The sequence below is a fragment of the Manihot esculenta genome, chromosome 12 (genome assembly GCF_001659605.2).
Source record: "Manihot esculenta cultivar AM560-2 chromosome 12, M.esculenta_v8, whole genome shotgun sequence".
Taxonomy (NCBI): domain Eukaryota; kingdom Viridiplantae; phylum Streptophyta; class Magnoliopsida; order Malpighiales; family Euphorbiaceae; genus Manihot; species Manihot esculenta.
In genome coordinates this window covers 7304084-7376172 of record NC_035172.2, presented here as the reverse complement: position 1 = coordinate 7376172, position 72089 = coordinate 7304084, and the positions used below count along the sequence as shown (strand labels likewise).

The 72089-nt window shown below is 33.8% G+C and overlaps 3 protein-coding genes across 3 annotated transcripts; 2 read left to right on the top strand and 1 right to left on the bottom strand.

The window, feature by feature from the left end:
- Window positions 1-9362: 9362 nt before the first annotated feature.
- LOC110628774 (probable E3 ubiquitin-protein ligase LUL4) lies at window positions 9363-10678 on the top strand. The gene is made up of 2 exons (XM_021775575.2): window positions 9363-9769; window positions 9862-10678. Exon 2 carries the CDS (start codon window positions 9891-9893, stop codon window positions 10488-10490), a length of 600 nt encoding a protein of 199 aa, XP_021631267.1. The 5' UTR covers window positions 9363-9769; window positions 9862-9890; the 3' UTR covers window positions 10491-10678.
- Window positions 10679-32994: 22316 nt separating this feature from the next.
- Window positions 32995-34595, top strand: LOC110627264 (1-aminocyclopropane-1-carboxylate oxidase). Its single transcript, XM_021773512.2, has 4 exons — window positions 32995-33216; window positions 33316-33542; window positions 33659-33992; window positions 34073-34595. Exons 1-4 carry the CDS (start codon window positions 33115-33117, stop codon window positions 34364-34366), a joined length of 957 nt encoding a protein of 318 aa, XP_021629204.1. The 5' UTR covers window positions 32995-33114; the 3' UTR covers window positions 34367-34595.
- Window positions 34596-40578: 5983 nt separating this feature from the next.
- Window positions 40579-46187, bottom strand: LOC110627274 (tyrosine-protein phosphatase DSP1). The gene is made up of 5 exons (XM_021773524.2): window positions 45759-46187; window positions 45545-45638; window positions 41410-41467; window positions 41289-41332; window positions 40579-41187 (listed from the first exon to the last, which is right to left on the bottom strand). Exons 1-5 carry the CDS (start codon window positions 46007-46009, stop codon window positions 41002-41004), a joined length of 633 nt encoding a protein of 210 aa, XP_021629216.1. The 5' UTR covers window positions 46010-46187; the 3' UTR covers window positions 40579-41001.
- Window positions 46188-72089: the final 25902 nt, after the last annotated feature.

Genomic DNA, 72089 nt, shown 5'->3' with positions numbered 1-72089 from the left:
TGTCCCTGCAGTCCAAGGTAGCACCATGGGTAGATAGCCAATCCATCCCTAGAATGACGTCAAAGTCTGTCAAATCTAGAACCACAAGGTCGGCGGAGAGGCATCTTCCCTCAACAAAAACTGGACTGTACTGGCAGACTGACACTGCCACTGACGGGTCACACTTGGGTCCACTGACCCATAGGGGACACTCTAATCCAGAGACTCTCAGACCCAACCTCTCGACGGCTCTCGGAGCAATAAATGAATGAGATGCACCCGGGTCCATTAATGCATACACATCAGAACACCCAATGACGAGATTACCTGACACCACGGTGTTGGATGTGTTAGCCTCCTGCTGTGTCATGGTGAAGATCCTGGCTGGAGCTGATGGACCTTCACCTCGGGAACTAGAAGAAGAGGCTGCCCCTCTCCCTCTACCTCTGCCACTACCCTGAGTTGTGGCTGGAGCTGCTGGCTGTGCCACACTACCAGAAGCTGTCTGCTGGGGCTGGCCCATAAAAGGCGCTCTAGGACACTCCCGAGCTATGTGTCCCTCCTGTCCACATCTGAAACATGTGTTAGTCCCAGCTCGACACACTCCCCTGTGCGGTCTTCCACATCTCTGGCATTCTGTACCATCTGAGCCTGAGCTCGAGCCACCGCCAAATACCAGACCGGATTTCAACTTGTTCCAAAACTTATTCTTCTTCGGCTTCCTGGTGGTGTTATCCCACCTCTTCTTACCTGAGCTCTGAGAAGAGAAACCTGGTCCTCCTCTGATTGGGGTCTTAACCCCTGAAGACTGGGTCACTGACTGCTTCACTGACCCCTCAACTATAGCACTTGCTTCCATTCTTCGAGCCATATCCACCACAGTGTGGAAACTTTCTCTCTCAGCTGACTGAATCAACGAGGAGTACCTGGAATGCAGCTTCATAACATACCTCTTGGCTTTCTTCGTATCTGTATCTAGAGCTTGCCCTGAAAAAGGCAATAGCTCCAAGAATTTATCTGTGAACTCCTCTACACCCATGTGCTCTGACTGCCTCAGTTGCTCAAACTCAATCATCTTCAGTTCTCTGGAACTGTCTGGAAAAGCCCATCCAGCGAACTCATTCGCAAATTCCTCCCATGTCATACCTTCTAGTCTTGGGTCCACATAACACTTGAACCATTCCCGTGCCTTTTTGCACTTTAAAGTGAACCCTGCCATCTGAATGGCCCTGCTGTCACTCGCCCCTAGCTCATCAGTTATTGTCTTCACTACTCTCAGATACTCAAAGGGGTCATCCCCTGACTTGTATTTGGGAGCATCCAGCTTGAGGTAATCTGTCATCTTTACCTTGCTCCCATCTGCTGAGCTAGGTCTAGGAGGTTGAGTAACTGGGGCTGTTGGTTCTGTAGGTGGTGGAGGTGGAGGTGCAGCATTCCCCGAGGTGGGGTTTGCCGGGTTTGGATAGAAGGGTGAGGGTGGATAAGCTGGGTACTGTGTGTAAGGTGGATAGAAAGGTGGATAAGGCATGTAGGTAGGGTAGGGGTTAAAACTGGAATAATCCGATGTACCTCCCATCGGATACCCTGAACCCTGTGGGAAGGGTGGATAATGGGGTAGAAAACCATATCCCGAGGCCTGAACGCCTCCCTGAGACTCCCCTGTCCCCTCTTCCTCCATGCTCACATCCAGGTTCCCATCCCTCCTCTGCTCCTCTTCCATAACCTCCCTCACATCTGAAGAACTTCCTCCTCTATCTGTCCCCCTTCTACTAGCATCAAAAGACCTTCTAGGGTCCCTTGACACTCTCTCTCTGTTGGCTCTACAAGACATTGCCCTAGGCAATGTAGGAGGACGGGTGCTCGTGCCCTCATCCTCAGGTGGCACTCCAGTCAATCGTGCAGATCGACGAGTTCCTCTCATCCTGTTTTTCTGAAAAACAGTACACATCATACAAACATTAGCATCACATGGTTCATGTGGGCACACATGAACCCTCATCACATATACATCATTCATATCATAGCATCAATGCACATGTATATAATCATGGCATTTCACATCATCAAACAAGACAGGACTCCACATCCTATCCTAGTGGACATGACCTTCCTATTGTGCTTGACCTTCTAGAACATCTATGAGCCCGACACTCTAGGTCCGATCCTATGAACCTAGGGCTCTGATACCATTCTGTAACGACCCGAAAATCGGACCGCTACCGGCACTAGGATCCAGATCGGCTTAAGGCCGCCGGGACCCGTAGCAAGCCTGACATAAACCTGTAAACCTGTATAATCCCATACATGATCAACAACATGCATAAAAATTTAAACTTTTCTTACATACATCCAACTCAACCTGAACATACATTACATAACCATAATCATGACCCCTCTGTGGAATCTCATCAATGCCCCAATGAGCACTATAACATAAGATGAGTTGGCTTACATCTGTATCATCAAATATCTAAGATCATGCATCAACAAGGGATTACAATACTCATAGGGTCAAGCACATCTATAACCTCAATATACCTCATTACATAACATACTGTAATTTCTTACATTACATCATAGTACAATTGTCATGTCCACAATCTAACTATTACATAGACATACTTCAAAACTCTGGCTAACCTCCTGGTCTACCCTGTACCTGCACAGCTGGGGTTAGGGGAGAGGGGTGAGCTACAAAGCCCAGTGAGCAGAATAGTGAAATCATATAATAAAATTTCATGCTTTCATGAAATGCAACATATCACAATCAAATCACATCTCGGATGGTATTGTCACCTATAGTCCTCTACATAGTCCAACTGTGCCGGGACGTAGAATGGGTACAACCGGTCTTTCTCTTAACATAACATATCATACAGTCCAACTGTGCCAGGGACGTAGAATGGGTACAACCTGGACTTCCTCTTACATCGTGCCAGGGACGTAGAATGGGTACAACCTGGACTTCCATACCATATCATGCCATAACATCATCATATCATATGAGGACTAAAGGATCATCCAATGACCAATCCACATCAACATCATAAATGCAATGCAACATATTCGTGAATACTAATGCAAACAACCTACTATATCTCATGGCATTCATGATGCATGGATCATGCTCAAAATTCATACTTCATTTATTTTAAAACTTTAAGGTTTATTCCACTCACCTCTGGCTAGCTCTGACAAACTCTGTAGCAGCTGGCTCACTGCTGGGGTCCTCGGTTCCTCGGGTCCGAACCTACACAAGTGGACTCCAATGAGGGACCAAACATACATAAACATAACTCTAATATACTCCCCAAAAACCCCCTAAAACATCATAAAACAACTACATAAAAACATGCAAGAAATGGCTGGACAGGGCACTTTCGGCGGCAGGTTCGGCGGCCGAAAGTCCCTCTAGAGCCGAAAGTCAGGCAGGTTCGGCGGCACCTTCGGCGGCCGAAACTCCCAGACAGAGGCGAAACTCATGCATGTTCGGCGGCCGAAAGTCCCAGACAGAGACGAAAGTCTCTTTTCGGGGGCAACTTCGGCAGCTGAAAGGCCTGCCTCCCCAGCCATGTTCGGCGGCCGAAAGCTCCTTCGGCTGCCGAACCTGGTTTCTGCCAAAGGGCAGAAACTTGGCTCCCTTGTGCATTTTTGCCTCCAAAATTAACCAATCAAGCATAAACTTATTCTACAACATTCCCAAACATTCACAAGCAAACATACAAGCTCCTAGGGGCATCAAACCAACAAAAACCCCAACTACAACACACAAGCAACTCACATTGTTCAAAAACATAACATTTGCTTAAAAACTCATACAACCCTATACATGCCATTCTACCCCATAAAATCACTTAAAACTTACTTAAAACATACATTGAGCTTAAGATCGGCTCTTACCTCTTAAAGATCGAGAGAGAGGCGACCTAAACTCGGAGATCCAAGCAAAAGAGCTCATGAGTTCCCAAAGTTCCAAAACTTGTCTTAAATGCTCAAAACTTGCAATGAGAGGTGAAAACTCAACAAAAATGGAGGAGATTTGAAGAAAGAACACAAGATCTGGGGAGAGGGAGGTCGGAAGCTAGCTATGGCCGAAAATGGGAGAAAGCTAGCCCATTTCGGCTAAGCGACCCTTTTATAGGTGGCTGGCCAGGCCACGTTCAGGGGCCGAAAGTGCTTCCGCATGCATGCCATGTTCGGCGGCCGAACTTGACTTTCGGCGGCCGAACCTGAATTTCCCTCACTCATGCTTTCGGGGGCCTAACGTGCCTCCAAAACGCATGCATGTTCGGCGGCCGAACTTGACTTTCGGCGGCCGAACTTGGGTTTTCCTCCAAAAACTTTTCATGCAAAAACTCATTAAATTTCCATACTTAAAACCATGAAATACCTTAAAACATTTTACGAAAACATGATTCTACCCTACTAGAGGCTTCCGACATCCGAGATTTCACCGGACGGTAGGAATTCCGATACCGGAGTCTAGCCGGGTATTACATTAAGTCTACATGTATTTTCATATACGGATTGGGCTGGTGACTGAGATGTTCGAACATCAACAGGAGCTCACATCATTTTTCTGGGGAGAAATCCCATCGCTTGGTCGTCGAAAAAACAGAAATCCGTTGCTAGATCTTCAACGGAAGCTGAATACAGGTCAATGGCTACAACTACAGCTAACTTGATTTGGATACAAAATCTGCTTCTTGAATTGAAAGTTTGAATTTCGGATAAACCAGTGATCTACTGTGATAATCTGGGGGTGACATATGTGGCTGCCAATCCAGTTTTCCACTCCAAAATGAAACACATAGCACTAGATTATCACTTTGTCAGACAGAAGGTTCAAGCTGGCCATCTATGAGTTACCCATGTTTCTACTAAAGAACAAATTGTTGATTTATTAACCAAGTCATTGCCAATTATAGAGTTTACAAAGTTCAAGAATAAGATTGGTGTCGGAGCTCGACCACCATCTTGCGGGGGCATAATAGATAAGGATGATACTAAACCTTTTTCGAGTGTTTTGAAATAGTTTTCTATTATATTTAGATGTGTATAACTCCCTTATTTGTAGGATGTAAACAGGCTGTATGTATGTATTTAAACTCATTTGTTATTCATAATAATACACACTTTTCCTATTCTCTTACTCTTAACCAATACAAATTATTAAAAAAATAATTTATATACTTTTTAAATTAAATAATAAATAATTTATTAATTAACAATCATAGTGTAAATAGAAATCTAATCATATTAATCTCCAAAAGTTCATGATCACCTATCATGCAATTAAAATAAACATTCAATAATTTAATTTAAAATATAATGCATACATGCTTATTCATAAATTTTATTCGCATTAAAATTTTATTTCAACTTAAATAATATTGAAAAAAATAATTAAACACTTTAAATATGAAATTAATTATAAAATTTGGAGAATTTTAGAGTAAGTGCAACTTTTGCACCTTAAAAACAATCAACAACATGGGTCTGTACCCGTGTTTCAGCCCACAACAGGGATCCAACCTGTGTTCGGGCGTTGACTGCGCTGCCCACTAACACGGTTAGGCTGCACCTGTGCTCCAGCGGATAAGTCAAGCCATGCTTGGCCTGACAGCGCGCTGTACAACTCGCACAGCGCTATCCTCGTGACCATTCCGCTTCAGGCCAAAGCATGGCCTGACGCGGGATGCTTCACGCAAATAGCCTCACACTTTAAAATTATTACAATAAAACTAATTTTAGTTAAAAATTAATATTAAAAATTTAACTATTTAAATTCATAAAAAATTTAAATCTATTAGCTCAATTTACTTAAATTATAATTCTATATGAAAAAAAATTATATAGTAACTAAAATTATATCATATAAAATGAATCACAAATATTAGTTGAATAAAATTAGTTATTATAAAATATTCTTGTTGAAACTAAAAGCTTTGGTTATTGAAATTATTTTTTCTTTAAAATTATTTTTTAGATTTTTGAAGGTTATAACAAGGACAAATATTGTTCTTGTGAATGAATTGTTTTTTTTTTTTTAAATTTGAATATTATAATATAAAACAAGTTAAAAGAAATTATAAAAAATAATATGTATTGAAGATGTTTTAACGAATAAAAAATAACTTTATTAATTTTTTTTATCAAAATGAATCCATGAAGAAAGAAAAAAATTATTTAAAGATATTAATAACATTGACTCGAAAAGAAAATTAAAACTGAGAAATGCTTTAGATTGCGCCGCACCCCTCTTTCAGAACAATCGCCATCTAACGTAGTCGAGGATCATAGAAAAAGAAAACTCTTTCAACAATCAGCCAAAAACGACCACAGCAAATATACTGAGAAAAAAAAAAAGGAAAATAGACTTTAGTTGTTTTGAGGAAGGCGATCATTATGATTGCTAAAAACCATGCAAATCTAGATTTCATTGAGACTTGAAGAACCAAGCTAAAGGGTGCACTATCAACGAAAGAAAACTTGGCAAAGCTTTGGCTTTCACAACAGTCTAAGAGGACTATGGGGAACCTTGAAAATAGTCGTCATTAATGTCTTTGAGATAAACCAAAAATTTCTGCCAATTTAACCAAAGGAATCAAAGAGGCAAAACACGAAAAATCATCCCAGTAAAGCAAGGCTAGCTCTGATGACTTCTATATAAAATGCTTCCCTGTCTGCAACACAAAGTACCACAAACAACCAAACAGATCTATGAAAAGCAAACCTTTTCTACCAATAAAAATTCAGATTTGGTGGTAGGAAGCAAAAGGAAAGTATTTACAACCCACCCGACTTTATACAGAATTCATTTGAATAGGATTGGTGGGTTTTCGACGTCATTGGCCAATTCAAGTACTTTTGGCCCAAGGAGGTGATTAAAGTGCAGGGACTGTAGAGAGCTAATGCTATTACTCATTTGAATTGGACTGGTGGGGTTTTCTAGGTCGGCTCTCATACATGCTGCTACTACGGTAGCGGCAGAAATTTTTCTGGTAGCTCGCCTTTTTCATATACTGATTAGCCTTGTTAGTTGCTAGAGTTAATGTCACAAGCTGCTGAGATCGATTATTTTCAGGTAAATTAAGAACAAAATGTGTATTGCATTTACTCTAGGCGACGTGTTTAGCTGGTGCAATTTGGTTTAACCAGTGTTTTGGCTACGGAGTCCTGAATCTTTTGATAAAAGTTTAAAAACTAAATAACTTATTCATATTTCTACATGAAATATATATGATATTATAATCCTCAAGGTCATCTGGAACCACTTTAAGGCCACCATCCGAGAAGCAAAAGATTCGAGAGTCCCAAGCCTCCTCCACTGATGGTAGAGGAAGCATTGAAATTACATGCTCCTTCTTCATGTCTAAATATGATACGTTTACTAACCTGCTGTTGTTTGGGAGAAAGGAGAAACTGAGGAGAATATGAAGGAAATGGATCAGACCAAAATTATCACACAAATTGAGTGAAAAAATAGGGAATCAGGTCACCTTTTAACTTATGTACATGTACATTATGTTTTAACTTATGATCGTTTGTTTAAATATGGAAGTTTAGGAATGAAATGCCTCTATAGACAAGAAATTAGGAAATAAAATAGGCTGAATTTCATCATGTTTGAAATTCCATCTCAATAATTTTGGCTGAATCCCTTTATTGAGTCTTTGTTCTGAGAGCTAGTCCTTTCTTCTGCTGCTAAAGTCGGTTTCCCCCTGCCCCCTCCCTCCATACGAAGGAAGACCTTCGGTCGATCTCTGCCCGAGGATGTGGGTTTTCCCTCCTCCACCTCCAGATCTACTAAAAGAACAAATATAGACACTCCACCTCGGGTGGAGTGTCTATATTTGTTCTATTAGTAGATCTGGTGGTTATATTGATGGGTCCTTTTAGATATGCTTTTTCTTAGCTCTTTTTCTTTATTTTTGTTGGCAGATTTAAGGTTTACGGAAGTGTTGTTGTTTAATTCGTCATTTGTGTTGCTTTTCTCTTGATTGTTGCTTTGTTGTTATTGCATGCAGGTGGAGGTGAAGGGTCGTCTTTGCTTCTGGTCCAGCCGACAGTTGGTCCAAGCTGACGGTTGGTGCAGGACGATAGCTCGCGGAGCTTTGACTCGTAAAGGCACGATTGGGACGTCGAAGAGTGTGCCCTTCTCACCATCGTTAATGCCTCTTCTCAATCTATAAGCCTTCCTTCTCTGGTTTGACGTTGTACTTCCTTTGGATATTGGATATGGATGGTTGGGATCTCTTTGGCCCTCTCTATACACTCTCAGATTTCCTTCTATTTGTTGGCTGCTGGCGCTTCAGTTTACTTTCCTTGCCTTTTTTGCTTCAGTAGAAGGAGCTTGTCTCGCCATTGAGAGTGGCTGAAAGGTGGTCGGCGTGACCTGAGTTGGAGAGAATTTTATAAAAAGTGCACATGAAAGTGGCATGTACTCGTACAAGCTGATTGGTGTTGGCTTACAGGCTTGTTCAAGCGCAGATGTACTTGTTAAGGCCATATTAATTATTTTATCAGTTATTAACTATTTTAATAATTGATAATTGTTTTAGTAATGGTAGTTAAAAATTTGAGGGAATAACCTTTTATAATACCTTAGGAATCGTTTGCTGATCTAAGATAAATTCCGATTACTGCATGCTAAATTGTACACTAATTGGACAAGTTAGCAAGTTCTCCATTTTTGAGTTCCACTAATAGTATGCTCATAAATACTCGTAGAATTTTTGTATTGTGGCTGCAGAAATTTCAAGGGTTGGCCTCTCAAGTCTTAAACAAGGAGGAACTTCGGATTTGACATTTGACATTTGAGGTGAGTTAACGTAATTGACGCAGAAATACCTAACAAAAATTGAGAGGCTGAACCTTAAAATTGGCGGATGTCATGGCTTTTTTGTTTTTTGACTTGCCAACAGCAACCCTATCATTTGCTTGTGCGCCTCTTTCTTTCTTTACATGCGCAGCATAGGCATAAAATCTTAGCACAGATTTCAATTGAATTAATCTATTCTTTATTTTTTGTAATTATGGAAGTGGAAGTTTTGTAAAGAGAAAGAGGCCGTCTTCCCATCTTCAAAATTCAAAAGAAAATAAATAAAATTACCTCTCAATATTTACTCCTTGAAATTTTAAACTGTAAAATAACTTTGTTCAACTCTTCCATTAGAGTTTTTACATTATCAACTAATCTACCAAAATATGAAGGGTCTATCCATCAGAGATTCACGGATAGAGACCACGTGTGTTGAACTTAATTAGGTTTGGCTCCACTAAAATGATTTCAGCTATTTTGACTTCAGTGTTGAGCATATTAAATATAAATCAATGAACTTTTTTAGAAGAAAAAATTACTTTGTTGATCTCCCAATCTCACCCCAAAAGGAGGTGTTGATTGTTTAAAAACACACAAGCTGCCTTTATCTCTATGGAAGGCCGGCTCAATGGGAAAGATCCCAACAGAACAACATCTCCTTGGCCTTAAATCATTAAGCCTTTATATGCAACCGGCCTAAAATTTTTATTTATTTATATGCAAGCATATAAAGCTGGTTCGAGGCTGCAAGTCTTCATTTATATCTTAAAACTGCATCACCACAAAGAGTGAGGTTGGGAGTAGAGAGTAGAGAAGCAGCCTGGTTTTAGGGTTCAGTTGGCTGCCATTGCCAATCTATTGTTGCTCTTCTTTTAGCAACCATCACCGCGGCTACCAATCAGTTGAATTTGTTGGTTCTCTTCTGTTTTATTTGCTCTAATTCAATCTTCCTAGTTCAACACTCAAGTAAGTGAATCTCTATAAACCTTCAAATTTTAATTTGTTTTTTTCTCCTTTCGTTCATTGATCACCGACTGAGAGGAGTTTGTTACTTACAGATGCTGAGATTCGCTAGCTGAGAGGGAAAATGAACGGCGCAGATTCAAGCACTCGATGGAGGAATCTGAAGCGACACCTCTCGTTCAAGGGTCTAGGTTGCTGTGGGGCCACTTGGACTCACGGAGCCACAGTCACGGAGGAGGAAGAACCCATCGCCGTACAAGAGGAAGTGAGCGATCGACCTTTGGCCACTATCATCGCCAATGGACGTGAAATTCCGGTGGAGAACAGTAACAGCGTAGCGCTGGCGCCTTCAGGGATGAATCTCCGGACAGCATTAGCTGTTGAGCGCAATTTGCAGAGAGAAAATGTAGGTCCATTGAAAAGTGCTGCTGGGCCAGTGAAGACCCTGATGAGATTGATTGAAGAAACAGAAGGCGTAGATTTGAGGAAGAAGAAGACGAGGGAAAATGAGTTGAATGCCTATGGAGAAGGAGGAGGGAATGAGAATGAGAATGAGAATGGGAATGATTTGGTGTGTTGCGTGTGCATGGAAAGAAATAAAGGAGCAGCTTTCATTCCATGTGGACACACCTTTTGCAGGGCTTGTTCAAGGGAAATGTGGGCCAAACGAGGGTCTTGTCCTATTTGCAACCGTTGGATTCTCGAAATCCTTGATATTTTTTGAGTTCGTATCAAAGGCCCATGATTTTTGGTTTATTTTTCTTATTCGATCAAGACTTTTCTCTTATTGGGCTAATGGCTTTTAATCTAATAATGTATAAACAGAGACGGATCCAATACATAACAAAGGCCTTGGCCCACCAAAGTAAGTCATTATATAATTAATTTTACTACTTATCCTCCTTTCTTTTTTCATATTCTTTATATTTGAAGCATACTCAAAAAAATTGATTTATTAAAAAAATATTTTTTTAATTAAAAGAAAGTTTAATCTATTCTTTTAAAACAATGGTTCTCTTTTTTAAAAAGAAATGCATTTTATTTATTTTAAAAAAAATTATTAATATCATTGAATATTAACCCTCCATTTCAAATAAAAAATTTTATAAAAATTTAATTTAATTAATTTTTTATTTAAGATAAAATAATTTAAAATTTTTTAATTTAAAATTTTTTTATTATAAACATAAAATCATAAATGATTTTATAATAATTCATTTAAAATTTTTTTATTCATTTAATTTGATACTCTAAAATATTAACGTTAGATTTGTTTCTGCGTATAAAATCAGGTGTTTTAATTTGAAATCAGTTGAGATCCTCGTTCAATTCTAATTTACATGATTTTTCACATAAAAAATAACAATTATTAGAAAATACAAGAAATTAAAAAAAAATCCTAATTTAATATATAAATCCTAAATCTAAGCAAATTGGGTTGGGCATATGAGTGCACATGGATGGTTGGACAGTGCATGCATGGGTGCTGCTTTTTAATTTATCCTAAATATTATTTTATTTATTTAAGGTTGTCTTGTACTATAAATCTTTTTTTTAAAAAAAAAAAAAACATTATGATTGTAATTTAGAAATTAGAAAACTGCTACTTCTGATTTCCAATTTTCAAGACTAATAATCGGCAAACTTTGACATGATATGAATTACAAAAATAATTTCATCCCATACATACATTGTATGATCTCAATTATTCTATTTTAAATATTTGATCTCAATCTCTTTGAACCCTAAAATTGTCAGCTACATATATTTTTAATGGGGAGATTACGGGATTGAAAAATATTAAATTGAATTTTATTTAATTTTCAAACAATAATTATAATAAAACAGCTCGGGCTACACTTGCTAAATAATTTTTATATCTATTTTTCACTTAATTCAAAATAATTAATTTAAATTATTTAATAACTTCATATTAATTATTATATACAATTCGAAATTACCATAATTAATCTGCCTAAAGCAAGCAGATAAAATATTTTTTTATGCTAAATTTGTAACATTCTCGTTGCAACTGAATCCAATATAATTAATAATTAGAATCAGACTTTTAAGTATTATATTTTGCTAGTATTTTAAGCGGTTTCACCTCATCTCACACGGATAGCCTTTTCTTTACAGACCCACTAGCTCCACACAATACATAATTTATCTGATTTATAGCGACTCTAATACCAATTGAAATAGTTCAATCCAAACTAACTCAAATAATTTTTAAATTTACTTTCTATTTACATTAAAATAATTAATTTAAATTATTTAATAATTTTATATTAAATATTATATACAATTCAAAATTATTATAATTTTTCAAAATTGTGATGGAAATCAAGCAGATAGGTTAACGTTACATATAATCAAATTTTTTATTATTATGATTTAGTTATTGAAGAGGGCGGTGCGGCAAGTGCTCCATTTCCCGTGCTAAATTCTCCCTTTATCAAGGCAAAATCTGAAGTTCACGGAGTGCTTCCTTGCTTCTGCCAGGACACAAATTGATCTTATTAGCATGAAATTCTGAAAATAACACGTGTATTGCAAGTGAATTATATAAAGGGATTTACTACGTTGTAAAGCAGGCTCATGGTAAGTATAATAATATTTCAAATTTTAAATGAAGAAAATAGATTTTAAACTTAAAATTTTATAATAATATTCTTTTAAAAAATTAATTATTAGTGAAACGCTACTGGATAATATAGTGAAACGCTCTTAATAACCGCTGGATTTTTTCACCTCAGTCTAAAATCCTCCAGTCTAAGGTCAGACCCATTAGGACAACCCATAATCTGAAGGCTACTAAGTCTCCTCTAAGAGTCAGGTTCAGTTCGCTCAGCTTAAAGACCGGACTCCAGTCAAATTCTTTAATCAGGCCGGTCCAGCTCTTTCGGCTCAATGAACAGATCCTCTCTGAACCTAGTCTTAACCTTATCTTCCGGTCCAGCTCGGAACTAGGAAGGAGTTCAGCCCATTCGTCTTTTGGGACCATCCGCATGCGTGCCCAGGGAGAATCAGGGGCCGTTACGCATGGGGCAGAAATCTGATTTCCTCGTACGTCCGTATCAACGTGGCAGGGACAGGTGGCCCAGTGATAACCAGTCTGTTATACGTCATAAGCCGACGGAGGAAACAGATAAAAAGGGGGAGATACTCCCCTCTAGGGCTAAGCTTTTTCTAAGTTCACAAAACCCCTGTAAAACCCTATTCTCTGGATATCAGATCATCAATTGGCGCCGTCTATGGGAACGTAGGAGATCTTTTCATCACCGGAGTTCCATTCTCACAATACCCACTGAGATCCACAATGGCTAACCACAACGAAAACAATGTCACTCCAAATGACCTGAGCTCTACTCAAGAGGGCCATCAGCTCTCTTTCTCCAGCCCTACAACCCCAAACAACCAACCACCAATTCCCTTCAACCCCTTACAGAGCTCGGCAGGGAATGTTCCTCGAATAATCTTGTCCAACCAGAACCTCCAAACCATGGCCCCACAACTACAAAACCCTGCCCATTGACTGGGGTAGAGGATGCAACAGAGAGGCCTTAGCACCCATGTAAATATGTTGCCGGGGGTAGAAGAACCCCGAACCAACGAACCCCAGACTACTTTCAACCATCCCCAGACAAACAGTCGAGAAACCGGAGAAAGGGGTAGGAGGACTGGTGGAGAAGAAGAGCCAGAGGCCAGGGCTCATGGAAAGAGGGTAAGGGAGTTGATAGAAAATGACGAAACTGACAGTTATTCAGACTTGGTTGTAGAGCAGTGCCCCTCAAGTACCGGGGCAACATGGAGACAATAAGAAATGATCAAATGTCCAGGCTGATCGAGGTGGATTAACTCGGACTTTGTATGTCGCCCAACTTGAAGACGAGGTGAGCTGAAATGCCCGGGTCGGTATGGTCGGCATTAGTCCATCTGACCGTCGAGAGGACGAACGATCAAGCACCACTAGCAGGACCACCAATGGCTTTGCTGGACAAAGCATTGAAAGGACGCTTGATCGAGGCATCGAGGAATCTGCATAGGCAAGCCCGCAGGTCGGACACTCAAGAGCTGGACAGATCAGTCGGGTTACGAGGTTGGCAATCCTTCAACCTCCGATTAAACAGGCCTGCTTTAACACCAGGACGCTTGATCAAGGCAACGAGGAACCTGCACCATGTGAGTGGATTAGCGTGAACCGCACTTATCATTATGAACCTGCACTCACTCTATCCTCGAGAACCTGCACTCATCTGAAGTGCTGCTCGCCACATTTTGGATAATCATGCCAATTGAAATAAGGTACACATAACTTGCCACGAGTCATTAGCATAATTATTGTTGGAGAAATTTACACATGCAAAATATTGTTTATTGCATCTCTAAATTGCGTGAGTTAATGTTGTTAGAGCTAATACTTGCATTCATCTGAAAAATATGAAACTAAATGACATGTGCGACGTATTATTGATTGATGAATATTATTGTATTAACAATGAGCCTTCTCGTTATATACGCTATGTGCAAGCTCTTATTTTGCAGAAAAATTCAGAAAAAAAAGAGTAAGGCCAAAGAGCCTGAATCTTGCGCAAGATCTCAGTGAGGTAGGTGGCCGAGCTCCCAAAAGGCCCTCGGCACAACAAAACCAGCTGAGATGACGAAGCGACAGTAAGGCCAAAAAGCCTGAATCTTGCGCAAGACCTCAGTGAGATAGGTGGTCGGGCTCCCAAAAGGCCCCCGACACCACAAAACAGGCTGAGATGACGAAGCAACAGTAAGGCCAATGAGCCTGAATCTTGCGCAAAATCTCAAGGAGGTACAAGACCGGGATCCCTAAGATCTCCTGGAGCAAAAATGGCCAGGATCCCGTAAGATCTCTTGGAGCAAAAACGGCCGGCGGGATCCCCAAGATCTCCCCGGAGCAAAAACGGCCAGGATCCCGTAAGATCTCCTGGAGCAAAAACGACCGGCGGGATCTCCAAGATCTCCCCGGAGCAAAAACGGCCAGGATCCCGTAAGATCTCCTGGAGCAAAAACGGCCGGCAGGATCTCCAAGATCTCCCCGGAGCAAAAACGGCTAGGATCCCGTAAGATCTCCTGGAGCAAAAACGGCCGGCGAGATCCCCAAGGTCTCCCGGAGCAACAAAGACCGGGATCCCCAAAGATCTTCCGGTGTCACATGCTCACAGCAAACAAAGGTATACAATGACAACACGCAAAAACAACTCATAAGAACATAGTTCTGACTTCACATAAAAGATTGGGGCACGAAACCATAAATGAAAAGCTAAACTCCGACCTCCCAAAGGAGCTCGAGTCATAAGGTAAAGAGACTTTGATCTCACACAACAGCCAAAAGCGCCAAAGTATCATGCTAACCTCAAGAGGGTGCTGGAATAGAAATAAAAGAATTCAAATCCGACCTCTCGAAAGAGCTCGAATTACAGGCTAATAAGACCTCGATCTCGCAAAATTGCCAGCATATAACGAAATTAAAGGTGCCCCAACACCTATAGCAATGCGACCTACTAACGGCCAATGCAAGGCTCGCGGCGCCAAAGCGCCAAAGTACCATGCCGATCTCAAGAAAATGAGTTCGGTACTGGTAAGTCCAATAGGGAGGCCGAATTAAGGCAAGGCTAATCCTAAGCAAAATGCATACCAAAATGCAGAACCAAACAAAGAATCAGGGGCAATCATAAGAGACATTAACCTCGAGAATTAGCTGTTGGTACTAAACTAGCTCGGCTAGCCTAGAAAGAGGTCGAAACAGCAAAGAGCCCGAAAAACGCTAGGGGGCTAAAAACCCAACTAATCGATACATACACGAGAGCAAAATGCTCAGATACAGAATCAAGGGAGCAACGTAAAAAGCCAAATAAACCGTTCTGAACGACCGAATGGGGTAGTAGAAAGCCCTGACTCATTAGGATACAAAAGAATCGAACCAAAGTATGGTCAAAGTCCCAAAACAGATAACCCGACCTCTTCAGTCCAGGGTCGATCTCTCCAGAAGCCTGGAGGGGCTCTATGTCCGCACCAACAAGACTACAAGCCTATAAAAGAAAAAGTTAAAGCGGAACAAACAAGCAGTCAGACTGAAACACAACCCATATAAGGCTCGACAAGAAAGCAAGATATTAAGTTTGACTTCACAAAAGAGCTCGGGGCACCAAAGTGAGGAAGGCAAAATCCCGAGCTCCTGAGCCCGTAGCACAGGCAGCATCACAAGTTATAGGCGTAAAAGCCTAAATAAAGAACAAAAATCCGAGCTCATTAACCCGCCGTATGGACGGACTCACGACAAGTAAACAGCCAAGCTGAATAAAGCTGAGTATATCAGACAGGCCAGAGAGCCGAGTTCCCTACATGCAAAGGCCTGCAAATGCAGAAAAGAACAAAAGGATAAACGAAAGAGAGAGACCCTGCTCGCAGCTCAGATTAACTCAAAATAAACAAACGCTTAAGCAAAGATGACCCGCAGAGAGGAAAACAACAAAAGGTCGAGCTCCCTATCCCAGTGGAGCACACAGCTCAAACCGCACTGATTACCAGAAGATTATCTCATGAGGGACAAGGTGTTCGAGCTCGTAACAAAAATAAGATTTAAAATCTTCCAGAGTGGGGCACTCATACAAATAAGTTTTTCCCTAGGTGATATGTATCCGAGCTCGCAACACTGACGAGATCGTGAGTCAAAAACAGAAATGCCCTCAAGGGAATAAGAAAAACTCGTAAGTTAGAAGCTTGACCAGACTCCGAGCTCTTAGCCCGGGTTAATTCGATTAGCAAAGTCCTAGTAGAGCCAGCCTGGTCCATCAAGTAAGTAAAATTGACAAAACCATAAGACAGTCTTAGTAGAAAATAATGACAAGGCACAGGCCGAGATGAAATATCATTCATCATCAAATACACATCTCCAGGTCATCATACATTCAAACATCAAAATAGAAAGACAAAGAAATAAAAAAGCAAGGAAAAAACGCTTTTAGCAGAAATAGCCTTCGGGCCAGGCGGTTATATATAGGGTTTAAGGATTTACCCCCTCGCCACTCATGAAATAATTGCCGAGGAGGTAAAGGGGCAATTGACGACCGTCAGGTTTCCTTTGCCCTGAGCGAGGCCGGGCCCAAGAGAATAACAATAGCCTAAAGCCCATCAAGTCCTCCTTAAGCAAGATCGACCCAGCGTTTCAAGTCTCGACCTGGACACGCAGGGTAGGCTAAGTCCACCATGAACCCGGGTCCAATGATCAGATGGAGAATCAAGGGGACAGGAGCAACGTAAAACCCAAAGTGCCGACCTGAGACACGTATATATGAGCTCGGAAAACTAAACAAAATGAGAACCGAGCTTGAAAAGCTTAAAGGCAGACTGAAGACAACAGACCCCCTATGAGTCGAGAGGAAATCCAAGGGCATGAGCAGATAAAGCCCCGGCCTCGATTCCTATTCAAACAGAACTTAAGACAAAAGGTCAGCCATGCTCCTTACTTTAAAAGGTACATGATCTTCTCTACTTCGGTTATACGAAGAGTATACACCCAAGCTCATATTAATGGAGTAATGAAAGAAAGGTGAGGATATCCTCGTGAGAATCATTAAAACTCATAAGTTGAAAGCTCGATTAACTATTAAAAACCGAGCTCAGAATGAAGGCCTGACATGATTAAAGGACCAAGCTCAGAATGAAGGCCTAACATGATTAAAAGGGTCCTCATCCTTAAGATAAATCCAGCTCGGGAAAGCTCACAGATAGGAATACCTTGGCAAGATTAAAGCTCAGAATGAAGGCCTGACATGATTAAAAGGGTCCTCATCCTTAAGATAAACCCAGCTCGGGAAAGCTCACAGATAGGAATACATTGGCAAGATTAAAGAAATTCATAAGTCAGAGGGCAAGTCTCTTGTTAGATTGCTAGCCCTGATTAGCTTAAGGGCCTTAGAAATATCACTAGGCGTAAAGCTTAAGTGTTTATTCTTAATACATCGGCATAATAGATTTTTGACAAATTAAGTGATCTGGTGAGGTCAGAAGAAGTAAATAACAAATAAAATAACTCAAAGTACAAACACAGTCGGAAGAATAAATTTCATTAAAAGAGAAATGAAAGTTACAACCTATTACAAGTACCTATTCTGCTAAAGGAAAAACTATCCTTAAAGGACTTACATGCCTAGGTGCATTATCATCTACATTTACATCACTATCACCTACACTATTATCTTAGTTTTCAATTTAGGAGAATCCTTATAGTTCGAAAGATGAGCTTCACGAGCCGGCCGGATTCCCCCTTTTAGCTCGGTGGGCTTCTTATGCTCCATCAGACGCTTCTCACACTCCAGCTGAACTCTGTCTCGTCATTATAGGAGAACTGAACAAGTTGATTCCCATAAGCATTTCTCACCGTTCCATCATATGTTGCGTGCATATCACGCATGAAAAACATAAGTCTTCGAGTTAAAGTCCCAGGAAGATCAACATTGTCACGGAAAGAGCTATCTTGACTGGTTATTGAATGAACAAAACATCCCACAGGATTCAAGCTGGTTAAAAAAGAACCTTCGATGAACAGCAGATGGGATATAACACTTGGCAAATTCAGTAACAGTGTCATCCTTTTGCTCATTCAAAGCAGCACAAGAAAGTCGGTAAGGCATTCCGAGGGGCAATGGAACAAGTGAATGTTGCAAACCTACACACATACCATGTTGGACTAATTTTAGCAGATTACCCTTCCTCCCTGATTTAAACATAGTTATCGATGCACTCTCCTTACTTACATATTTGTAAGCGAAACTTGGAATATCACGGAACACATGTTTGAAAGCGTCGGCAGAAGCCTGACTGAGCGCAGTAAGTTTCTGTTCCTCATAGCACAAGCGCTCTATATCAAAATCGACGGCAAGTTGGTCATCTTCACCATTTCCAGCAAAGAAATCCTGACATGAACCCACCATGAACTGCCTTATGTTATATGTGTGAACTGCATCTTGTATCCCATAATAAACTTCAGAAATCATGTTGTTCCATGAGTTTGAGTCAGGAGCAGACATCAGGGACACCACGGGAGCCTTCTCCTTCTTCCCGAGAGGAAGAAAGGCAGGAGCCGGTCTTCTAGAAGCCCAAGACTTCTTTGGAATGCGAACCAGGACAGGCACTTCGGTGGGGATAGGACGCTTGTCCCCGACCTTCTCCGCTACACCCTCATCATCTACAAAACTGAGCTCCCTCTCCTCGGTAGCTGGGCTGACCTTGGAAAGGGCCCCATGAACATTCCCCACAGAGGCGATCTCAGTCCTGCTTACAAGGACCCCCATCTCAGCTATGGAGGCCTCAAGCCTCTCTCCAGAAGCATCGCCAGAAGGTGGGGCAGGCTTTGCCCCCGTCAACCCGGAGTCCTCGCTCGGCCTTGAAGTATGAGGGGACCTGAGAGCTTGAACAGCTAGAGCGGCTGAGACCGACCTGCCGCTACTTGGCGGCCTCGAAGATTCGGCACCTCGAGAGCTCAGCTTCGGAGCTCGGGCAGGAGCAGGGGGAGGAGGCCGGCCGGACGACCTGGACGATATGACTTCGGCCACTTGTTGGGTAACCACCCCCCCCCCCCGATCGCCCTACTAGGAAGGCGTCCGAGGCAACGTTCAGGCTCCCCCTGGGTAGCGTAAGAATCTTAGGGGGCTTAATCTGATCCATCTTCATCTCAGAAGCTGCAAAAAATCCAAAATCGGGGCAAGTCAGAATGATTCTCAGTACGAATCACAAAAGCAAGATTAAAACAGACCTCCATGAGAGACAAAGTAATAAAATTTTTGGCTCGCCTTGACCAGCCCGAAGAAGGTATCGAACAGACGCCCTGTGGATGTAAAACCCCTGCTCAGACAGACTGATTCGAAAGAAGATATGAAGAGAATGAAATTAGGGGTTAGCATTTGAGAAGCAATCTCGAAATATTAAAAAACCCCGTGGAAGAAAGGAGATAAGGGAAAGGATAAACCATACTCTTTCTGTTTAACAGAGAAAACTAAGCTCACGTCTTTCTGAGGATCGATTATACCAGAGGTATGTGGATCGGGAAGAAAGATCCTCTCATTTCGGTGAGGGTCCCGAAGGTGAAAAGGGGGGTGATATCAAGGTATACCCTGAGAATGAGGTTTTTATGCTGGACGGGGTGATGCTAGACTCTAGGCTAGCGGTACCAGGATCCTTAAAAGCTATTCATGGGAAAGGAAAAAAAAGCGTACCTTGAAGATAAAAGCAGGGAAGTGAAGATGGCAGTGTGCACGAAGAACAGAGGAAAGCCAGAAGTGGAAAAAGACAGAGAGGATTCGAAAATCAAAATGATAATGTGAAAGGGTGTTATGAGGCAAGCTGTACATAAACAGACGCGATCATAATGATTCTTGGTATTTACCCCCTCATCAGTTGGGCAATAACTGACGAGAAGGTAAAGGGGCAATTGATGACCGCTGGATTTCTTCACCCCGGTCTAAGGCCAGGCCCATTAGGACAACCCATAATCTGAAGGCTTCTAAGTCTCCTCTAAGAGCTAGGTCCAGTCCGCTCAGCTTAAAGACCGGGCTCCAGTCAGATTCTTTAATCAAGCCGGCCCAGCTCTTTCGGCCCAATGAACAGATCCCCTCTGGGCCTAGTCTTAACCTTATCTTTCGGCCCAGCTCGGAACCAGGAAGGAGTTCAGCCCATTCGCCTTGTGGGACCATCCGCATGCGTGCCCGGGGAGAATCAGGGGCCGTTACACATAGGGCAGAGATCTGATTTCCTCATACGTCCGTATCAACGTGGCAGGGACAGGTGGCCCAGTGATAGCCAGTCTGTTATACGTCATAAGCCGACGGAGGAAACAGATAAAAAGGGGGAGATACTCCCCTCTAGGGCTAAGCTTTTTCTAAGTTCACAAAACCCCTGTAAAACCCTATTCTCTGGATTTCAGATCATCAGCTCTGTTTCAAGCTATTCATCGCCAAGTTATACTTTTTTTTAAAGCAAAACTATTAATTGTATTAATAAAATTTCATTAAATAAACATAAATATCATTTCAAACAGAGAGACGATCATACCTAATAGATTCTCTAGCCAAAATATGAGCAGTGTGAGTGGCATGACGACGAACCCATCTAATAAAAATATCAATTCTAGAATCTAACAACTATTTACAATCATTCAAAATCAAACCCAATTTAGAAATGTCTAAATATATAGAATGAAGAGCTTGAACTACCTGCAAATAGTCCATAAGAATGCAGCTATTAAAAGGTAAAAATTCCGTCGCAAAGAGCAAACAGTGATGGAGAGCTAAAGTTTCAACAATTACCGGCGTACCATTACCTTCCGAGAAACTAGAAACACCACATTGAAATATACCCTCATAGTTTTCCACAACAAAATCGTAGCTAATAAAATCTTGAACTTGAAATAAAACCCCATCAACTTGACAAAACCAACTGAAATTGTCCAAGTTTGAAGATGACGCACGAATTTGGAGAGGAATGGCTTCAGGATCACGAGTAGGGTTGGAGGAATAAAAGAAGTTCCTACCATGATATAAAGTAGCAGTGGTATTTCCATGCAAAGCACCAGCACGTTGAGCACCTTCCCAATCCAAGATATGATGCATGATGTCTTCCACAAGGTGAGCTGCTGAATTTTGCACTTGGTTCTATAATAATGAGTTCCTTGCTGACCATAATCTCCATGCACAGACTATTACAAAGGTTTTTTGAACCTTATCCTTGGACTTCAAAATTTGTAGTAAAAAATTAAAAAAATTATCATTAGGCTGCAAATCTCCCACTCCCCCTAACCTCCAAACTTCCTTGGACATAGGATAATGCAACAAAATATGATTGACACTTTCATCTTCATGGCACCAAAGACATTCAACATCTACATCCACACCCTTTTGCCTTAAGTTATCCTTTGTAGGCAATATATTCCTACAAGCTCTCCAACAGAAATCCTTCACTTTTGGAGGGACCGAAACATTCCACAAACTAGTCCACAATTCACCCCCCACATTAAAAGATGATTTTCCTAGTAAGTTCATACACACAAAGTATGCGGACTTCACCGTATACACACCTCAGGGAATCTTCCTTATTGGTAATACTAATAGGAATACTAATAATAGCCCTAATATCTCTTGAAGAAAAAAGCTCCATTAAAAGAGCAATGTTCCAAACCCTCCCATTACTTTCAAAAAGATCACAAACATGCAAATGTGGTTCAATAAAATCGGGGCCATTATCCGCAAAAAAGGTATCCCCTTTAGGAATCCAGAGAGCTGAAGTCACTAAAATCTTCTCTCCATTATCCACCCTCTACCTTGTACCCTTTCGAATTAACTCGCTTGATGCCATCACACTTTTCCAAATAAAGCTAGCACCATTACTTACATTGGCGGAAAATAAATCACCATTTGGGAAGTACTTTGCTTTAAACACTCTATAACAAAGAGTATTAGGATTTGTTAAGAACCTCCACAGTTGTTTGCCAAGTAAAGACAAATTAAAACTCCTAAAGTCCCGAAACCCCATACTCCCCTCCTTCTTTCTACTATACATTTTCTCCTACGCTAGCCAATTAATACCCCTCCACCCTTCTCTTTTACCCCTCCCCCCACCAAAAGCCATTGACCATTCTATTCAATTCATTCAAAATAGTAATGGGAATCAAAAAAATATTCATGCAATATGCAGGTATAGCCTGCAACACAGATTTTATGAGAACCTCCCTGCCTGCTCTAAATATGAATCTGCTACTCCATGAATTAATCCTCTTCCATATTCTTTCTTTCAGAAAATCAAAAATTGCTTTTTTGTTCCTCCCAATAAGAGAAGGTAACCCCAGCTAGGCACTATGACTCAATGGTGAATGAACATCCAGGATATTGCTGATATTAGACCTTACAGAGAAGACCACATTGGGACTGAAGAAAATGCCAGATTTGTTGAAGTTCACCACTTGTCCAGAAGCAGCCGCATAGGTGTTGAGAATAGATTTAATACTATCTGCTTTCTCCAGTCTAGCATTAAAAAATAGCAAAGAATCATCTGCAAAAAATAAATGTGAGACCTTCCGCACACACCAAATATAGATACGGAGAAATAGGATCCCCTGTTAAAGACCTCTACCAGGCACAATAAGACCAATCCAATCATCATTAAAATTGATATTATAAGAAACTTCCGAAAAGCACATAGTCAACCACCTAATTCATTGAGTAGAAAAACCAAATCGTTCCAGCATGCCTTTTAGAAACTCCCACTCTACCATATCATAAGCCTTAGAAATATCAATTTTAAGTGCACAATTACCATCATTTTTGCCGTTATTAATTTTCATATTGTGAATCATTTCAAACGTAACCATAACATTATCGGTAATCAACCGATAAGGGATAAAGGCAGACTGATTCTTAGAGATAATCATAGGAAGGATCCTTTTAAATTTGTTCACCAAAACTTTAGCCACAATCTTATATAACACATTACATAATGCAATTGGACAAAAGTCTTTAACTATTTCGGGGCTATCCACTTTAGGGATCAAAACAATCAATGTTTCAGTAAGAAAAGAAGGAAAAGTACCTTGTTGAAGCTATAGGCGACAACCATCGGAAAGTCATTTCCAATCAAGTGCTAAAATCTCTAGTAAAATGCAGGATGTAACCCATCCAGTCCAGATGCCTTTTCTGGATGCATATGAAAAAGAACAGTTCTAAATTCTTCATTCGAAAAGGGAGCACAAAGATCAGCATTATTGGCATCACTAATCAAGGGTGGCACCAACTCAAGAACCCGTTCACAATCCACAGAACCACCATAAAAAATAGAATGAAAATAATGCAGAACATGATTTTTAATTTCCTGCTCATCCTCAATCCAAGTACCCGACAACTCCCTTAATTTAGTGGTACGGTTCATTCTTCTTCTACCATTAATTTGTACATTAAAAAATTTTGTATTTTGGTCCCCATTTTTAAGCCAAAAGCACTTTGCCTGCTGTTTATGTCTAGCTTCCTCCTGCTCAAGGAAACGATTCCAATCTTCCTTTAAAGAGGTGTGAGAAACAGTACTGGGCCCATTATCCAATAATCTCTGTACAGTCTTCTTCTTTTGCCAAAATTCTCTATTTCTACTCCTACCCCACAATGAAAGAGAAGAAACTAAATCATCACGTTTTATCAAAAGGTTGCATAGTATAGAATTAATCCAAGCTCCTTTAACAACCTCAGTCAGACCCTCATCACTTAACCATGCATTATCAAATCAAAATCTCCTTCTATCTCCCCTATTATTCTTAGGAGCTGTATTAATCACCAACGGTTTGTGATCCGATCTAGGAACATGAACAACCGAGCAGACAACATTAGTGAATTTACGAGCTCAGTTCTCAGTAGCAATGGCTCTGTCAAGCTTCTCTCTAACCAGATTATTCGACTCCCTATCCTTCTCCCATGTGAAGAAAGAGCCAACAATGGGTATTTGAACAAGATTACTGTCCTCAAGTGCCTATCTAAACCCCTGCATAAGATAATTTGGCAAAATTGCTCCTCCTTTCTCATCTCTCGAGCATAAATCATTAAAGTCTCCCGAACAAAGTCACGGGAGAGAGCTTCTACGAGATAAAACTCGAATAAGGTTTCAAGATTGACGTCGTCGTTGTGATTCCGGAAACCCATAATAACCAATAAACATCCATTGAACATTACCTTCCGAAACAACCGAATAAATAAAATTTGAAGAAAAGTTAACCACAGAAACAGACACATGACTTTTTCACATTAATGCAAGGCCTCCTCCCAATCATTGTCTATTGACTGGGAAGCAACCATCAAAATATAAAAAACTACGAAAAAATTTCATACAAGAACTAAGAGCTTTTGTTTCCATCAAAAATAAAATGTCCGACTTGTAACTAGTAACCAAATCTTTCAATACATTAACTGTCCGAGGATTGCTGAGTCCTCGGCAGTTCCAACACAGGACGATCATTGCTTTCGGCTATTCTGTCATTTGACGGAATAAGCCGCTTCGATTGTCAATTGACGCAGATCGTCTTCCATGGGAAAAGAAAAAGAAAAAATTAGGTTTAAGGAATAGGAAAACGCGAGAGTATCGAATCACAGAGGGATCACGGAGGAATATTTCAAAAAATAACTTTATCGCCAAGTTATGTTAAAAGTTAAAGATTTTGACCGACAATATTAATAATTTTAATATATGTTTTATATTTTAATAATATATAATTATTTTAATTAAAATTTTTAAAAAAATCATAATTTACTTGTACATTAAGTCGAAACAATAAATACTTATTTTAAATATTATTGAACAAAATCTTTTTTTTTTAAATTTAGTTAGCCATTTTCCATTAATGATAATACTCTCTTTTTTTTATTATAAGAAAGTATTTTTTTTCTTACCTAATTAATTTGGTATAAATAAATTACTTTTCCCTATCAAATTATTTTGGTATACCATTTGAATCAAATAAATACTTGCTTTTCTGAAATCCCCCTTTTTAAAAAAAATAAAAAAATAAGGCTTTATTTTTTAAAATCAATTAAAGCATATTTATATTTTATAAAATTAAATACTTTATCATTTTATCAAAATAGATATTAGCCAATTTATTTTAATATGAATTAAAGAAATTAAATAATATAAATAGCTAGAATTATAAAAATTAAATAATATAAGGGTAAATATAAAAATTAAATTAACTTATAAACATAATCAAATCTCAAGGGTATAAAATTAAATATTAAATATTAAATAATAATAATAATAATAATGGATACATATTTAATTGCATTCTACTTAATGAAATTCTTAGTTTCATCACGGCTTTCTTGAGTGGATTAATTCAGATTTTATTTAAAATAAAATTTACAAATTACTCAACCCAATTCCCTACATTAATTTACGGGAAAAAAAATAAAGAAGAATTTTTTCAAGCAAAAGCCTTTTTTTTTTTTTTTTTTTCATTTTGGCTGTATAGGTCGATTGGTATATATATATATAACTTTTTATTTGTGGTTTAGTTTAAATTTTTAAAACTTATTAAAATTATATAAAACTGTAAATTTTATTATAATTGTGTTTAATTTTAAAATTTAAATTAAGAAAAGAATTCACGTAACAATAATAGGTAAATTATTTTATTATATTCATAAAATATGTAAATAAAAATTATTGATATAAAAAATATAAAATTTTTTATTATTTTGTAATTTAATATAAAATTTTAAAAATTGATATAATTTAAAATACCTAAATTTATCATTTATCTTATTATCATTATGAGAAAAGAAAAAATAAATTATGAAATTTCTTCAATAAACAGTGAGTTATTTAATGAGCTATAATTTCTTCAATAAACAGTGAGTTATTTAATGAGCTATATTTTAAATTATTAATAAATAGTTGATAATTTATTTTATCGACCACTTGTTTTTTTATAATTTAATCGATAAATTTTATTATTATTTTTTAATTTTTTTATAATATTTTTAAGGAAAAATTACTTTTTAGTCTCTAAGATTTAACGTAATTAATACTTCTGTTCCTTTATTTTGGCGACACAATACTTAAGTCCCTCACTTTCTCTTCCATCCAAATTCGTAGTCCTTCCGTCCATTTAAACCGTTTGGTCAAAGAGTCAAAGGTAAGAGGTGATAATTTTTTCCAAAAATACCCATCTCTCAATGTGAAATCTCTATTTTTTTTCTTTTTCATATTTTCTCCAATTACTTTTATCCAAGAAGAAGAAGAAGAAGGGGGTTAGTGAGGGTTAATTTTATCAATTCATGTGTCCGAAACGGCTATTTTGGACGGAAAGACTACGAATTTAGACGAAAGAGAAAGTGAGGGACTTAAGTGTTGGATCGCCAAAATAGAGGGACAGAAGTGTTAATTACGTTAAACCTCAGGGACTAAAAAATAATTTTCTCTATTCTTAAAATCTCATTATAATATTTCATCTGTCTAATTTAGCGTAAGAGATCACAACAAAATGTTTTTTTATTTTTTGATTTTAGGTATCTTAATTTCTTTAAATTTTAATTATATATGCTCTTGATACATTATGTGTGATTGTATTTTCAAATGCTGACTTATACTATTGAGTAGTACTGAAAAATTTGAAATTTGCAATATCAACTGTGTAATTATAGATAAACTATAATTTTTATTTATGATAATATTGAAATAATTTTTTATAATAAATATAATAAAATTTACAGCAATGAGTAATTAATAAAATATTTAAAAAGTAAGAAATTATTAAGGTATTTAAAAGTTGTGATCTTGTATTAAATGAAATGAAAATGATTGAAAAATAAATTAAGAAAATGATTGAAAAATAAATTAAGAGATTTTAAATTGAATTATATCAATTTTTAAAAATTTAAATTAATATATAAAAGAATAATTTTTTTATATTAATAGTTTTTATTTATATATCATATAAGTATAATAAAAATAAATTATGTAATCTTATTATGTCAATAATATATACGTTTTTTCAATTAGATATAATTGTAATAAAATTTATAATTTAAATAATTTATTAGCTTTTAAAGTTTTACATTAAATTAAAAATTAATGAAAAATTTTAATATTTATAAGTTAGTTGTAAAAAGGGAAAAAAAAAAAAGTCTCCTAGCCTCCAATCAAGAATTAATTAATAGTGACACAATATTCTTCAAAATTCATATGGAAAACAAGAAACTGCTGACAAAAAAAAACAAAAAAAAAAAAAAAAACAAAAAAACAAAAAAAAAAGAGAGAGAAAGAAAGTAAGAAAGATTCTTTTCATATTTAGAGTCCAAAGTGAAGCTATATGTAACCAAGCATAAGTATTAAAGTTGGACTAGTTTTCAAATTCCCGAACTATTTTATTGATCGAATAATAATTTTTTAAAAATATAAAGATTAATTTATTAATAACAGTAAAACATTTATTGAGAGTAAAATTAAATTTTAAAATTTTTTTATTTATTTTTAATAAAAAATAAAATAATTATTTCATTAATAAAAAAAAGCTACTTATTCTATAATAAAAGCAAAAATAAGTTTGACTTTCTTAAAAATTTTAAAAAATATCAATTAAATAAATAAATTTTAACACTTTTGAAAAACTTTCTGAAAATTTAATTTTTTTTTTGAATTATTCCAAACAAATTTCTTACCTATGCAGTAGGATCTTGAAAAGGACAAAAACTAAATGATTGGTTGTCACGAATTTCATGTGTTTTCTCAAGTTTCCTTCATTTTACTTTGGTCCCCAATCTTGAATGCTAATTTGTCCCCATGATTTATATCACATTAATTCCCAATTTCATGTGGATCCCATTTTAAGTCTTTGTGGTCAAAGTAAAATTCCATTTGACACTTCACTATCCTATATGCAATAATTTATATTTCTATAAATTCTTTCTTTTTTTTTCACTTAAAAAAAAATTTCTAGAATGTGACTCACGAAGTTTCTAGGCATGAGCCCTAAGATTTTCTCTGGTCAAACCAATTAAAGCCACATGTAAAAATTGGGAAATTATATATTTATCCCTCAACTTTAAAAATTATTACATTTCAATCCTTCCTCTTCGCATAATCTGTTATTTTAAAAAACTATTGTATGAAAATCAACATAATTTATATTTTTTATATTATTATTAATTTTTTTTATTTTTCCTCGTTCTGGCTATTTATACTCTTGAAAGTTTGACATGTTTTTCTCCTTTGAAGAATCTTCCCTTCGTCATCAGCCAGAATAAATAGTTCTAAATAATCGCTAGCGGCCATTAAAATAACATGTAGAGAGCAATCTTATTCAATTGTCCACTTCATATTTGCCGTTCAATGCCAAATCATCGTCCAATGTTTTCATCGTGTTTAAATTTATTCCTATTTTTTTTAATATTACAGAAATAAATTAAAACATTATATTATATGATTTTCTATTTTATTTATTTTTTTAACGTTTTAAAAATGCCCATTGAACTAGCAATTATGTAAGAATTACGTGACCATTGAGATTAAGGCAAATAAGAGATCTAATTGTAGAGATAACCAGCGAGTCAAGATGCAAATTCCAAAGGACCACGTAAAATAAAATGAAATGGAAAATTACCATTTTCTTATAATTTATTTTTCTAATAGATAAACATTGCCATACGTGAGAGCTTCAATGAATGAATTCTTGGCGTAATTACTATTAAATATATTTGATATTTTAAAAAAAATTAAAAATTTATTTTATTATAAATAAAATAAATATTTATTAAAAATATTTTATTTTTTAATATATCGATGGAAGTCACTAAAAAATAATTAATTTGACAAATGAAGTAATAAAGGTTGGTATATAAGCACTGATAAAGTAAAAGAGATATTAAAGCAAAATAAATCACCAAACACATGGAGAACTTTAATTTCAAAAGTAGAAAGTGATGCACGGAATTGAAATTCAATCCCATAGAAATTTTTTTGAAGAATATTGAAAATTGAAATCACGTTTGGAATTGAGTTCCTTTTTTTTTTCCTTAATCATGTATTTTTAGCATAAATTCCAAACCAGGACAACACCATGCATCAAATTCAAACTGTACTGTTTTTCGAATTTAACAGAAAACATATAATTTGATGAAATTAAATATTTTTTAAAAAAATAATTTATCCATTATAATTAACTATCTATTGTAAAATATAAATATAAATAACAAAACTGACAAAATTAGAAAATTTTTCCTAATTTAAACAAAACTATGAATTATTAATAAATTTTAATTTTTGAATTTAAAAAAAAAAATTCTAATCCAATTTCAAAATCTACATCTATTCAATAAGATTCTGTTTGAACGTTTACTTAAAACGGATTTTTCGGAAGGATCGTTTTAAGGAAATTTCAAAAGTTGTTGCAAAATATATTAAAATAATAAAAAATGTTGAATATTGAAAATTAATGCACCAAATCATAGGTTTAACCAGGTTAGGTTCAATCATCATGATAAGCATGTGTCCTTTAATTATTTTGATTGTCAAATCAAAAAACTATAAAATATAATAAATTTATCATCATCATTAAAATAACTTAAAATTAATCACCTAAATTTAAAAATATTTTTATTAAAGAATATATAAAAAAAAAAATTACGATAAATTTTAATTAAATTTAAAAAAAATAAGATATTAAAATTATTAAATTACGATATAATTTATTTTATCCCTTATCTTTTAGTAATGAAATGATAAGGAAGGAAATAAAAAATATGAAGAAGCTAGTGCTTAGATTGAGTGCAGAAGATGAATCTAAGAAAGCAAGATGTGTTCAAGTGGAGTTAATAAATAAAAAAAAATTAAAAAAGAAAAAAAGAAAAAAGAAAAGAGAAAGAGGTAGGCATGAAGGTAATAATCAAATACAAGTAATCATGTGATGGGCATTGCTTTCTTCTGAAAAAGCCAATTTGCCCATGTCTCAATTTTTGGCTACTTTTTTATTTTACAAATCATTTGCCATTTAATATTAATTGTTCATTTATATATAAATTAAATAATACATTGAAAATATAAAAAAAATTCCTTGATTATCGTAAGATATAAGCATAATTCTCATATACCCAATTGTTTTATTAATACAATAGTTAAATTTTTTTTCTGAAAATTTGAGTTTCCATATTAATCAATTTTATTTGTTTTTTTTTTTTTAAAAAAAAAGGGTGTGGAGAAGAAGAGAGTGATATCCATGTGTTCTAAACGTAATGATGGAGTATTTAATGCTCATAGCAAATGGCAGCAGTTTGATTTTCTTTTTAAAAGGAAAAAAGCAGGTCTAGTATCCTAAAACGGTTTCAGTATTAGGGTGCGCATTATTCGATTTAAATCGAAAAAATTGATTGAATCGAATTGATTTAAAATTTTGGTTCGGTTTTTTATATATTTTGGTTTGGTTCAGTTTTTAATTTTAGAAATTTCAATTATTTTGGTTCAGTTCGATTTTGATAAAAAAAAAATCGAAAAAATTAAACCGAACCGATTAGTGATAATAATATATTTTTTTAATAATATAGAGAAATTAAATCATATTAAGATTAAAATATTTTAATTAAATTTTAAAATATTAAAAATAAAGTGTAAAAAATAAAAAATTATTAAAAATCGAAATCGATCAAACCGAACCGAATCGAACCGAATCGAACCGAATCAGATTGATTCGGTTTGATTTAATTTCTAATCAAAATCAATTCGATTCGTTTTTCATAAATACTAAAATTTTGATTTTCAATTTATTCCGTTCAATTCAATTTTAAATCAAACCAATCAAATGCTCACACCTAGCGACTCTGGTGCCTTTCTTGCAAATTTCTTTTTATTATTTTATATAAATATTTTTCCCTTTTGTCTTGTAATTAAGACAGAAAAATTAAAAAAAAAATCATATATTAAAATAAAAATACTGGCATTCACACCTCATTGTTTCTTTGTAGTCCCCCACACTGTCGACCAAACTTATCTACTCTTTCTTGGGTTTCTACCCAAATTAAAATTAATAATTTTATTTTCATATTGCAAAGTTATGTACTATTCTGTAATTTTTATTTATTTTATTTTTAGATATATTAAAAAAATATAATTATTAATTTTTGAATTGTATTTATTTTAAAAATATTAAAATTTTATTAAATATTAAACAATATTTAAAAATAAAATTAAATAGATTTATAATAATTAATTTATATATTAATATAATACAAAAATAAAAAACAATAAAAATTATGAAAGAAAAAAAATATAATAAATATTTACTTTTTTTATTTCTCCTATTATCAATAATTGTTATATAATATTATAAAATGAAAAGAATAATATAAATATTTTTTTTATTTTTCTCATTATAATAATTTTTACATAATATTTAAAATAAAAAATTAAATCAAAGGTTAAATAGTTTAAATATTTTTTTAATAAAACTGATATTTTATTTTTTTATAAAAAATATATTAATATTATACTCAGCATATCATTGTTTGCTAACATTACTTAACAGTAAATAATGAGTTGGACTATATTTATTAAATAAATATATTATATGATATTTAAATTAATAAACAATCAAAACGTAGTCGTTTATATGTCAAATCTCAAATCAATTTTTATAGATTTCCTTAAAATATAATCAGCAAACATTAACCTAAAACTCCAAATTTCAATTCTTAAAGGAAAATAAATAATACAAAGCGATAAATATTTTTTTATTATTTATTATCATTTTGATAAATAAAAATAAAAGTATTTTTTTTCTATAAAGGGAGAAAAGAGTAAAGAAAATATTTATAATTTTATCATATATAAATAATTTTTAAAAGGACATTAAAAGTAATTTTACTATTTTCATATATAAATTATAATATTATTTTCTAAATTTATTATTGTCTTCAAATTAAAGAGAAAATTACTAAAGAATTTTAAAAGATGCGAAAATGTAGAGTTATTTATATATTACAATTTTTTGAATGGCAAAAAGGTATGAAATTATAAAAAAATTATGACAAAGCAGAGAGGAGGTCCAATCAGAATATGACAAGTGTATCTTCTATCCAATTAAACAGGTCATAATTGCATATGGTGATAGGCAACCTAGGGATTGGACATCAATGCTCAATTTTTATTAGATTCCTTCAACGGCTGAGATTTTTCGTTTTTTTTATGGAAAAAAATTCGTACGGTGATAGGCAGTTTCCTAGATATCACTTTACGTTTTAAATGCACTCTCATAATTTTTTTAGAAAAAAAAAATCTAGAAACACCCAATTAAAAAAAAAAGTGGTGCAGAAAGGTGGCAGATTTTTTTTTTTAAAAAAAGGAAAAAAATTTCGAAAATGAGAAGAAAAGAATGAGCCACCAAAGTGGGTCCAATTTGGCAACAAGTAGAGTGATGGCTCCTGGACAAGGCAAAGCGACCTTAGTAATGGGTTTCCTCGAAGCTCAAGTTAATGGGTCCTTTTTTTTTTTTTTTTAGTTCAAAAAATAACATAGATAACCAACCGACTTATAAAGGTAAATTTAGTAAATGAAATATTTTTTTTAATAGAAAAATGAATTTTTTACTTTCTAATATATAAAGGACCCACAAACCCATTCCCCGAATCACAACTATTTGTGTCCTGATTATGGTGAGAGCGCCTATAAATACCATTCCCTAGTTTGATCTTTGTCTCAACAAACACAAGGCAAATCCTCTTCCACTGAGAGAGAGAGAGATTAGTAACACAAGAATCAGAGCTTTCAGAGAGAAGACTAGAGAGAGAGAGAGAGAGAGAGAGATGGAGTTCCCAGTCATCAACCTTGAGAAGCTTAATGGTGAGGAGAGAGCTGCCACCATGGCTAAGATCAAAGATGCCTGTGAAAATTGGGGATTCTTTGAGGTATCTCTATATGAATCTTTAAAAATTTTCGTCATCATTTCTGGGTTTCTTTTATTAATGGAGTAAAATTAATTTCTGGGTTTCTTTTTGTTTTTTTAGTTGCTGAACCATGGAATAGAGCCAGAGTTCTTGGACAGAGTTGAGAGTATGACAAAGGGTCACTACAGAAAATGCATGGAGCAAAGATTCAAAGAAATGGTGGCCAACAAAGGCCTCGACGCCGTCCAAACTGAGATCAAAGATATGGACTGGGAGAGCACCTTCTTCATCCGTCACCTCCCTGACTCAAATCTTGCTCAGCTTCCTGATCTCGACGATGAACACAGGTTAAAAAAAAAAAAAAAAAAAATCTTCATGTGCAGTTAATTGAGAAATGGGTCATCCACGATCCTCGATTTCTGAAAAAAAATAAAAAACAATTTTTTTTGTTGACATGATGCAGGGCTGTGATGAAGGAATTTGCAGCAAAGCTGGAGAAACTGGCGGAGGATCTTTTGGACCTGTTGTGTGAGAATCTTGGGCTCGAGAAAGGTTACCTGAAGAAGGCGTTCTATGGGTCCAGGGGTCCAACCTTTGGCACCAAGGTTAGCAACTACCCACCATGTCCCAAGCCAGACCTGATCAAGGGACTCAGAGCCCACACAGACGCTGGTGGCATCATCTTGCTATTTCAAGATGACAGGGTCAGTGGCCTTCAGCTCCTGAAAGATGGGCAATGGATTGATGTGCCTCCTATGCGCCACTCCATTGTTGTTAACCTTGGAGACCAGCTTGAGGTAATGAATTAAATACCCATTATTTATTTTCATCTAATTAACTTAAGAATTATTTCTAATACGAAAATAAAAACATACAGGTGATTACGAATGGCAAGTACAAGAGTGTCGAGCACAGAGTTGTCGCTCAGACAGACGGTACCAGGATGTCATTAGCTTCATTCTATAACCCTGGAAGTGATGCAGTGATCTACCCTGCTCCAGCTTTGGTGGAGAAAGAAGCAGAAGAGAAGAAGCAAGTCTACCCGAAATTTGTGTTTGAAGACTACATGAAGCTCTATGTTGGGTTGAAATTTCAGGCGAAGGAGCCAAGATTTGAAGCCATGAAGGCTGTGGAAAATAATGTCAATTTGGGTCCAATTGCTACTGCTTAATTATAAATTATTATTAATATTATTTTAATTTTAGGGGAGAGAGAGGAAAAAATATTAGGGAGTGTTTATTATTATTATTATTAATTATTAAGTGATATTTGTTGTGTCATCAAAGAAGAAGATGATATGTGTTTTCTTGTATTAGTCTCATCATCAGTTTGTTATCTGTAGAAAAAAAAAATTACCACAGTTGCTTAGAGATGATAATAAAATTTATTTTTCTAAGAAATAAGCTTTGCCTTTGTGACTTTTCCATGAGCCAATATTAAATTAATATATAAATAATTAAATTATAATTATCTATATATACTTGATTAACAAGCAAAATTTTCAAGGTACATTTTGATCTTTGAAGTAATTCTTGAAATTGACCATATTTTAATATATTACTCCTTATAGATTTATTAGATAAAAATTATAATATAATTAAAATAATAAATAATATTTTATTGAATTGTTCCATTTATTGAAATTAATAAAATTTAATTTTTAATATATATTAAAGAGAGATATATTAAAAATATAACAAATAAATTAATGTTTAAAAAATATTTATAAAATTGTAATAAATTAAAAAAAAAATAAATTTATATTTATGAGACGAATAGAATAGAATAGAATATAATATGTAATAAATGAAAAAAAAAAAAAACAAACGGCAATCAGGAATAACTTGATTAGTATTTATTCATACTTAAAATGGAGAATAAGTTGAATTCTCAAACTTCCTTCCACTGATACTCAATTTTTATACCTCTTTTGTACAAAGGAAAAGAAGAAAAAGGAAAATACTAACAGAGGATGGGCAAGTGAAGGAGAGCGAAGAAAAGGAAACAAAGAAAAAGACGTGACGGAAAAAAAGTAGGGGGAAAATTATTACATAAATGAAGAATTTTAAAAATATATATATTTTTATTTTTTCAACTAATGAAAGGTTAGCCTTTAACAAAGGCTAATAGGTAGAGATACAAGTTAATTTCAAGAGAACTCTAATCAAATAACTTCAACTTCAATTCAATCAGACTTAGGGCAAAAACATAGATGGTCTAAAATTTAAAAAACCTAATCTAAAACTAAATTAAGAACCAGTTCAATACTAAATCAAGAACCGATTCAATACTAAATCGACCAACAATGTTGAATTTGTTTTCACCACTTGTGAGAGCTTAAAATCAAACGGAATGAAAAGTGACGAAACAACAAATTGATGCTGCTTTGTTTCTTTAATATTTACGGTTTAGTTTGGAATAGGTTGTAAAGAGATTTATTCAGACTTTTGGATCTTTAATAGTTTCTGTGTCAGTATCATTAGTCCCTCTATTTGTTCATGAATCTTTAGGCTCAGGAAACTACTTTCTTCTTCTTTTTCTTCAGTCGCCTGATTTTGTAGCTTATTCTTTATACTCTTTTGCTCAATATACTTTTCTTAAATTTATTTCTGAGTTTTACTTATAATTTTTTTTCTTGGGTGTTTTCAATTTTTGGAGTTTTGTGCTATTTGAAAGTTTTTGGTTTTTGGCCTCCGGCTACGGTTTTCAGCTTCTAACGATGGTTTTCAGTCTCCGGCGACAGTTTTTGGCCTCTGGCTATACTTCTTTGCCTTCAATTTTCAGTTTTCGACTTTTAGCTACGGTTTTCGGCCTTTGGCTTAGGTTTTCAATTTTTGGCCTCCAATTTTCAATTTTCGGCTTTTGATTTTCAGCCTTCAATTTTTGGCTTCCAATTTTTGGCTTTAGCGTGGTTGCACGCCGGTGCTAGTTGACCTATTTTCCCACTGCATTGGCGACTCGCTGTTGATAAGATCTTATATAATGCTGCCATGGTACTATACTACTGCCATGGTATTATACTACTACCATGGGAGCAAGCTGTCATGGTATCAGTTGTTGATAAGTGCGCTCATAGCACCTAAGGGCCTATTGGTTGGCTTACTTATTTTTCCACTGTATTAGCCGCTTGATATTAATGAGATCTGATACCATGCTGCTATGGTACTATGCTACCATGGTATCATGCTGCCATGGTATTAGTTACTGACGAGGACGCTCATAATGCTTAAGGGGCAATTAGTTTGATTAACTTATTTTCCCCATGTATTGGTGGCTTAACGTTGATAAGACCTAGTACTATGCTGCCATGGTATCAGTTGATGATGAAGGTGCTCATAACGCTTAAAGGGCGATTGATCTGACTGACTTATTTCTCCCTTGTATTGGGGTTTTCCTTCAAAACTCTTTTCTTTTTTTTTTTTTTTAAACTCAAAATCTTAAAATTTTTCAAATTCATTTTATGAAAACCTTATTTTACCCTTCTAGAGAGATTCTAGCTTCGAGATTTCGGTCTCCAACAGAGATTACGTCAGAAGATTGGAATTTCGACACCAGAACTTAGCCGGGTATTACAGCCGTCCTCTCTCATGTATCATCCTTATTAATTCTTCTTAACACGGACACCATGGTTCCTTGTGGGATGCCATCTCCTTCTCGTTTTTTCTAGAATTTCGTTAACGTTCTCAATTTCTCCAAAGTTGTTCTCACGTCAAAGATTCATATCTAGTACACTCTTCTATACTTGTAAGGTTCCTTTGTTGCTTATCAATCCATTGTCGTGATTAGTAGTGAGGAGATCATGAGCTGTCTAAGGAAATAACTGAGGCAAACAATCACATAGTTTTTATTTCTGTGAGAAAAATTTTCATTTCTTACAAACGACGCCAATGGTACTGTTCACATCATAACTCTTCGGGTATGAATATGCAAGATAAAAGAAAAACACTAAGTGTGTTACTTTGGCAACCTCTTTAATACTTAGATTAGTATATTTGATGAGTAAATTATAAAATTAGATTAGTATATTTGATGAATAAATTATAAAATAGTGTATAAAAAAATGTTTGGATGTAACATGAAATTCTAAATAAAATAGGATGCGAAATTCTAAATAAAATAAGATATAGAGTCCTATTAGATAAGGAAAATATTTTGATATAGATAATATCTTATTGTGATTAGAATTTTACTCTATTTGAATAACTGACATAATTTTGAGTTATTGAAATTTAAATTTAATATATTTTAATATTAATTGTATTAATTAATAATAAAATCAAAATTTAATCTATTGATTCTAATGAACTACAAAATGTTTTTTTTTTTAATTAATTATAATGATTATATGTGTAGATAACCAAAGAGACGACCATAAAATAAAATAATCATCCATTCCTAAGAAGTAGGAACAGTCAGTTGCTTAAACAAACAAAACTCAATTAAAATTTTATTAATATCCTTCATTCATGCATAAAAAGCTTTTTTTTTTTTTTTTTAGAAATGAAAATCTTATGATATAATTAAAACTTTGTTTGCAGAAAATAATAATAATTATTTAAATGTAAAATTAAAAGTAAAAATATTGATAAATTTATATATAATCGTATTAATAATGAAAATATTAATAAATTTATATATAATTGTATTAATAATGTTCTCAAAGTGACTTTTTATTTTTATTAATAATTTTACTGGAAAATATTTCATTTATTAATCAAATTTTCATTACTTTTTCTTCAATTAAAATCTTAAAATTAATTAAAATTAGTATTTACTCCCTTATTTTTTATAAAATAATAAAAAGAGCTCTTCTCCTTTTTTAAAAAAAAATTTAAAAATAATAAAGCGAATAAATATATTTTATATCTCATTTGTAAGTTCATAATTTTAATATTTGTTTTTATCTACCATATATGTGTAAAAAGAAAATAGTGAATAATTAATTATTTAGCACTAAATATTAATAATTTTAAATATTATTATTATTATTATTATTATTATTATTATTATTATTATTATATGATTTTTTTTTAGTTAAGAGTAAAGAGATTGGGAGATTTCAATTTTTATGTAATTACTATTTATAACTGTATTTTATCATATATTTTAAAAAAGATGTATTTAATAAAATTAATAATTAAAATATCAACTTAAAAAAAATAAATTATTGTGTTAAATTATCAAAACATAAATTTATAGGATATGTATATATATATTAATTTTATTAACTTGAAAAACACTAAAAACTTTTACATTCACTTATTATTTTATTAATTTTTATGCTATAATTTTTGATTTTATAGAAAAAAACCTTTTTTTCCAAAAATAGATTTTCTACTATTTTTCTGTTGTTTAATAAAATATAATTAAAAATAAAAAATATTGTTTTGTCTTTCATAATTTATTATCTACGTATATTATTACATTAAAATCAAGTAATTTATGTTACTAAATTATTTTTAAATTTAATCATTTATTTTTAAAAACATATTAAATTTGAGTATATTAATAAGTTAATTATATTTTTAAAAGATAAAGTGATTTATAATTTAAAAACGATAAAAAAAAGCTTATATTTATAAGAAAAATAACAAAATTTACCCTTTAAATTAAAATCTAAAAATTCTTTAAATATTACCAAATTCAAAAATTACTGAGTTTATAATACTATTATATATGATGAATACAAAAATCAAAATCAAAATTTTATTTTTCTTACTAATTTAATTTTTTAAAAAAGGCATAGGAACTTGAAATCCACATGAGCAACCCATTATATGAGCAAGTGGAGGACCAAATAATTATTCATAGGAATAAATAATTTGCAGAGAAGAATCTAAACTTTTTCTTTTTTTTTTTTTTTTAAAAAAAAAAAACTTTATTCAAAATCAAGGCAATAAAAATACAATGTATCAGGAAAGCACCATTTGCGGATGAAAAACTTTCTTTAACTAGGAATAAATTTTCTTTCCAAGAAAACTTTTTCGGAAATTTATATTTTTCTTTTGCCCTAATCTCTATGTTTAAGAATTGAAATATATAATTCTAAACACTTAAAAATACTCTTTTTTTTATTTAAATTTTTAAAACTTCATATTATTAACTTTATTTTAAACCTTTCGAATTAAAATATATTAATTAATTCAATAATATATAAAAATAAAATAAAATCTCAACCGCAACTTTTTAAGGTGCAAAGTAGGAGGAGCGGTTAGAAAGGATAGGGAGACAATTGAATAGACAAAACACCAAGCTACATTTTCAAACACAATTTTTGAAATAAATAAATAAAATGATTTTCTAAAAGCAATGATTTGTGGGTGGAGTAGATGATACTAGTTGGGTTTTGCCACTTTTTGTTCAATGAAATTGACAGTCGGCGTAATCATTGGGTTTAAGAACTCTTCTATCTAATGTAATGGGCCTTATCAATGTACAAAAGTGGTGGGTTACTAGCTTGCTTTTTTTTTTTTTTTTTTTTTTTTAAATTTGTATTTTCTTAAAATTAATTAGTATATAGTAATAATTAATTAGAATAAAGATAATGTGCACAAAAGCAAAACTGATATGTGGCTTTAGCCCTTTCACTAATATCCCAAGAAGAAGTGGAAGAGGCACCATATAATCTTAATTGCTAACCTATGAAAATGGAATGTATGAAAATGAAAGATACATCAAATTTATGCTTTTTTATCTATTTTTGTTTGATTTGAAAGAAACAATAAATAAAATTATGAAATGGAAAACTTGTTGCCGACAAAATGTTGGAAACAGGTAATCATATCAAATCACATCACAGGGATGGGATCGAAATATGAAATGAGGGGCACTTCACTTTGTCTTAAAATTAAATATTTCTAATAACAACCATCCCTTTCTCAGGTAGGATCCGCTTCCAGATTTTATTTTATTTTATCTTTTTTATGTTGAAGGAATTTGAATTTTGATTACCTGTCAACGGAAATCCTTTTTCTTTTTCCCATTTATTTATGAAATAAAAATAAATAAATAAATAATGCAACTACCCAAAGGCAGTTCCATGTCGGACCTCACAAGTCATCAAAGAAAATGACTTCTATTAGCTTCTTATTCATGTAAGAGAGAATGACATTGTGACGTAGAAAAGGCAGTGATAACAATATTCAAAACAGTTAAAGAAATACAAGGAAGTGATGAAAAAAAAAACATTTGAAAATTCTCCTTTTTGATTCCATTATAGAGCATTTTATTTTACGAAAAAGAAGCATTTTTACACCGAATGATCTATATAATTTTGTATTCACGTGATTGTACAGTTGATTATGTGAAACAAACGCTCATGGATTACAATTCATGTCATTTTAATTTTTTTTTTTTGAGATATAATTAATTCAGACTGAAGAGTTGAAAACCTGTGAACGATTGATTTATGAAAATACATAATACATGCACAAAGGTTATCCACCTATATTTGACTCTGATGCTACTCAAGATTCATGAGTACAGTTAAGCCGCAAGGCCAAAATAACAGAGAAGCAATCTTGAATCATATGTGAACGCATGGAACAGCTAACTAAAAATTTCAAGAATAAATCAGGATGCGTCTAATGCACTAGTTGTTGTTGCTGCTGCTGCTGCATGTGCAGGAAATTCCAATTTATATGGCTCCTTATTACCCTCAGCTTGGAATTAAAAATAATAATGATTCCCTTTTTCACAGTAATTGCAACCAGGAACTCACCACCATTCCTATTTATTTCAAAGCAGGACCTTGGGATTCCCTTCCGCTAACAAAGAAAAAACCAAAATCCCATTACAGTCTGAGTTTTATCTCTTCGAGCATGAAAATGGCATCGGGACATGCCTTAAGCTAGAAACGTCAAACAACTCCATGAACCTTTGGTCCGAAACCCTTGCCTTGGCTGCTGCAAACCTCTGGTACTCGTCGAATATGGATGATAGGCACCATCTTTGCAGTTTTCTCAAGCAACCCACTACACAACCAGTTCGGTGCTGGAGAAAACAAAAGGAAAGCACCAATACATAACTTAGGGTGTTGAACTTAGAATCAGAAAATTAGGTATTGAACTCTAGGAAACCAATAATGTGCATACCTTCCCTCGTTTACAATGTATCAGAACTGGGTGATTCCTCACATCTACATTATAATGATTAAGAATGAGTTCATGCAATTCTCTCTCAAAAGAACAACTTAAACTAGGTAATTCATATTACCAAGGACAACTTTTAATGCTTCACGAATCACATCCTCTGGGATGTTTACAAAAGGCTCCTGGATATATACAATTAAAACATCAGTCAGCAACATTGGAAAATGTTTCAATGATCATTAAAATTGAAATGGAAATGAATCAAGACCTTTCATTACAAGTATTCTAAGCTCAATATGATTAAGAAATAAAAGAAAATTCTTATCAGATAGTATCTTCCAGCATTAATATTTGAAAACGAACATGCAGGTGATGCAAAGTTATCAAAACTTGTGCCCCCTAATTGTTGTCTAATATTATTCAGCCAACTGTAAGATCCACAAACCTTATCATTTTTTTTTCATATATTGGCCAGTTCAATACCATGCTAATGAATCTCAGCTTGGCTTAGCCTTATGCTTACTTCATCCATTACCTTCTCCTTCATATATAGAGTAGCATAATCATGCTGATATAATAATTCTGGGCTAAGTAAATTCTTACGCCTACTACAGCAACTCGTATGGACAATGTCCCTATCTCTAAGACATCTATTGGCACAATTGTTTCAGCAAATTAGCCAAAAGTCACGCTATCTTGCTTTTTCCTCAGACCAGTTCTCCACAAAGTTGATTGTTCCCTCAAGCAACACCAGATCTTAAATAACATTAACATTAACTTTTCCTATAATAATAACAGTAATATATTCATAACACATTCTTCCTGATCTCCAACAACTATATAATTACAAAGCATAGCAATCATTGTCATCACAGGAAAACAAGGATACAAAGTGATTCACATTTTCTCTTTACATATTTGTTAGATAATAACCATGTGCCTATGAGAATTGCTAAGAGTGTTTACTGGCAGACTATAAGGACTAGAAAGCAGTCACCGGCTCACTGCACTCAAAATATTAAAGGTGAAATTCTCTCTACAATTGAACTTTTATTTGTGATCAAGTAATAACTTAAAAATGCATGTTAAAGCTAAGGGATGTCCTTGGCACATATAATATACCAGCCAGGGAAGAAGAAAGCTAGCAAAATTCAAACAGCTTAGATAATTACAAAAGAGAGGGAGAGAATAATGGATAAAGGAGTTTAACTGAGAGTATGGGACTGATTTCCAGTGCCAACATAAACTTTGATAATGTTAACTTATATAATTGGCAAAGTTCATGTCAGTATTTCCACCAAAGCATGACATGACAAGTCTAAAGTTAAATTTAATAGAGAGAGTAATGGATATCAAATTATTTAGCTGTGACTTGAACTCATTGTAAGTATGATTAATTAGGGAAAAAAAAAAGACTACAAGAAGGCTTGAAGACAAATAGATGATAGAATTGCAGTGAGCAGGCAAGTTCATTAATCAGAACATAGCTATAAATCTAGTAGATGACAACTTAACAGCAAATGAAATGAAAAGACACATAAACACAACTGAAATGAGGTAATCAAACTAAACTATACAAAGACTATCCTAAAGAATGAAGAATGTGCCTTATAGTGCTAGCTGATAACCACATTACTCTACCTAACTGAAGCTACTTTAAGCTCCTTATTGCATACGATATCAGTGCATTAAAAAAATGCAGAACAAATTGCAACTTTTTATTTCATAAACGCATTTCCCTTACCCCAAATGTTTAGTAAACAAGTATCAATGTTAATCCCTTTCAAAACTCACAAACTTTACAAGCAAACACTCTCTTTAATAGTTCAAAAAAAATGCCACAAGAAGTCGTGATCAGTCCATATTAATCTATTTGGAAGTTCATCTGTTAAGTTCATTTCAAACTGAAGAACTCAATAATTCCATCGGAAAACAACTGCTGAAATATACAACCAAGTTGACATGAAAGCGCTCTCATATAACTCTAGTGTCATAGACAAACCAATGAACTCAATTCAACACATCTAGCTATTTCAAGAAGAGAAATTACGCCAAGCTGCCATTTAATAATGTGTGTGTGTGTGCAACTGATCTTCAATTTTTGAATCTGGATAAAGAAGACTTCACTTGGGAAGCATAAAATATGATAGTTCATGAAAGTTAGATGACATAATTTCCTATTAATTGATGCAATTGTCAGTGCCTTTAAACAGACACTGGATAAAAGCACATCAGATATAGATGGTTATTTGCTAATGTGTGGTCCAGGCAAACACAAACTATAATCTAAGCCAAATGAACTTACTTTTCTAGTCAAGAGTTAAATTCAGGCCAATGGTTGATTGACAGTACTGTGTAACCTTATATGAACAAAAACACCATAAAAAACGCCTAGACTAGATACTAATTCAAATATGTTCCACAACAATTGTCATGGTTTTGTTTTCTGCATCAAGTCAACAGGTGCACTTCCTGACTCTCTAAATGTTACGGGTGTAAACGAACCAAACTGTTGGAGAGCTATTCGAGGCGAGGCTCGAGAAAAACTCGATCGGGCTCGACTTGTTTTCTAAACGAGCCGAGCTCGAGCTTACTTTTTAAGCTCGTTTAATAAACGAGCCGAGATTGAACTTAGTAGTATTCGGCTCGTTTAGGCTCGCGAAATCGGCTCGTTTTCAAGTTTATGAACAAGCTCGTGAGCATGCTCGCGAACAAACTCGTTCGCCAATACCAATCCCACATCGAAAGTTGAAGGGATATGGAGGATTGTGACTTCTTTGTAAAAAGACAACCCCCCTACATTCTTTTTTATTAGTTTTGGGTGTGAGAGACTTCAATTAAATAAAAAAAAATTAATTTAAAAGTTTTTTAATAACCTTATAATTTAAATTTTATTTTTAATTTAAATTTGTTTATAGTTTAAATGAATTTGAATTATATTGAGCTTGTTTATAATATAATCGAGCTCAAATTCGAGTCTAAATAAGCTCAAATTCGAATTTTATAATCGATCTCAAATTCGAGCTTTTTGAGGGGAGTTTGAGTTGGCTCGTTAATGTGATAAACGACCTTATTACGAATCGATCTCAAACCGAGCTCGAGTTTAATATTTATTTTATGAATCGAGGTCGAGCTTATAAATGAAGCTCGAGTCGAGGTCGAGCTCGAACTCGAGCTTTTAAATTTATTTTCTAATCGAGCCTGAGCTTATCAAAACTCGGCTCGGTTCGATTATAGCCCTACTAAATGTCATTACTTCCCTTTTTTTCATCTCTCCAAATAAATTACAAATACCAAGAAAAATGGATAAACAAAAAAGTAATAAAAGTAACAAGAAATCACAGGCATATTTTACAACAGAAAACAAGAAAACCCGCTAAAATACTTTATCAAAGGATATCAGTGCAGTTGCACAATTTTATTGCACACTGTAAAATTAGAAAATACAATCATTACAAAAATAAATGAAGAACCTCAAGTGAGAATCATCATTGAACAACAACAATTAAACAAAAATTCCACATGTCCCCTACTCTAAAGGATTTCTTCTGCACTGATTTCTTTTTGTTTTTGTTTTTTTCCCTTTACCTTTTGTCGCTTTTCCTAATATATATAGTGAGAGAGAGGACTACCACAAGAATAACAAGATTCAAAGAAGAGAAAAAGAGGGGGGAAATAGAGACAAAGATTAGTAAGAAATGAAAACAAATATATCACAAACTGTGATGGATATAAGAAGCAAGTATTAGCAGTAAAACCCACCAAAAAAAAGAAGAGAAAGAAAGAGAGAAGAAAAATGCTAAATCTCAACATACATAATAAATTCTTCAAGTCTTCAATGACGAGCATTGATGACTATTTAAGAATGCAATAACTAAAGTCTCTAGCACATTCCATATGACAATTAGCGGAATCTTTCAACTTTGAAGATTTTAAAATAATAATAATGCACATGACATCCTCAAAACCTTTGTTTACAAATTCTATGGCCCCCGCAACAAATCAAATAGGAATTCATGAACTAAAAACATCCAGAGATAAAAGAATAATTAAGTTATTTAGCTCTTAGCTCCTAAGAGCTCACCTCAGCATAACTAAAATTCCACAATCAATTTTCTTTTTCACATGAAGAAAAAAATTGAAATGAGCTGACTACGTGAACTCAAAGCCACTGCTACTTCCAGATTCAAACCGAATAAACAAAGAACGAACTAGCTCAAAAACGATAAGTTAGCAAGGACAGAGGTTAACTAGCTCACCTTATAACCTTCAATCCCAAACTGAAAAAGTCTAATCCCATTGGCATTAAGAAAATCATTGTTTTGCTCCGGATAAGGCTCAGGGCACATACATCTACAGCACCATAACCAAAAACCCTAAATTCATCAATCTACACAATCCACACTAACACCTACATATGCATATCTTTAATACAGATGCACGAAGAAAAAAGCACTAAAAAAAAGAGCTTACATGATAGAGCGAAGTCCAAGCGTCTGGAGGAAGGAGAAGTTAGCAGAGTCAGGAAAGCCGGACCTGAAGATGCCATTATCAACCATAGCAAAGTTTAACGGAGGAATAAAGGTAAGGTCATCTCCGACGACCGGAGAAGATAAGAAGGCTGGAGACGGTGGAGAGAGATCACGGTGGTCAACCGGCGCCACTTCGATTGTCTTGCACATCTCACCTTCGGAGTTGCCGGTAATTTTGCGGTCTACTTTCATGAGAAAAGATTTGAGAGAGAGAGAGAGAGGGGTTTGGAATCACGAGGGATGTTCTGTTAGGTACTGATGCTTTTAGCTTTTTGACAGTTGAAAAGAAAGGCAAAAGTGTGGGGCTCTTAAAAACTGGTGGCCCTGGAGGTTATGCGGTGGTCGTGGGCATACGTATTTATAGAGACATTTTGGAGGGTGGAGACGGCGAGGGACAGAGCGGACCAAGCGCGAGTGTCTGTTTGTGGTTTTTTAAATTAAACTTTTGTATAAAATATTTTTTAAAAAAAATAAGACAATTATTTACTCAAATAATTAGAAAAAAGTAGAGTTTCTTGTGCTGAACACACGCATGTTTTATGCGCGTCGTGAACACCGTGATTGTGCCTTTCTAGACTCGCTCAACATTTGTGTATAACTCTCAAAGTTGATCTTGTTACCAATGGCCTTGTAAACTTCCAATTATTGGTGTGTCACCAAAAAGAAGAGAGACCAGGTTGATCTTGGCTGCTTGGTCTAGGCTGTTGGTGCAATTGTCTTTTGTATGTATTTGCCTGGATGATTTCTGTCTTCTCCAAACAAAGTTGGTGCGCTTTGCAGATGCTTCCGAAGGCTCGCTACGATTGTCCTTGGCCGGAGAGAAGTGGCAACGGCAGCAGGTTCCTTGTGCTGCTTCTAGGGTTTCACTGTGTGGATCTTGGACCGGATTTATTTGTTATAGGCCTTTGATTTTTACTTTTCTGTTATCAAGTCTGCCTGTGTTGTATTTAGACTGATTTTTGGCAACGACCAGATTGATCTTTGAAATGAATCGAAATCAAAAATTAAAAATTAATATTAAAAATTAAAAATCAAATCTAATTAAATTAAAAATTTTCAATTTGATCTAATTACCGAGTTTTACTTTTTTTTTTCTCTCTCTCTTCATCAAGCTTTACACTTTTGCACGTGAAATAATAAAGAAAAGTAAAAAGGACGTTTGGATGGGTTTAGGAAATCAAAGTTAATCGGATTGATATGCTCGCTTAAATATATTTATTATTTAATATTTATATTATTAAAAAATTTATTATTTAATTTTTTGAATTTAAAAAATATATTAAAATATTTTTAAAATTTTAAAAAATATTAAGTCTTTTCATTATTTTTTACTGTTAAATAGTTTATTATTTATATTTTATAATATAGAAGAATTTATTAATTCATCTCTCTATTTTATTAAAAATTTATTAATTAATTAATTCTTATTAAAAATATTTTATAATTTTTTACTATACATAATGGTTTAAATAAATGAAAAAATTAATAAATTTTTAAAATTTAAAAAATATACTTTTGATCATGGAATTAAGCCAACTGAATGGAAGGAAAAGCGTTATTTCACTTTCATATATTAAAGGCAAATTAATAAAGCGTGTCCCACACGCCTATAACGAGCGTGTGGGGCTCTACCGCAATTCAAAGACGGAAATACTACTATACTCACACGCCACACGCATACCATGTAGACACTCTACTATTTAAATACTCCTGGAGATAGAGAGCCCATTAGATGATTAAGATTCAACATCAACCGCTCAAAGTAAATGGTTGCACGGTGTACTGACTAACACCTGAACATGTCAAATGATAATGAAAATAGTCGTGAGTAAAAAAATGATTTTTAAAAAAATTATAAAAAATAGGGAGGGGAGGAATAAAGGTGGGTACATTCTGAAGAATATGCGGGGAGAGCATGATGAATGATGGGATTGTGTTTTGGAGAGAAGTGGGAATGGGCGATGCGAAGCCTCTGCGCCACGTACTTTTTCTTGTCACTTTCTTGAGAAAATTCCACGCCAGAAAGGGCTCGAAAAGTGTATATCTTTTTAAAAAAGAAAAAAAATATACTTTTTATTTTGTATGGTGCTGCGAAATTAATATGGAAATAAATCCAAATTGTTATTTAATAAAAATTAATTTTTAAATTAAAATTAAAAAAAATATTTCATTAAAAAATATTTTCCATAAAAAAATAAATTATTTTTTACAAATAAATAGAATAAAAAATTAAGGTGATTGAAATTAAAATTACAAATAATAATTAGAAATAAGGTCATTTTAATTATTTTATATATTACTAAATATTTAAATAAATAAATGTATTTAGTAGCATGTTTTCAATACTCCCTTTTATCTCAAAAAAAAAAAACTCATTTTCCCTTTCTTATTTATTTGAAATTATATGTAATCTGATTTGTTTAATAATATAATCTTATTTAATATGCATTGAAAAGACAAAATTTATTAATTTTAATAATAATTTAATATCGATGGAGAGTGTATTAGTAAATAATAGAATTTATTGTTTTAAATATATTTATTTTATTTTATTAATTAATAAAAAATACAATTATCTTTATGGATTAATATAATATACTTTTAAAATAAAAAAACTAAAAAATAAATTTCACAAAATCACATAAACAACGCAGCACCGTATCCGCCATCTTTCTATTGCTCATCTAATGAAATAAAATCCAACTTTTAATTTTAATATATGAAAGGTGGAGAAAATAATATGAGCAACTAAAATTTTGAAGACTACATAATAATGTTATAGTTATTATTATAAAAATTAAATTGTATAAATATTCAATATAAATATAAGATATTTAAATTAATTAAAATATTAAAATTAATTTAAATAAATTATAGAGATTTATTAGTATTTTTTATTTTAATGTAAAAATTTTAATTTTTTATTTCCAAATGAATATAAATTATATATGGAACTTTAGAGGAGAAATTAAGAAGTAATCTTTGATTAATGATCTGATGAAATTTGGACAAATTGCAGTGAATAGATTCAAACCCTCGTGCCCCATGCCACGTGAAAGGCATGAGAAAGGTTGAATTTTTTTTTTTTTCCACTTTTTTAATAAGTTGATGTTTTATTTTCTTGGATTGCTGACATTTTCATTTTTTTTTTTTCGAAAGTTATATGATAATCAACACTTACACGTTTTAAGTAAAAATATTTTAAAAAAAATAAAAGTAAAAATCTTATTATTAAAATATTTCCAAAAAAATCTTATTATTAAAACATATCAAATAAAAATTTAGATGGTTTATCATTAAATTAGAAATATTTTTATCATCCACAATTTTAACAAATTTTGACAGATATTTCAGTAATCATTAGCAATTTTAGTAGCAGATTAGCTATTAAATATTAATTATTAATAATTAACTGTTTATATAAATATTTATGATTGGATGCAGAGTAAAAAATAGCGGTTGAATTAATTCTTAAATGCAAAAAAAAAAAAAAAAAAAGAGAGTGAATGGAAAAAAAATGACAACAAGTGAGATATTATATATTAAAGACTGAGTTTGTGAATTTGTAAAAACCAAAAGGATATAAATATTTAAAAATTGTAACTAATTAGACCATAATTGATAAATTCTAATTATATCGATTAATAATAATAATATATTATTTTTTATTAAAAAATTAATAAAATTAAATTAAATTGATTAATGATAATAATATATTATTTTTTATAATATAAAAAAATTAGACTATAATTAAAATATTTTAATTAAATTTTAAAATATTAAAAATAATGCGCAAAAAAATAAAAAGTTTAAGCAATCAAATCAAATCGAATTGAATCAAACTGATTCAATTCGAATCAATTTGATTTTTATATATATTAAAATTTTCATTTTTAATTTATTCGATTCGATTCGATTTTAAATCAAACTGACCGGACGATCACTCTTAAAAATATCTATTTTAAAGGTAGTAAAAGAGCTTTAAGGTATAAAAAAGTTAAAAAATGAGTTGGATAGAAAATGAAAAAATATAAGGGACTAGTACTTCAACACTTTTTCCTTCAAAATTCATAAATGAAATAAATATTTATTGAGACTACTTTACTTTTTAATGGTCCCCAGATAAATACGAAAAATTTGATAAACACGTCTACCAATTTTCTTCCACCATCGAAAATCAGTAGTGAAATTCTGTTATCTCATATGTATATTTTTTTAATATAATTTATTAAAATTCATCTGTAAAATTAATTTTTATATAAAATATATAATTATAAAAATTAAATTTATATAAGATAGATCTATAATTATATATGGTCATAAAATTAATACCGAGTCTACAAGAAGATAAAAAAATAAATACAAAAAATAATTATTGTTCATCGTTATTTGTTAAGCATATAAAATTACTTTATCGATACGTGTAAATATCACCATTTTGCAGTAAAATAATTGGTAGATCTCTTTTTTTTTTTACAATAAAGGGCTTTTATTAAGTCATTAGAGATAAATTTTATAAATTTTTTTAAAAGAAAAATTTAATAAAGTATTGATTCTTATAGATCTTTGTGTTTAATGAGAGTTTAAAATATATTTAAAATTGACATTGTGATAAAATATTTATACATATAATTTAGTGACAGTATAATTTCATTATTGATTTAGCGATCGATATTTATTGTTATAAAGTTTGTTGCTATTGATAATGATATAAATTTTAAGAGTAAAAATTTTACGATCAGAGTATAAAAATGGAATTAGGACAGTAAAAAACTGTTGCAAACGTTTTTTTTTTATAAAATAAAACTCTTTAATAATAAAAAAAAAATTTATTGCAGAAACTCAAATTTATAAATGTTGGATTCTTTAAATAATAACAAGTGTGAGAAAGATATATAGTTGTTATCTCGATTACCACAAACAGCATTAATAATGTTTTTCATTAATTAATTTTTTTAAATATTTTAAATATCATAAAATATGAATTATTTTGTGGTTAAATTATTAAAACTGGTTCATTGTGCAGGTAATTTCCTCGTTCTTGTTTATAAAATTTTTACCCTAAAAAATTAATTAATACCACTCTCAACGAAGTATAGTACTGTAAAATTTTAAATAAAATTCAAAACTCAATTATTAAAATATGTTTTGAAATAAATATTAAATTTATGGCTTATTAATTTAGATAATTTAAATGCTTTCGTCAATTCGTGTTAATATTTTTTACTTTTAAATAATATAATTAAATTAAAATTTTAAAATTTATCACAATTTTAATTATGAGTTTAAATCAATTTTGATCAAAGTCTAATATTTATCACCTATAGAGTTATTTAGTATTTTTATTATTTTTTTTCTCTTATATTTTTAATTTATTAGATAAAATAAATTAAATATTTTTATGAATTTATATTTATATTCGGACTAGATAGTCAATTTTCTTTGTAAATTCATATGTATATCCTAATAGTTTAATTTTGAATTGTGAAAATATAGTTATTAAAACATTACAAGAGCAACGGTCGTATCCTTGAGTAAGACTCTAACATATGAAAAAAATTACAAGATGTCCAAACTTTTTCTATTAAATATTATCTTTATTTATATGTTAGACATGAATATTAATAGAATATGAATCAATTAAATATATATAATATGCTAACGTAGCATAAAATAATTAGAATTTATTTTTTATTAACGTTATTTCTTACACTATAATAAAAGAAATTTCAATTGTAATAAATATTCAAGTAAAAAATAAAAAATAAAATAAAATAAAATAAAACACAAACCTTTTAATGCAATGTTTTAATTCCAGAGTTTTGAGAACTTATGTCCATAATTGATTTGAGGTTGAATAGGAAAATGATCAGAGTTTTGAGAACTTATGTCCATAATTGATTTGAGGTTGAATAGGAAAATGATTAAAGAAGCCTTATGCAATATTATTGTTTTCAAGAAATTAACCATCAACGTAGCTCATATAAAAGTTTAAATTAGATACTTCACTTTAATTTTTTAAATATCTGCTTTAATTTTTATATTTTTAAAAATATATAATTTAATTATTTATAATTAAAAAAATTATAATTTTATATTTATGAATAGAATTAAATTTAATTTCATAAACTTAATTTGGTGATAAATGCATCTGAGTAAATCTGAGAGATTTCATATTCTACTCTCAATCTCCGATCCTCATTTCAAAAAAAAAATTTTACGATATATAAAAATGACTAAAATACTTTTTAAATAATAAAATCTATCCAAAACATAGTTGTTAAAATCAAACCGACTAGTCAGACTGATTTAACTGAAAATCATATTATGGTCTAATTGAATTAAATTATTATTTCTCTATTTCATAGAATTAAATCAACTCAATACCACTCGATCAAATTTTAATCAAACCGATAAATCAGACAGTTTAAATTCAATTTTTTAGATCAAATTGTTTTCATTTAACTTAATAATTGAACATACAACCATCCCACACTTGATATACTTTCTTAACTAACTGAATCAATTCTTTCACTATAATATATTTTCACCGTTTAATTTGATTTTTAATATTCTTAAATTGTAAGTATGTATTTATAAATATTTATAATATTTAAAGATTAATTTATAAAAATATAAGATTTTTTTTATAAATAACTATAATACTAAAACTTCAATTCATATATAAAATATGAAATTTATTTCTAAATATTATAATTATTTAAAAATTAATTTATAAAACTAAACCACTTATTTCAAAATATATTTGAGAATTCAATTGTAAGTGCAAGGATTTAGGGTCAATTTCAAGATTTTCTCTAAATATTTATAAAATATAAGGATTAATTTAAAAAATTATAGAAATTTTATTATAAATTTAATAAAATCTTAAGAATTATATTATTTTAGTTTAGAAATATATATTAAAAATACTTTAATCATTTTCATTAAAGTGAATAGTAAATTATTTGAAAATTTGATGGTCGAGATTAATTTATAAAATTTTTTAAATATGAAAAGTTAAATTATAAATTTTTAAAAATATAAAAATTAAAATATACATTTCATTAAATCGGTGAGATTAAGATAAATTTACCCTTTAAATTAACAGGCATTGATGGAGAAATATATCGTATTACTAAGCTCAATTAAGGAAAAATAAAGAAAAAACTAATAATCTGCATAATATTTTGGTCTACCAAAGAATCCATCTAATAGCCAAGAGATATTACAAAACTCCATGAATGGAGTAAGCAAGATCTTATGAAAGGGAAAAAGGCTCTGAATAGGATATTTTGAAGGTAAAATACACATTAGTCCCTGCAATATAGCAAATTCTTCACTTTAGTCCCTGTATTTTAAAAATGAACCTTAATAGTTCCTGACATTTGAATTATTGATTAAATAGCCCCAGCCGTTAGATTAGGAGAAGAAAGAATTAACCTCATACCCAATAAACCCTTCTCTTGCTCGTAAAAAGACAAAAGGAAATCAATAGAGATCGAAAAAACAAAACCCTTCCCTGTAATCCCTCTTTCTCCCTCTTAATCTCCATTGCGGTTGAAGACCGAAGGGTGTGGGGCTCTTTTGCACGCTAGAAGACTACGAAGGCGAAGCTCTTTTGTTCCATTTAATTTGATCTGGGAGCTTCAACATTTGGGTTTTGAGTCTACAAATTTGGTACCTTTGACATTTGATTCCATTTGCTTTCATTGGGTTGGCTATTTCAACATTTGAAGGTGAGTTTTGGGTGTGCTTTTGATTGGCTCTTTCGACATTTGATTGGTCTATGTAAATTCTGTTTTGATGCTATTTCAGATCTGTATTGTGTTTGTTATTTTGAACTGGGTTTTGATCATAATGCTGTATTGGTTGGATATTTAATTTACGAAAATATAAATATTTAAAATATTTATTATCTATTTGAATCGATTAATTAACAGAATTATATATATGAAAGAATCTCCATTATCCAGAAATTAAGTATTCTATTTTTTTTTTTTTTAAATAGGAGTTGGAGAGTCGAACCTTAGACCTTTCAAGGTTACAGGATGCACTTTCCACCAGGCTAAGTCTTGGAGTGCTAAGTATTCCATTTTAAAAATATAGAAAAGGATATTAAAATTTATAAATTAAAATATAATTTATCTATAAGAGATAATTCATTAATTTTCTTTTAAGTTCAAGAATTTTATTTGGAGCAAAATTTCCTTGGCGACTGTGTTGTGATGGAAGATTGAATATTTATGAAATATTCATTCACTGTAAACAAAGACTGAGCTAAAATATATATCATATTTGAGAAATCTGCCTGTTGATGCTTTTCTTTTTCCTAAAAATCTGCCTGTCGAATGTTAATGTTTACAAGATGCGTTAAGGACATGATTTTTATAGCACACGAAATGTACTTGAAGAGGTTGGTGCAAATTGAGGTAACTCCGTACATTTTAAATCTATTATTATCATTTTTAAATAAATAAATTACATTTAAATTTTTAATTAATGAATTAATAATATTTCATTTAACTAATTTTTAATTTTAAAATTTTTTAAAAATATTTATAATTTCAGCTACTTTTAAATAGTACCAATTAACCTTTAAATAGATTATAAATTTTTATAAAAAATATTTAAAAACAAGAGTATGTTCAGACAAATTAAATATAGATAGATTCAAGAATTCAATTTTAAAAATATAATAATTTATTTTTTGAAATATTAATATTTAATGATAATAATAACAAGAATATAAATAAATTTATAAATAATTTTGAATAAATAAAAAATATTATTTAATCAATATAATATTAAAAAATTTTAACTTTATTAATTTTAAAAAATTGTATTACAAATATTTTTGAAATTTTAAAAATTTTATTAATTAATCATTGTTTAATTTAGTTGTTAAGTATGAAAAAATTTAAAATATATTTAATATGAATAAATTAATTAATAAATATTTTTATAAAATTGAGTAACAAATGAATTTTTTATATGAAAGAAATTAAAAAGTAAAATGTTTAATAACTATAATTAATGTAACGAGTAATAAGTAAGGTTTTTTTAAAAAAATTTAAAATTATTTTAATGTATTTTTAAAATTGAGGATTAACTAATAATTTTTTTATATTATAAAAATTAAATAATAAATTTTATTTGTAATAATAAGATAAAAATATATTTTATAAATTAATTAAATAAATATGTATTTAAAAATTTTAATAATAATATGATAAAAGTTACAAAAAAAATAATAATTTAATAATTTTTTATTTTAAAAATGTTTTTCAATAAATAGTAAAATAAAAATATAACACCAGCAATTGAAGAAATTATATTTTTTATTAAAAAAACAGAAAATTACAACGATAATCAACACATTCTTAGTTTGCTTCCTTTATCCAGTCGTTTTGTGGTTTCTGTTAATGGGTTTGGGAGTTCTGGTTGGGCTAGGTTACCCAGGCTTCAACCCTTCTTATCATGTATTTGTATTGCTTGCTTAATTGGGCCTTGGAGTGCAATTGATGCAATTCAATGCAAAAAAAATCACAGTACTAAAATTTATGCTAGAAAACTAACTAAAATAATTAGATAAATAATCATGATAAAAAAATATTTCATAAATTACATCAAAGTCACATATTAAATGATAAAAAATTAAAATTTCAATGGAAAATTTTAAATGAAATAGAATACTAAAATACAGAATTTCTTTTTTAAAAAATATTTTCTAAAAAATATTTTTCAAATACAAGTTAAATAAATCAAATCTAAAATATAGATACTCAAAGCCTAGACTTACCTGATGAAAAATATTTTTTATTTTTTTAGTGTTTTAATTATTTAAAAAAATTAATTAATGGAAAATATTTTTATAGAAAATAAAAATTAAATTATTTTAATGAAATAACTTTTTTTTTTAAAGTAAAGTCATTTTTTATATTTTGAAAATCTTATTAAAATATCTATATATAAATTTGTTAATATATTTTATTTTTTAAATTAAAATTAAAAAAAAGTTATTTTGATAGAAAATTCATTACATAAAAAAATATTTTTTATGAAAAATAATAAAAAAATTTCAAATATAAATTATTTTATGTAAACAAATGGAGTAAAAAGGCCTGAAGATTGTAGCTTTTGAGAGTTGAAGTCACCATGAAATGAATTTCTTTCTTCTCTTCATCACCTACTATGGCTACATTCTGAAAAATCTATGTTCTTTTTAGTTCAAACTCCCAATTTTTTCAGAAATCCACTTCCCATAAGCTAACTTACTCAAATAGCAGTAAGCTAAATTCCTTTAAAATAAAGAAAGTAACTTTTTGTAATTTCTGAAAAATTGGGATAAAATACCAACAAAATAAACTAAAAACGTGTTAAATTTTTGAAAATTGAAAATTATCAAATTAATTTATCTCTAACCAAACAAGACTTTTACCTTATACAAAAATTTTATTAATTGCAGTCTTTCTTTTAATTATTTAAATTTTATTCTCATGATCAAGAAAACAATGCAGCATGAATTTTTAAGAGCTTAAAACTCCGTATAATTTATATTTAAAAAATATTTTTTTATTAATTATTTTTTAAAAATATTTAAAAAATTAAAAAATATGAAAATAGTTTTCGTCAAAGCTACCCTAAATGAAATATTCAAAATCCAATGATTCATTTAAGAGGGAATAATTAGGACCAATGGGTTTTTGTTTTTTTTTTTTTGGAAGGATGGTTAATTCTTTTGAATTAAGGTAATAATTAAGATGCATGAAATGGGGAGGTGACTGTCATATGCAAAGTTACAATAAAAGAAAAATGAAGAAATTGTGAATTAGGCAGGAAGCTGCCCAGACTAGAAAATGGTCCAAATCTTTAAATACTTGTCATGGAATGACGCATCCAACTTAATGATGACTCAAATTTAATTAATTGGCAGAACAGAAGCAGCAGTAGGTGCACTACTCAGGTTAACAAATTTAAAGCCCTTCTGATTTATGGTCATTAACAATTTCAGCAAATGATTCTACCAAGGCAAACATTCACTGGACCAACAAAGTACTTTAATATTGAAAAAATATTTTAAAATTACTTAATAGCTAAACTCAATAAAAAATATTTTAATATATTTTTTAAAATTTAAAAATTAAATAATAAATTTCCTCCAGAGATTAAATGGTAACTTTTCATTAAAAAAAAAAAATGAAAAAAGGGTGGCATTAAATAAGAGAGGGATATGAGATTGACCTTACAATGCAGAGAGGTGCAGTGAATAATTATTACATACGACATGGGAATTAGGGTTTTTGTGGTTTGTTTTGTATGAATATGGGAAGTTTGAGAGAGGGACAAAAGGAACAGTGAAGACAGTGGAACTTGTAAGAAAAGCTCCTTTTGTAGCTAAACTCCTAGGGTCTTGTTTATGTTATTTCTCTTTCCCTTCTCCCTCTCTCTCTCTCTCTGTCTGTTTTCTTTCATCATCCCATTGTAATATTGTAAAGATAGAGAGATATGATTTTGGATTTGTGAGCAGAGGCAGAGCCTTTGCTTCTTTAGTAATGCATGCTTTTGCAGCAGACCCTCCATAGTCAAACCTCACTAATTCTAACTCTACCACCTTCATCTCTTAATACAATTTTCTTTTTTTCTTTTTTTAAAATTCTTGATAATTCTATTTTCTTTTTTAAGAATTTTTGCAATATTGTGGCTTGGACACTCCTCAGGGACCACTGACATGGCATGATTATAGTTCTGTACAACATCACAAGCTGCTGCTCTTTTGTTTATTTTATCAGATTTTTCCCTTGTTATTATGAGTGCTTCACATGAATTAATCCATCACTACCAACAAATCAGCCATCAATAATAACATGGCTGATTTGTAAAAAAATAAAATAAAATAAAAAAATTATGAGAGGAGGATAGTATTTTTTTCGAATAAAAAGTATATTTTATTAAGTTTTAATGATGATCAACTCAAAATTATAATTAAGAGGTAAAGAAAAGATCTTAACCAGACTCAAAATATTATAATCAGATCGAACAAGAACATAAATTACGCCATTAGCAGACCTACGAACAAAATTAATAGAAATAGAAATCATATTACGATAGAAAATAAAATTATCAAATAACGATAAATTCTGATAATTAAGGGTATTTTTTAAGAGTAATATCATTAAATTAATCAATAATTAAGTCAAAATGGAAAATTAATCAAAGATGATAGTATGTAAAATTAAAAAACGCATTTATTATAAGGAAAGAAAGAGCAGGAAAAGCTGTTTTGACTTTATGTTTACAAGAAAGAATAATTTTGAAGAAGCCCTGTGGGGTGTGTGTATGGTTAACAAGAAAAGATTTTCCCCAGTCTGTAAAAAATGGATGTGTTTACTCTCGAAAATGACCCATCAATCCCTTCTCTTATTGAAAACATCCAATTGTACCCCTTAGCCTTTATTTCATGCTGAGCTTCTCACACCACACTCTTCTCTATATATGTAAAGATGAGCCTGAGCCACCACACAAAACATTCCTCATCATCATATTCATGGCCATTTTCAACCTAAGCTCAAAATCTTCTTCTTGGTCCTCTCCAGTGTTCTCCTTCCATGGTTCATCAGCTACTTGCTCAGCTTGTTTCTGCGGCCATGGTTGGTCTTGGTTCGTGCCGTATAGAAATGTTAATAAACCATAGTAATAAGATGATGTTGTAATAGCTATGGCGATATCTCTCCTGAGCTTATCCTTCTTATATCTCCTTTCTTCTTCTTCGAACTCCACAAAGGCAGCTCGAGTTTTCTTGACCTTGCAAGTCCGAGGAGGTATTCATTACGGCTATGATCGCTTCTTGCATCTTTAAAGAGGTGCAGAAAATGAATACCATACTTTGAATTGTGGAAGTTCTTCTCCCCTCTCTATCCCTCCTGAGCTTTCTCTAAACATTAGGTTCAATGTAGCTATGGTTCTAAATCAAACTAGTATTTTTGGATTTCTCTTTTTTTTTTTTTTTCTTTTTTCCTTTCCTCCCTCTTGAGAACCCTTCAGGGTTTGATGAATTGATAGTAAGATTTTAAGTGTGTAGTAGTTAGAAGCTTTCTGTTTAGTTGATACATGTTTACTTTTCTTCACAAGATGTAATGAAGTCTCACTATGAAGTTTACAGACAAGAGAAGACAGACTGTTTATGTTTGGACAATGAAAGAGATTATTGCATTGTATTTTAGGGTTTCTGCTTCACATGGGGCACTGTGAATATGGTGGCTTGAGTGAGTTCTCAAGCATATCACTTGCCATAGTTAAAATACTTAGTTTTATTTTGCTTGTTTGGGTTTTCTCTATATCTTTGAATATACTGTACAAGGGATCTTGAATTGGCTCTTCATCGGTTGTTAGGGTAGATTTTCTGATTGGTTTCCATGAACATTGAAGATCATTTCAAAAACTCAATAGAATATTTGTCATAATAATTAAATCTATTTCTAATGAATTTACTATAAAAATTGGAAAAATAAGAGTTATTTAGTATGAAATATAAGTCTTCACAATATTAAAAGAAATTAATTAAAATGATTTTATATGATAATAAAAATAAAATACAATAAAATAAATATAAAGACAATTATATAAAATAAATAAATAAATAACATGTAATAATTTGATCAATACATCACAACATATATAATTTTGAAAATTTTATTTTCAATTATTGCTATGAACGCTTAGCCTATATTATTATTATTATTATTATTATTGAATTATTGAAAATGTCTTTGGCTTGACCCTTACATATCCAATCTTCAACTTCTTGCTTCATCACCTTGCTTCTTATATACAGTTGCAGATCCTTACAATCTCCAACTCTGTACTACTGAACAATTATTGAAAAAATTAATTAATTAATTAATTATGTGAATAAAAATAAAATAAATCCAACACTCAAAATGTACTTTTTATTTATTTAGACACGTTTTACTTTATTATATGGGTACCCTACCACCTATATCAATGTTTAATAAATAAATTGATAGTACACTATAGTTCCCTCCATGAATGAAAAAAATGTCTAGCTCTAAAGAATTGGATGTAATAATTAGGGTCCAACCGTTTTTTTCTGGTATTTAATTCAATATAGATTCAAGATATTTTATTGAATTAATGATGAAAGGAGTTTTTTATCCTTTAAATTAAATTCTTAAAAGAAACATTAAGGAGTTTTTTTTTTTTTATTTTCTCTTTGTTTCTCTTTTCTCTAGTTCTAAGCTTTAAGACTCTTGTTTTTGCCGCTTTGTTGGCCTTCTCTGTATGCAAAGGAGATCTCCTTCCCCTAGCCTGGCAGTGAATTTCTCCTCCCACTGTGGGTTGGGCTGTAAATACATTTGTGTCTTTTGTTTAGTTGTGTCGCTGATTTTGTGCTTTAAGAGAGGAGTTTTCTTTCACTGGTCGAGACTTTTCATTAGTTGATTGAGCTTTTTGTGGTTGATTTGTTTTCATTTTTTCCATGCATATTGTTGCTTACAGGATCTTTGTTGGGTGTCGATACCTTCAGGGACGTTCATGGTGTCACTAGTCTTTAGTCGCCTAATCCTTAAGCCTATATGAGATTGAAATGGCAAGGAGCTCTGTCGCCCCACCCCGTCAAGCTACCTTCGCTTCTTTTCCAAGATTGCTCTAACGCCTGTCTTTTAATGGATCCTATGCCCTTTTTTTCTTCTTCTTCTTTTAAGTTTCTATGTTTTTTTATCTTTAGTACTTTGTCTCTCCCTTTTTTACTTTGGTTGAGTTTTCTGTTTGATGAGGACGAGATCAACACATGCAGTGTACAGAGAAAAAGGAAGAACGACGCTCTTTGGAAAAAAAATTCTTGAAAAAATTAATAAGTAATAAAAAAATTAAATAATTAATATAATTCAATTTCTATAATGGATATATTAAAATTATGATGGGTTTGAACCGTTTTAAATTTGAAAAATTCTACAACCGGTTTAACACTTTGAATATCTATTATTTCTCAATCTCTATTTGCTTTGGTTCCTGGTAGGATGATTAGTGATTGCGTTTGAAATTAATCATTATATGAAGCAAAAGGTGAGGGTAGAAAAGGGGAGGTGGCTTTGAAAATTGATATTTTAAAAACTTATAATCGTGTTGACGGACATTGTCTACGCTTAGTTATGCTTCATATGAGTTTTTATAGTAGATGAGTGGACATTATTGTGCTTTGTGTTTATTCTGTCCTCTATTTTGTGGCTATAAATGGTGTTGAGGTTGGTTCCATTATGCCTAAACGAGACCTCAGACAGGGGAAACCGATTTGAGCCCGTACTTGTTTATACTTTGTTTCCAAGGACTGTCGACTTTATTTCATTAGGCTGAGAGAGATAGTTTCATCCATGGTACTCGTAGCGCTTTCTCATTTGCTTTTTGATTATGATAATTTTTTCTTTTTTTGAATAGATGAGTGGAATGTGGCAATATTAAGAGAATCCTTATGACTAAAAGTCAGGTATTTTCTTTAGCTCGAATTGATCTACTAACAGGAGAGGTTATATTTCATCTGGGATTATATTTCATCTGTGTTAGGTATTTCTCATCCTTTGGATCATAGGCATTATTTGGATTTAGCATCCTTGATTGGTCAGAGCAAAAAGTGAGTGTTTTCTTTTCTGAAGGATAGGCTTTGGGGACGTATTAGCTGTTGGAATGGTAACCTTTTATCTTAGGTAGGAAAAGAGGTTTTGTTAAAGTCAGTGGCTCAGGCTATCCCTTTCTATGTGATCACAGTCACGCTGTGTGAGGAGTTGGAGAGGATTATGAACTCTTTCTGGTGGGGTTCAAAGGGAGGTGACACTAAGAGGATTCATTGGTTAAATTGGCATAGGATGTGCTTGCGAAAAGAGAAAGGTGAGTTGGGTTTTCAACATCTTTGATATTTTAATTTAGCTATGCTTGACAGGTAGGGTCGGAGATTTATCTCTAATTCAGAATCTCTTCCTTTTTATATTCTCAAAACTAAATATTTTTCTAGAATGGATTTTTTTAATACTAATGAGGGTTGTAGCCCCAACTTTATTTGGAAGATCATGGTACTCGTTAGAGAGTGGGAAACGGTGAACGAATTAAAGTGTGGGGCGATCCTTTGCTTAATAAAGATGCAAATTTCTCTATGGAAACTCTATGTGTTAATGGGTTGGAGGATTTAACTATATCTGGGTTGGTAAATATTGAGGGGTCTGGTTGGAACTTGCATTTACTTTCTGAATTGTTTTTGCTTGAGGATTTTAATTGTATTGCTCGTATTCCATTAAGCATGTTTAGGCAGACTGATAAGCAGATTTGGCATTTTACAAGGAATGAAATGTATTCCGTTAAATCCGTTTATCATTTTTTAGTGTAGTTGGATGAAAATTTAGTTCAGTTTATTATTTCAGATCTTTGGAAAAAAGTGTGAAATTTACATTTACCACTAAAGGTGAAGAATTTCTTTGGTTCGCTTTAAGAGGTATATTACCATTTAAGATGAGTTTGGTAGCAAATGGTGTATACATTGTAACTGATTGTTAGGTTTGTAGTGAGAAGAAAAATGATATACATATCTTTGCTCACTGTTCCGTGGCACAAGAGTGTTAGTATAGGTTCGGTGTCTACCCTGATTCTCAATCTATCACGAGTTTTACTGATTTAATTACTTTTATGTTAAATATCTTTGATTGATTTGCAAAGATGTGTGTGGTCCTCTAGAATATTTGGAATGCCAGGAACATCTATGTATGGAATGGAAAGGAACCAGTGCCACGTTACATTAGCTCTTCGTTGGAGGATTTTCTCTCTTTTTAGATTAGTGTACAAGATGTGCAACATGGTTCCCATTCCACACACCCCTCTTTCATTATTTGGTGGTTACAACTTGTTTCAGGGAGATTAAAATGTAATGTGGATGCCAATATTTTTAACCAGTCTAGTCAGATTAGTTATAGTGTTGTCCTTTATGATTTCTAATCGCGGTTGTCGAATTCGTAAAAAATAAACCTATTAATAATTAACAATTAAGAACTGTAGATAGTGATAATAGAGTCGAACCACAGAGATTTGACACTAAGGACTTTCCTAATAATAACTTGGACAAATCAATAATAAAAGTAAAATAAAGGGGGTAGTTTTTTATGTTGATAAACTTAAGATTAAAAATAAAGTGGTAAAAGAAAGCAATGATACAAAGACGAGTAAATCAATAATAAAAAAACTCTAGTTGAAGCATAGGATCCATTTTAGTTTAGAATTGATCATTAATACTTTGACTCTTCTATTTATTTCAATAAATTAGTTTAGGTTGTGGAAGACGCTCCACATAACCAAATTCCTCCTTAAATTTAGTTTGATTAGGAAACGTTGGCCAATCAAATACTAGTTAACAAGTTGCCAAGACAACGTCTTTGGGGTTCTTCACTTTTCAACTGTTAATTGCTTTAAAAAATAGATAACCTAATTCTAATTTTGCCAACCGCATGGTTTAATTAGATCATGCAACTAATTATCACTTATGTTTAAACAATTTAAGCAATTACGGACCTAAATCATTCAAACTAATAATATATTACTTTACAATTAAAAGTAACATGCTCTATTGATTCTAATAGCAAGGCAATAATAATATGAAGAACAAGTTGCATAAATACTGAAAAATAGAAGTTTGACAATAGAGTTTCAAATCTCCCAATTCATAACAAAACTGAAATTTCCCCCACTCAACTAGAAGAAGATGTGTTTAGCCACTCATGGTGGGCAAAGAATACATAAAGAGAAAAGAAAGGAGAAAAGGAGAAGATGCGGTGCTGCTGATGCTCTCTGCTGAAAATTGGATGATTTGCTGCTGCTGCTTGCTACCCTTTTATAGGTGAGAAACCCTAGATCAGTCCTTTATGAGCTGAAATTCCAATTTGACTTGGTCTTTGATTCATTTTTTGCTTGTATTTCATCATAAATAGACCTCTTTGGGTGAGGAATTTCTTTTTGCACAGCATTGGATGTGTTTTGGATGAGTCTTGGCGTGTTTGAGATAGGATAGAACTCTTAAAACTCAAATTTCTGCAATTCCCGCGTTTTTGCACTTTTCTGCTAGTGACAGTCGATTTGGACAAATCACTTGTGTAATACCCGGCGAGAGTCCGGCATCGGCATTCTACTTTCCGGTGGAATCTCGGATGTTGGACTCCTCTAGAAGGGTAAGCGCTATGTTTTTGTAAAGGATTTTAGTATGTTTTAATGTTTTAAGTCCAAAAGGAAATGAGTTTTTGAAAGAAAAGAGCCAAGGAAGAAATACAAGATTCAGCCGCCGAAGGTGAAGTTCGGCCGCCGAACATGCATGAGTTTTGGTTTCACGTTAGGCCGCCGAAGGTGGTCTGACCAGCCACCTATAAAAGGCCCTAGGTCGGTGAATGGATAAGATTTTCTTTCCATTCACAGACAGAGGTGAGACCATGATCTTCCTTAGGTGATTTTCATGTTTTCTTCAAATCTTGCAAAGTTTTGATGGGTTTTATGTTGTTTTGAATCTTTTGAGCAAATTAACCAAAAGTTTTGAAGTTGGAGACTTTGAGGGAGAGTTTCTCCATATCTCCACGTTGGGATCGTTATCTTCTTGTTTGTAAGAGGTAAGTGAAGATCCTGAACTGCTTTTCATGTTTTATGAAGGTTTTATGAAGTGTTTGGGTAGAGATGCATGTTTAGGGTAAGTTGAGGTTTTGGTTGATTTGTGGTCAAAGCATGCTTATGTGTTTAGATGTGTTGTTTGTTGGGGTTTTAAGTTAGTTTTGGACCCCTTTGTGCCTATACTTGAGTATATGCAGGTTGTGGAATTGTGGTTTGCTTGTTTGAGTGGAGTTTGTGTACGTTTGCATGAAGTAGAACAAGTTTCTGCCTTACTCGAGAATCCAGTTTCGGCCACCGAAAGAAGGTTCGGCCGTCGAACATGCTAAGGAGGTGGTTTCGGCTGCCTAAGTTTGCCCAAGCTTGCCCCCGAAAGTTTGGACTTTCGGCTCTGGAGGAGGGTTTTGGCCGCCGAAAGTGCCACCGAAGGTTAGGGACTTTCATCTCTGGAGAGGACTTTCGGCAGTCGAAGTGCCGTCGAAAGTGCTTGAGGTTCGGCTCTGGAAGGGACTTTCGGCCGCCGAACCTGCCGCCGAAAGTGCCTTGTCCAGCCTTCTTTTGCATGTTTTTCTTGATTCTTAAGTCGACCTGGATCCTAGCGCCGGTAGCAGTCCGATTTTCGGGTCGTTACAACTTGCCCCAATCGTTTCTGTAAGACATTTTCGGGTTTCAGCTATCATTGGCTTCTGGCGATTTGGCTAGTGATTTGGGCAAATCGATTTTGGCATATCAAACTTGAGTTTTGGCTTCTTCTTCCATCCACTTGTGCAGCTTCCTTGGTCATTCTTTGAGCACTTCGGCAAAATCAACTTTTCAACGTTTTTAGATCATTTTTCACCAAGTTTTTATTTTTCATCATTTTTTGTAAAATATAATCAAAAGCACAAAATTGGCTAGAAAATATATAATTTAGCATCAATAATAATGGTAAAAATGTGGCTAAATTATATTTGATCAATTCTGTAACGACCCGAAAATCGGACCGCTACCGGCGCTAGGATCCGGGTCGACTTAAGGCCGCCGGGACCCGTAGCAAGCCTAACATGCATCCTGCTTAATCCCATACATGATCAACAACATACATAAAAATTAAAACTTTTCTTTCCATACACATCAACCATACTCAACCTGTGCATGCACTGTAAATAACATAAATCATAAACATTGATCCCTCTGTGGGATCTCATCAGTGCCCCCAAAAGGGTGACATAACATATGTTGAGTTGATTGCATAAATGACATAAAAGATCCAAGATCATGAATTAGAAGGGATAACAACACTCTATGGTCAAGCACACCTCTAATATCCATAAACATCATTACATAACTATACTGTACTTTTACATTACATCGTTCTACGATTTGTCATGTCCACATTCTATCTATTACATACACAAGCTTTACTCTAACCGACCTCCTCTTCTATCCTGTACCTGCAAGCCTGGGGGTAAAAGGGAGAGGGGTGAGCTAAAAGCCCAGTGAGTAGAACTATAAAACATATTAACACTATGCTCCAATGAAATGCATCATAACACAGACAATTCACATAAGGGTTGGGTGAACTTGTCACCAATTAGTCCAAGCTAACTCTGTGCCAGGCCGTAGCATGGGGTCCTGGTCTTCCTGTCATACATACATTACTTACCATTGTCCCAGGGCCTCCTCTGGGCTCCTGGTCTTCGAGTCCCATAACCGTGCCAGGCCGTAGAATGGGGTCCTGGTCTTTCCTTACTCTGTGCCTGTAATACCCGGCTAGACTCTGGTATCGGAATTCCTACCGTCCGGTGGAATCTCGGATGTCGGAGACCTCTAGAAGGGTAAAACCATGTTTTCATGAGATGTTTTAATGTTTTTGAAGATTTTGAATGAAAAGGAAATGAGTTTTTGAATAAAAACAACCTTGGAGGAAAGCTCAGGTTCGGCCGCCGAACATGCATGCGTTGCGGGTGTGCTTTAGGCCCCCGAAAGCATAAGTGAGGGAAGTCCAGGTTCGGCCGCCGAACATGGCATGCATGCGGAGGCACATTCGGCCCCCGAACGTGGCCTGGCCAGCCACTATAAAAGGGTCCCTTAGCCGAAAACGGGCGAACTTTTCCCCATTTTCGGCCAAGGTGAGCTTCCCGCCGGCCCTCACTGATCTTTGATGCTTTTCCTCTAGATCCTTCAAGTTTTTCACTTGTTTTAACTTTGTTTTGAAGATTTGAGCTTTTGAGCAAAGTTTTGGAGCTTTGAGGTTCAAGAACTCAAATCTCTCCCAACCCCAAGTTTGGTCGCCTCTACTCTCGATCTTCAAGAGGTAAGAGTCGATCTCTAGCTTATAGTATGTTTTAAGTAAGTTTTATGAAGTTCATGGGGGTAGAATGCATGTTAGGTTATAGTTATGTTTATAGGTATAAATGTATATTCATGAACAATGTGGCTTGCAATGCTTGTGTATGTGTGTTGTAGTTGGGGTTTAAGGTAGCTTGAGACCCCTAGGAGCTTGTATGTATGTTTTGGTTGAGCTATATGCATGTTGATTGAAGTTTGGAGGCATTTGTGCATGTTTGAACCTAGTTTCTGCCCTTTTGGGAGAAACCAGGTTCGGCAGCCGAAGGGACTTTCGGCCGCCGAACCCTCTTGTGGAGGCAGCCTTCGGCTGCCGAAGCTTGCCCCCGAAAGGAGACTTTCGTCTCTGTCTGGGAGTTTCAGCCGCCGAAAGTGCCGCCGAACATGCATGAGTTTCGCCTCTGTCTGGGAGTTTCGGCCGCCGAACCTGCCTGACTTTCGGCTCTGGAGGGACTTTCGGCCGCCGAACCTGCCGCCGAAAGTGCCCTGTCCAGCCTTTCTTTGCATGTTTTGCATGAATGTTTTGAGATGTTTTAGGGGGTTTTTGGGGGATGTTTTAGAGTTATGTTCTAGTATGTTGGTCCCTCATTTGAGTCCACCTGTGTAGGTTCAGACCCGAGGAACTGAGGACCCCAGCTGTGAGTCTGTTGCCCCGGTGTCTGATCAGAGCTAGCCAGAGGTGAGTGGAATGACTCTTATTGTTTTAAATAAATAAATAAATCAGTTTTGAGCATGTTCATGCATCACAGATGCCATGTGATATTCTAGGATGCTTGCATTAGAAATCACGAATATGTTGCATTGCATAATATGTTGATGATGTGGATGAATGTTGAATGATCCATTAGCCCTCATATGTTATGACATGATGATATGATATGGAAGTCCAGGTGTGGCCTGCACTACGCCCCTGGCACTATGTAAGAGAAAGACCGGATGTGGCCTACACTACGCCCCCGGCATCATGGATTATGTATGTTATGTTATGTTATGTATAAGAGAAAGACCAGGTGTGGCCTGCACTACGCCCCTGGCATGATTGGATTATGTAGAGGGCTAAATGGTAACAAGTTCATCCTTGATATGATTAGTTGTGATGTGATGCATTTCATGTTATCATATGTTTTAAATGCTTTACTATTCTGCTCACTGGGCTCTAGTAGCTCACCCCTCTCCCAAATTCCCCAGGTTTGCAGGTACGGGTTAGACATAGAAGTCAAGAAGAGTAATGAAGTCTTATGTAATACCCGGCTAGACTCCGGTATCGGAATTCCTACCGTCCGGTGGAATCTCGGATGTCGGAGACCTCTAGAAGGGTAGAGGCATGTTTTATAAAATGTTTTCATGTATTTTAATGTTTTAAAGTATGAAACTAAATGAGTTTTTGCATGAAAATAGCATTGGAGGAAAACCCAGGTTCGGCCGCCGAAAGTCAAGTTCGGCCGCCGAACATGCATGCGTTTTGGAGGCACGTTAGGCCCCCGAAAGCATGAGTTAGGGAAGTTCAGGTTCGGCCGCCGAAAGTCAAGTTCGGCCGCCGAACATTTGCATGGATGCGGAGGCACATTCGGCCCCCGAACGTGGCCTGGCCAGCCACTATATAAGGGGCACTTAGCCGAAATGGGCGAGCTTTCTCCCATTTTCGGCCACAGCAAGCTTCCGACTTTCCCTTTGCAAACCTAGTGTTCTTCCTCCAAATCCCCACCATTTTTCTTGAGTTTTAAACTCACATTGCAAGTTTTGAACGTTTAAACCAAGTTTTGGAGCTTTGGGAACTCAGGAGCTCATTTTCGTGGATCTCCAAGTTTAGGTCGTCTCCCTCTCGATCTTCAAGAGGTAAGAGCCGATCTTAAGCTCCTTATGTGTTTTCAATAAGTTTTATGCTAGATCGATGGGTAGAAATGCATGTTAGGTTATATGTGGAGTTATGGGTTAATCTTGATGTCTTGGACAATGTATGTTGTTTTTGTGTGTTTGAAGTGTTGTAGTTGGGGTATTTGATGTTTTGAGGCCCCTAGGAACTTGTATGCATGTTTTAACTGAGGTATATGCATGATTGGTGAGTTTGGAGGCGAAAAATGCATTTGGGAGCCAAGTTTCTGCCCTTCGGCAGAAACCAGGTTCGGCAGCCGAAGGCACTTTCGGCCGCCGAACGTGGCTGGTGAGGCAGGCCTTTCGGCTGCCGAAGTTGCCCCCGAAGGGAGACTTTCGTCTCTGTCTGGGACTTTCGGCCGCCGAAGGTGCCGCCGAACATGCATGAGTTTCGTCTCTGTCTGGGAGTTTCGGCCGCCGAAGGTGCCGCCGAACCTGCCTGACTTTCGGCTCTGGAGGGACTTTCGGCCGCCGAACCTGCCGCCGAAAGTGCCCTGTCCAGCCATTTCTTGCATGTTGTTATGTGATTGTTTCGTGATGTTTTAGGGGGTTTTTGGGGAGTATATTAGAGTTATGTTTATGTATGTTTGGTCCCTCATTGGAGTCCACCTGTGTAGGTTCGGACCCGAGGAACCGAGGACCCCAGCAGTGAGCCAGCTGCTACAGAGTTTGTCAGAGCTAGCCAGAGGTGAGTGGAATAAACCTTAAGTTTTAAATAAATGAAATATGAATTTTGAGCATGATCCATGCATCATGAATGCCATGAGATATAATAGGTTGCTTGCATTAGTATTCACGAATATGTTGCATTGCATTTATGATGTTAATGTTGATGTGGATTGGTTATTGGATGATCCTTTAGTCCTCATATGATATGATTGATGTTATGGCATGTTATGGTATGGAAGTCCAGGTTGTACCCATTCTACGTCCCTGGCACGATGTAAGAGAAAGTCCAGGTTGTACCCATTCTACGTCCCTGGCACAGTTGGTCCATATGATATGTTATGATAAGGGAAAGACCGGTTGACCCATTCTACGTCCCGGCACAGTTGGACCTATGTAGAGGACTATAGGTGACAATACCATCCGAGATGTGATTTGTTGTGATGTGTTGCATTCCATGAAAGCATAAAATTTTAATATAATGTTTTATACTATTCTGCTCACTGGGCTTTGTAGCTCACCCCTCTCCCCTAACCCCAGATGTGCAGGTACAGGGTAGATCAGAAGGTTAGCCAGAGTTTTGAAGTATGTCTTATGTATGTAATAGTTAGTATGTGGACATGACAATTGATGAAATGTAAAAATATTCAGAATGTTATGTAATGAGGTTATTGAGGATAGAGTTGTGCTTGACCATAATGTATTGTTAATCCCTTTTGTCTATACATGATCTTATGTTACGATGTTTATGTAAACTAACTCAACACAGGCTGTTTTGCCTTTAAGGCATGATGAGATCCCACAGAGGGACTATGTTATGTATATGTTCAGGGTATGCACAGGTTGAGTTAGTTGATGACAGTACGTATGAGGAAAAGTTTTAAATTTTTATGTATGATTGTTGATCATGTATGGGATTAAACAGGTTTACAGGTTACATGTCAGGCTTGCTACGGGTCCCGGCGGCCTTAAGTCGACCCGGATCCTAGCGCCGGTAACGGTCCGATTTTCGGGGCGTTACAGAATGGTATCAGAGCCCTAGGTTCATATGGTCGGACCTAGAGTGTCGGGCTCATATATTTTATAGAAGGTCAAGCACAATAGGAAGGTCATGTCCACTAGGATAGGATGTTGAGTCCTGTCTTGCATGATGATGTGAAATGCCATGACTTTACGCATGTGCATTAATGATATGATATACTATGTGATGTATGTGATGAGGGTTCATGTGTGCTCACATGAACCATATGATGCTAATGTATGTATGTTGTGTACTGTTTTCAGAAAACAGGATGAGAGGAACTCGTCGATCTGCACGGTTGACTGGAGTGCCACCTGAGGATGAGGGCACAAGCGCCCGTCCTCCTACATTGCCTAGGGCAATGTCTTGTAGAGCCAACAGAGAAAGAGTGTCAAGGGACCCTAGAAGGTCTTTTGATGCTAGCAGAAGGGGGACTGATAGAGGAGGAAATTCTTCAGATGTGAGGGAGGTTATGGAAGAGGATCAGAGGAGGGATGGGAACCTGGATGTGAGCATGCAGGAAGAAGGGATAGGGGAGTCACAGGGAGGCGTTCAGGCCTCGGGGTATGGTTTTCCACCCCATTATCCACCCTTCCCACAGGGTTCAGGGTATCCGATGGGAGGTACATCGGATTACTCCAGCTTTCACCCCTACCCTACCTACATGCCTTATCCGCCTTTCTATCCACCCTACACACAGTACCCAGCTTATCCACCCTCACCCTTCTATCCAAACCCGGCAAACCCCACCTCGGGGAATGCTGCACCTCCACCTCCACCACCTACAGAACCAGCAGCCCCAGTTGCTCAACCTCCTAGACCTAGCTCAGTTGATGGGAGCAAGGTAAAGATGACGGACTACCTCAAGTTAGATGCTCCCAAATACAAGTCAGGGGATGACCCCTTTGAATATCTGAGAGTGGTGAAGACGATAACTGATGAGCTAGGGGCAAGTGACAGTAGGGCCATTCAGATGGCAGGGTTCACTTTAAAGTGCAAGAAGGCACGGGAATGGTTCAAGTGTTATGTGGACCCGAGACTAGACGGTATGACGTGGGAAGAATTTGCGAATGAGTTCGCTGGATGGGCTTTTCCAGACAGTTCTAGAGAACTGAAAATGATTGAGTTTGAGCAACTGAGGCAGTCAGAGCACATGAGTGTAGAGGAATTCACGGATAAATTCTTGGAGCTATTGCCTTTTTCAGGGCAAGCTCTAGATTCAGATACGAAGAAAGCCAAGAAATATGTTATGAAGCTGCATTCCAGGTACTCCTCGTTGGTTCAGTCAGCTGAGAGAGAAAGTTTCCACACTGTGGTGGATATGGCTCGAAGAATGGAGGCAAGTGCTATAGTTGAGGGGTCAGTGAAGCAGTCAGTGACCCAGTCTTCAGGGGTTAAGACCCCAGGCAGAGGAGGACCAGGGTTCTCTTCTCAGAGTTCAGGCAAGAAGAGGTGGGATAACACCACCAGGAAGTCGAAGAAGAATAAGTTTTGGAACAAGTTGAAATCCGGTTTGGGATTCGGTGGTGGCTCGAGCTCAGGCTCAGATGGTACAGAATGTCAGAGATGTGGAAGACCGCACAGGGGAGTGTGTCGAGCTGGGACTAACACATGTTTCAGATGTGGACAGGAGGGACACATGGCTCGGGATTGTCCTAGAGCACCTTTTATGGGCCAGCCCCAGCAGACAGCTTCTGGTAGTGTGGCACAGCCAGCAGTTCCAGCCACAACTCAGGGCAGTGG

Bases quoted from the DNA above. Each gene is read 5' to 3' on its own strand.
- LOC110627264 (XM_021773512.2), top strand. From the start codon at position 33,115: ATGGAGTTCCCAGTCATCAACCTTGAGAAGCTTAATGGTGAGGAGAGA. The intron at 33,217-33,315 runs GTATCTCTATAT...TTGTTTTTTTAG, and splicing joins AAAATTGGGGATTCTTTGAG to TTGCTGAACCATGGAATAGA. The intron at 33,993-34,072 runs GTAATGAATTAA...AAAAACATACAG, and splicing joins ACCTTGGAGACCAGCTTGAG to GTGATTACGAATGGCAAGTA.
- LOC110628774 (XM_021775575.2), top strand. From the start codon at position 9,891: ATGAACGGCGCAGATTCAAGCACTCGATGGAGGAATCTGAAGCGACAC.
- LOC110627274 (XM_021773524.2), bottom strand. From the start codon at position 46,009: ATGAAAGTAGACCGCAAAATTACCGGCAACTCCGAAGGTGAGATGTGC. The intron at 41,333-41,409 runs GTAATATGAATT...ATTATAATGTAG, and splicing joins AGCATTAAAAGTTGTCCTTG to ATGTGAGGAATCACCCAGTT. The intron at 41,188-41,288 runs GTATGCACATTA...TGTTTTCTCCAG, and splicing joins TACATTGTAAACGAGGGAAG to CACCGAACTGGTTGTGTAGT.